Raw genomic sequence first — 72089 nt, 5'->3', positions numbered from 1 at the left:
AGATGAAATAAAAAGTCAAGGTGAATATGTACATCAGCATCAAACACAGTTGCTTTTGTTCATGCACCTTTACTTTTTATGCTGAATCTGCCATTTGCTGTTAGCTGTCTTACATGATCTAGCTTAGTTTCTATCCAGTTACAAGAAGACAAATCGAATGCAGCAGAGTTTCACCTCTCAGTATTTTCACTCCAAGTGAGATCCTGTATTTTTCCAGGCAGGAAGCAGTGAATACCAGAGATGACATGTCAGTTACTGTTCAAAGAATACCATATGAGTGCTGCGCTCTTTAACCAGAAGCAAAACAGCCCTACTTGTATTCCAAGGCTTAGTTAATGAAATATCCAAAACTTCTTAACTATCAGACACAAGCACAAGCTAGGGCTGAAAATTATTTAACAAAAGAGAAGAGTGGATTACAGTTGGAATCCCACTGCACAATGGGCAGCAGCTAAACCCACTGCAGGCATGAGAGGAACCTCTCCTTTCACTTGTGCGAATACTAAGTACAGTGAATGACTCAGCTAGGTTCACATAACAGAATGATGGAGCTCATCACCTGCCTTTCTGCTTAATAGCACTGAATCTGAGATGCCAGTGACAATTCTTCCCTGCTTTGTATGCAAAGGAGATTCTGCACAGGCGACAGCAAGGCAGGCCCCACTACCGGTGTTATCTGGCAGCTGCACAATGATGCAGCACACAGTGAACGATGATACTACTAACATCAGCAAAGCACAACCACTGACCTGTCAGTTGCAAGAGAGAAACCAACTCCCGCAGGGTCCTTGGTGCCAACAGTTAGAGGCTGGCCAAAAAGGAAATGGACCAGAATTTCATGCAAGGGGCTAGCATGGGAAATTTGGGCGATGCTACTCTTCTGTGACTAGGTACCTTGGTCATTCATCTGTTGAAAGAATTAGTTGAGTATTTGTCATCTCTGGGCAAAAAGGAAGAACAGAGTATAACCATAGGTGTTGCAAAGAAAGGATAAGAAGTAAGGGTTTGAATATTCTGAACTGGAACTTAGCATCTTTTAATCAACTGTGTGCAACAACTGACATCCTGCAGAGAGGTGATGCCAAGGGAGATAATCCTGTTTAACTCAACTGGCTGTAGGACCTACTAAGATGCGTTCACATGCAGCTGGGAATTCTTTCAGTTTTAGTAAACTTTCAAAACAAGTGAGTGAAATAGAGAAACACTTTCCCTCTGTGAATCACGCCTTCAGAAGATAAACAGAATGAAATGCCCTTAGAAGTGCTTTTCTTTCTCCTTTGCTACAGAGCCTTAAATGATCAAACACAAGCTATCTATTTAAACTTTGCTTGCCAACTGTGCTGCTGTGAAATCTGAATCACAGTGATCATTTTGAAATCTTTCACAATGAATCACTATGTGATAGGATTGGAACTAGTTTATTATTATTATTGTATTTTGGCAGCAGATGATAAGTTTGTAAGTAATCTTTGTCAGCATGCTGTTGTTTTTTGTTTTTTTTTGTTTTGTTTTGTTTTGGGTTTTTTTTTTTTTTTTTTCATAAGCATTGCCAGAATTTCAGATAATGAAATAATAACTCAGTTAGATTTGTTGTACTTCATTTCCTTCAGAAGCAGCACATGCAGTGCAACAGCTTCATTAAAAAGTGCCAAATGGAGCCATTACACTAATTATTACTGTAAACTATTTAAAGATATATTAAAGTTATTTAGGCCAGACTAATAAAACATAGAAGTTGGGTAAACTACTATTCAAAGATATAATAAAGGTTATTTAGGCCAGACTAATAAAACATAAAGTTGGCTTTTGTTGAAACTTTGGTTGTATTAGTTAATAGCAGGTTTATAAGCACTAAAATTAAGACAATTGTGTTGAACCAGAAAATGAATTATTTCTTTCTCAGCCTTTCCCTCCAATTACAATTTGCATGTATTCATTGAGAGCCATTTGACTTGCTAGACAACTAGACATCAAAAGTGATTCTTCAGCATTATTATTAAAAAAAAAAAAAAGAAGAATTAAAAATGTCAGTCATTGATCACATGGTACTTTTGACATGTGTTTTCAAACAGACCAGGCTTCTGCATCAATTTGTTCACATCAGAGTTGTTCTTTAGGGAGTCAGTGGGGGAAAGTCAATTAAAATTTATTCCAAATAAAATCAGAATTCATTTAAACCTCCAGCTGTCATTTATTCTCCTTTATTACTGAAAAAACAAATTCAAAGTTGCATGCTGTCATGTGTGGCACCCTGCCTGGCACAGGATGACTTGGCTGCCAATTGGAGTTTTAACTTTTTCATTTTGGCAGTCGGGAGAAAGCAACACTCTAGGAAGACAGGTTCCAGTGGAAGGGGCAGGAGACACACAGCCAGTGGTGACAAACCCTTGGGGAACAAAGGCATATAAAAATATCTGCACAATCTGGAACTTAAGTGAGGACAATGGGGCACCAAGAGAGGAGTCATGAGAGCCCTGCAAAGCCAGGAACAGCAAGAAAGGAATGAATAAGGTTGACTCATTCGTAGACAGTATGGGAATGATGAAGCACCAAGCAAGCTAGTAGGAAGCAAGCATCTTTTGGGACTTTTGTGTTTCTCCCATTTGATCTTGGAAGCACCTTCAGTTAAGCGTCTGATTTGTAAAGCATGTTAAACCAGTTCTGCAGTATGTCCTGCACTGAACTGAGGAACCTGTGGGAATTCTATTCTGTTCACTGTCTGAATTTTTACAACTCAGAATAAAATGAACCTCTGTCTGGCATTACAATTTCCAAACTGCCTTATTCCAGCATCTCTTAGATGCAGTTCCTTTTCTTTTTCAGCCAGATAAGAAAAATAAGTACAAGTTGACATTTGATGGTTATGCGAGACGACCTTTTCCAACCTAAATGATTGTATGATTAACACAGTGCACATTTTCAAATACTTACAACTTTATTAACTAAATCAGTTGTATTATGTTTAGGTAAGCTGCGAAGTATCTCCTTCAGCTCCTAAAATGTGGGGCAAGCCTTGATGTGTTGGCACTGTCACAGTGAGTGTTCCGTAAGGATACATTTATGGCTATTCTTATATAATTTTATACTAAATACTCATCAAAATCTAATCACTGCAAATTTGTGAAGGACTGGAACTAAACCTTTGAGGGAAATATGCATCAGTTCAGCACTTGAGCATGGTAAGACCAAAAACTCGCTCAGTAAAAGTAGGAATAGTAAAATACAATGAGAGTTATAATAATAATAGTATCTACTCTGTTTCTATGCATTCAGATTATAGATAATCTTATCATGTCTTTGATATGCCTCCAAGAATTGTCTCTGTCTGGTGCTGGCAGGTCTATTTGCATCACCAGAAGCCTTTATCTCACACTTCAGAGCACTTTTCCCCTTGTCTCAACTGCAGCAGCCCAATCCTCCTGCCCCCTGCAGCTGGCACAGCACAGAGACCAACTACCATGCCAGCACAGCAGCACTGCAGCAGCGTTAATAAGGTGCCACCTTCTGATTGACTGGAGTTGTGCATCCCACACTGTGAGATGGCACAGTCCCCAGAACGGGCACAGCACTGGCTAAGTGCAGTTTACTTATCAGGAAAAATCCACAGGACCTTCCGTGAACAGTAGATCTGGGTTTGAATAATGAGGAAATTTCTTTTCTTTAGATGTACGGTGTTCAGAAATAAGAAAGTAGTATAATTATTTGTTGTGTGAGAGGATTTCTTAGTACCCGTGTCATCCTTAAGTTTCAGGAATATTCTGAAGTCTTGTATGAATTTATAGCTTTGTGGTTCTTACCCTAAGATTGTGATAATAGAATATGATCATTTTACATTCCCTCTCTGACTTGTTTTCCATTCTGATTTCATGAAACAACAGTGTCTTAACAGTGAATCTGTAGGACTAATAAGAGATGTTAAGATTTCGTATTCTGTGGAGACTCTCTCTGTTCCCCAAGTAGAACGTGCTACATTCTGTTGTCCCCATGGGTAAGGATGTCTCATTCAAATCCAGCTCCTGTTAAGCTTCTCATGGGTAAATTAATATAATCGGGGAAAATTTGCATTAAACTTTCAAAGCATGGGTAAGCCTGTAAAAACAAAACATTCCAAAAATGAAATTGTACTGTGTTGTGACATATTGATATGTGCAAGAAGTTGGCAGATATTCAGATATCTGTACTTGTTTTAAAATGCCAGTAACACAAGGCAAATATTATTCCCAGTAGGAAAAATGGCAATCAGATGCAAACAAGCAGCACACAAACTTCTAAATGCCTCTGTGTTTATGATTTCTATTTGAGCATGCCAGTTTTTGTGTCTCATTGCATTCACAGGCTGTCGTTAGAAAAAACAATGGTAGGAAGGCAACTTTATCTGTCCTTCTCCTAGGAAAGAAGACCGTTGCAATTATACATGCCTCTTGAGGACCATTCCTATATGGAGGTGAGTCAAGAGTCAGGCTGTGTGGATGTGGGGCCTCTGAGGTAACCCAGATTTGATGCTGTGGAAGGAAAGCTTTAGGGTTCAGCAATACCTGGCCACTGGGCACATCAGCTGCAAGTCCTTTTTCAGTCCCTTTGAAAAATAAAACTGTTGACATCCCTTGCCATTCCCAGAGCTACTCCTTCTCTTGGCTTAGCAGAGCTTCTGGTTTGTGGCTTGCTGTCCTTGGCCATGGGAAGATGTATGTGTGTGCCCCTTTAGTGCTGGTCAGACATGACACCACCTCTGGCTTCATTTCCTGTTCCCCAGTATCTACAGAATCACATCTGCAGCAATTCAGACATTTATTCTCAAGATTACAGCATATATGTACATTTCACTAAGTCTCGCTTTAGTTGATGGGCTTCTCTATAAAGTACTTTACCATGAACTAAAATTTGTCCAAAGTGACATTTCTGTGCTTTTTTCAGTTTAACCTTTGCACTTTCGGTGTGCATGCCAGTCACTCACAGGCTCCTTTTACAGTTCCCTACGTCATTATCTAGTCTATAAATGGACAGCTCCTTGAGAAACCCAAAAGAACCAGGAAATGGATGAGTTCTGTTCTGTGACTGTAGGAAGTATCTGACATATGAAAAGCTAAAACAAACAAACCAAACAAAAAACAAAACCAAACCAAAACAGCAGTATCATTGCCCTGTTGTCCTCCTGTAAGCACAAGTAATCTGCACAATAGAAGGCACTGTGCTCTTTGGACCAGTATTCATTCCAAAGACACTGTCAGTGAAATTCTTACTCTTTTATTAAACCAACTAGTTCCCAAGTTCTTCCGGTTAAAATGACTGGAAATGAAGATACTGCTTTTAGAGCACTATACCATTCAGCATCCTTTAACGGTACTTCCAGGAAGAATCCTCCTGTCACTCTGTTCTTGCAGACAAACTAATTACTTCTTAAGTCTATAGAAGTGCATTAAAGTATGAATCAATGTATACAGTATAAATTCCATTCAATGTATTCTTATGGGAAAATTAGGATACCACCAGAATATAAAGAAGCTATGGAAATTGCTATATACCAAACTAGATGGTTATATACCATTGGTTAATAACTAATTTGATGGATAAAGACTGAGAGATCTTGAACTGTTTATAGATTCACAGAATGGTTTAGGGTGGAAGAGACCTTAAAGATCATCTAGTATCTACAAGGACATCACTCACTAGATCAGGATGCTTAATACCCCATCCAATCTGACCTTGAGCACTTTCATGGATGGGACAGCCACAGTTTCTCTGGGCAATCTACTTCATCACCCTCAAAGTGAACAGTTTTTACTTATGTCTAAAACTAAACACATACCCTTTCAAGTTTAAAACCTTTACCCCTTGACCTCTCACTGCACTTTAAAAATCTCTGTCTTTCTTAGAAGCCCTTTTTAAGTATTGAATAGCTGCTATAAGATCTTCCAAAAGCCTTATTTTCTCTAGGATGAAAAACCTCATATCTCAGCCCTTCTTCGTAGGAGAGGTGCTTCAGCCCTCTGATAATCCTCATTGCCTACTCTGGACCCACTCCAGCAACTCTGTGCTCTTCTTGTAATGGGGGCCCTAGAGCTGAATACAGTATTGCAGATGAAGTCTCACAAGAACAGAAGACCTGGGGGATAATCACCTCCCCTGATTTCTGGTCACACTTCTTTATCTGCAGCCTATACACAGGGTTTCCTTCTTAGGCATTCAAAAGCCACCTGGTCCTGGGACACCCATTCCATGTAGCTCTGCTTGACCTGAGGTCTGGACCAGATGACTTCCAGAGGTTCCTTTCCACCTCAGCCATTCTGTGATTTTTTGATCAATGAGACAGTTTCTAGCAATTCAAATATTCAAATATATATATATTTTTTTCCATTGCTTTTTTTTTTTTTTTTTTCATCATTCAACCTTTGTAGACTGCCTGAACCAATGGGCAGTTAACCAATGGGGTGGTTAAAATAAACATAAGAGCTGTGAAGGGAATGTTAATCAAATGGGCTATTTCATTCCAGTATATAAAGAAATGTCCTTATTAATTGCCAGAACCACTCAGTTTTTGGAACAAAACAAAACAAGTCAAAATAAAACAACTTTACCATCATTTTACATAAGCTCTACTTTTGTAAAAGAGATGCCCATATGATTGCTGCTTTCTTTTAACATGCAAATTGCTGGAGCTAATTTTTAGCTATATGAGGACACTGGTCTTTGAAAAGGAGATAAATCAACTGGAAGAAGCAGGTGGGCTCTGCTCACGAGAACAAGGAATGCTGTGATGTTCTCACATATTTCAGAATAGCAAAACTTTTCCTTGCTACTCTAATAAAGGGAATAGTCATGACCTCCAGAAATAATATTCTATTTAGATTAACTCTGAAAATTGCAGTTACAGACATGGAATAGAATGAGAAGAGCACATTAAAAAGAATGTTAAGCATTCATTAAAAATAGCAACATTTTTAGTCTGCCCTTGGACATCAATTATTTTTGAACTCTCCCATGTATCCCAATTATTTTTCTCCTCCTCTTTTTCATGCGCCTTTTAAACATTCAAGCTATCCCTTGAAAGCCCTGAACTTTCTTACAACTTCATGCTATTATCACTTTTCTGAGAAACCCTGGTGCTGTTTTGTTCTTTATTACAATCAAATCAACCTCAGTATTTTCTGTTCCTGCATTTTAGCTGTGTTTTTTTTAAATACATCAAAGTCATGATGAATCTTCAAGCCCTTGTTTAAAGTAATAACTAACTGACTACAGCCAATATTCATGACTTATTTGGGATTATGCTTACTAAGAAAGTGAAAGATATGGAAATCACTCAGTGTTTAGGATGAAAGAAAGACTGTGTTTCCTGATGGATTTATTTGTTGACAGAGCATTTCCTTTCCTCTACAGTGTAGAGACAGACTGAACCACGGACTCACAATAGCCTAAGCAATACGTATACATTAGCACTGTCTCTGCTGGTCTGGATGTCAGTAGAGCTGCTTACCTTCTGCTCCAAAGGAGTCAAAACAATCATTTTGATCTCATTTCATCTGAAAACATAAGCGCTTATTATGCTTCTAAGAAGTCTGGAGTCACATCTGTGTGATAAAGTCTGGTAAACTAAAGGTAAAATAAGGAGTATCAAGCAAGTACTTTTTAGTGTATATTCCTTAGAATTTATTTACTTATTAATTTATTTTATTTATTTTTTTAATGTGACCTTTCTAGGCTACTTATAGTAGACTGAACTGAATATGGAACCTGATACTTCTGTATGACCAGTTGGAAACTCTGATTCCAGCAACATTAGAGATTTTTTTTATCACTTCATTGCTATGGATTGTAATAGAAATCAGGCCAAATAAGCTTTATTTTATTATTATTTTGGACTTTTTATTCATATAGACATCATGTCCAAAGAAGGGCAACAAAGCTGGTAAGAAGTCTGGAGCACAAGTCTTATGAAGAGCAGCTGAAAGAACTGGGATCATTCAGTCTGGAGAAAAACTCAGGGGAGACCTTATTGTTCTCTACAGGTACCTGAAAGGAGGTTGTGGAGAGGTGGGAGTCAGCCAGTTTTCCTGCGCAACAGTAATAGAACAAGAGGGAATGCCCTCAAGTTGTGCCATGGGAGGTTCATGTTGTATGTTAGGAAGAATTTCTTCTCAAAAAGAGTTGCCAGGTGCTGAAGTGAGCTACCCAGGCAGATGGTTGAGTCACTGTCCTTGCAGGTGTTCAAGAACCGAGGAGAAGTGGCACTGAGGGATGTGGCTCAGTGGGAATGGTGGTAAGGGGCTTATTGTCTGACTAGATGACCTTAGTGATCTTTCCCAACCTTAATGATTCTACAACTGTCTTTGTTATTTATTGCTACATGCAGATATCAGATGTTCTAATGTGTTAGCATACTGTACAGCACTGTTTATAAATACTTTAACTCTTACAATACTCTCTAACAGCGACTGCTAAGCAAGTCAGCATCTTACCCCTCACTGATTTAGAAGACAGCTTTTGCCATTCTAGCTGCAGAGGGCTGGCTGGATGCAAGTAACACAACTCAGTTAAAACCAAGACACTTACTGCCAAGTAAATCAGGTTGAGAGCTCCAACTTTTATCAGACTGTTACCTTTAGTGTTGGCACTTCTGCAAGCTTAGATGAAATCACCAGCCTTGATTTCAGTTTGCTTAAAAATGCTTTGAACAGCTGAGAAAAAAAAACTTGCATTAATTCTCTGGCTACTTCTGCTCGTTATCATTGTGCTTTCTGCATAGAGCAGCTGCTGGCTCTCCCATCCTCTCCTCCTCCTTACACAGCAACAGCTCCAAGTGGCAGTACCCACACCACCATTTGTAGAACAGGTGGAAGGGTTTGGCATGAAAATTTTCTGATTCAAGTAATTTTATCTCTTCTGTTCCCAGATAAAATCTGTGGTGAAAACATAGCTGAAATTTTAAACTTTAATCATTTTTAGAATTTGCTTCCAGAATATTCTGAGAATCATCCGTGGCAGCTTTCAGTTCTCCATGAAATGAATTAAATGAGCTAAACCTTCTGATAAAGCTATTGTAAATTTTCCATTCAAGTCATAAAATAAGTAGGTTTAAAACAATTTATCAAATATTATCTATCTGAGGTAAAAACATATTCATATTTTTCATTGGTCTTTAGCCACTTTAGTGTTAAATGTAGAACCTGTTCTCCTTGCTGAAAGACAACTGGTAGGGATCCTGAAATCCTTTTAGCTGCAGATCCAGATACCACTGCATATATGCCCTTTCAGCACAGAGGTGCTGTATCCTCTGGAAACAGCCAAAACTAATGAGTCACAGAGACCCAACATCACTGACTGGTAATTGCAGGAACATGACCGTCCCTGCCTCACTGACCAAATGCCTGACTTGTGAGCACTGGGGTAGAGAAAAGAAAATGAGCAAAGAAAACAAGAGCAAGGACATAAGATAAAGTTTATATACAGTAATGTAGTGTTATACAAAACTGTTGGGCATGGCTGTCCACTGGATTCAGACGTCTGTAAGATTACTGGCTTTGACAGTGTGTTTTTGAAGTACTGAGAAAGTCGCTCTGCATTTCAAAGTCTTGTGTGTATGGACTCCTACGCTCTGTGCTCTGTCTGTCCTGAGCATTATTCTGCTTTTATATCTTATTGACTCCCTTTCAAGCACTCTGCAGGAGTCTTTCTGCTTTCCTGAGGCAGAGTTTCCTCTGAGCATCTCCTCTCATTCCCTTGCTATTACCACAAGCTACTTTAGACACAGAAATGCGTTTTCCCAAGTGCTTCTGTTTTCTCTCTGTTCTTTCTCTTCAGACACATACAAAATCTGGATGATAAATTAATGATTAAAAATCAGTGCCACCTCTGTCTTGTTTCTGTTACCATCAAAACAAATACATTTTGTCAGTTAGTTTTGCACACATAAAAAGAAAAACATGTTTCATAAAATCACAAGAAGGCTTTACATCTATTTGTGAGGAGCAAGCTGCCCAATTCTATTTGCAATTATGAAAAGAGAACAGAATGATGAAAAAGCATCTTCTGATGGACAACAGCAAAATAATTTTACTTGTGTGACAACACTGTCTTTCTGTGGCAAACGGCTTTAAAAGCAGTCCATAGAAGTGAAGACGTTAAATTTACTATAAATAACTATAAAAACCATATCTCCATTTCCTATTTTCAGGTGTTCGGATATGACAAAATATCTTTTCTTACTAAATACATTATATTGGTGTGAATTTATTAAAATCTGGAGGTTTTTTGGTGGGTATAGGATAGGAGATGAAGATAACTTTCACTGGAGTTTAAAATATGAAGAATACTCACAAGTAATCTGGGTTATTTTTTCAGAAAGAAATGATTTGTGATCAAGTAGACCCTTAACTGATTCATTAAACAAATCTATTCTCTGTTCATTCATTGACATGCTCTGTTTAATGTGATGCACCATTGCCTTTGGTCCAGATCACTCAAGGGACTGTTCTCACAGCTTACTTCGTGCTCCATTGCTTGCTTTTCCTTACTTTGAGCCCCCAAAAGTTCTGCCTTACTTCTAATTCTTACAGGTCTCTCTCCAAATAACATTCTGTGTAGAATGCTGTCTCTTAGGACTGATCCTCAAATAGAAAACGCTCTGATGATCTACTTAACCACCAGACATCAATGTATCAAAACTCTTTGACTTTTCTGAATGGATTATCTGAACTAGAACTGAAAAACTAAGTTTATTTTTTGCAGTATTTATTAAATATGCACAATAATACTATTGTATTATTGTATTGTACTAACTATATATGTTAGAATGCATCTAGAGGAAAGATTCATGCTGTTCCTAACTTACCTCAGATAAGCAACCATCCTTAGACTTCATGTTGATTTTCAGATGATATAGAGTTACCCTTGCAGTTTCTGTGCCATTTAACCACTAACGTGTTTCTGAACATCCAGCTCTCACTACATAGAGTAATTTCTGTAACTATGCCATGATGTATGTCTTAATTCTGCCGCTCTTCATTAACTAGCTTCATGGATCTGCAGATGAACAACTTCGTTTGGCTAGCAGAGCAGAACAAGTAATAAAAACTTGTCTCTCTGTGCATTCATGCTCCCAGAGCCTTTCAGAAGTTACTTTCAACAAAGAATGCCCCAAAATGCAGAAATTAAACCTATTTAAAATAGATTTATCTGCATTTCTCTGATTTGGGACCCAAGCATATGAATGGGTGCTATATACTTACTGCAGTTTTGTTACAGATTGTAATCAAATCCCATACGCGTTTTGCATGAAACATGCACATCATGGGCCTTTTGAAGTATATTAATGACAACAGGGCAGAGTGAAGGACAAGAATCAGTGAAATGGAAATGTTCTGTCCCATTAAGGCATGAAAATGCAGTCTAATTTTCTGCATTTGTAATAAACTAGTCATCTACCTTAACCATGCCAATAATTTAGTTCAGGTTACAAGCAGTGCTTTCAGATTATTATCAGCAGAGCACTCGTTTTTGTATTGCAATAAAGTCAGAAGAAGCAACAACAAAAAAGTATATCTTAAAAGTGTCCAGATTGCTGCCTTTGTGCTCCAGAGCTTTGAGGAGCTGATTATTCTCTTTTGTGTGCTTCAGTAAAGGCAAAGTCAACAGATGCTTTGAACTAATAATCACTAGAAGCCAGAGAAGGGCTTTGCAAATGTGCAAGATCAGCTTTGTAGCCTAGGTCTTCCCCTCCTGCTGTCCCCACTCTCAAGCCCTCACTCTCCTACTACTGAGCTGGAACCTACAGGCAGGGTAGTAAGTAGCACCCCACCACTGCACTTCCTTCTCAAAATAACACTGAGCCACCCACCACTGAGTGGGTGTCAGTAATGTGACAGCTGTAATGTCAGAAAATGATTGGTAGAAAGGATAAAACAGCGCTTTCTATCAACCCAATCTGGGGGAAGATATGAGATTTTGTGGGCATATAGCTACAGTATTACCTTGGGATTGGATTTGGATAGAGATCATTGAACAGCTATTAAAAACACTACTAGTATTTGTGCCATTTTGGAGTAAAAGCTTCCCAGACATAGACAGAACAAATAGTGAGCACTATGTGATTATAAGTAATACTGGTTTGCAATAGCACAGACTCACTGACCTAGCATGGTCTAATAGTTTTATCTTCCTATTGTGATCAAGAGTGAAATCAACCCAATTTCCTTATCTAATGAAGAAAAATTAGGTGGATATGTCCTCTGTGATTTAGTCTGCATCTCATAAATGGCCAGCCATTCTATGAGGTTTCATATGGGATTTCTATGGTACTGCACGGTCACTGATTAGGAGAAAGACAAGTTAACGATTTCTAAAACTGAATATCTGAGGAAAATGGATAAGTTGCTGTACTGTTACATAGCTATGACTCCTGTAATCTGTAATATCTCTGTTCTCGCCCTTAGCTTGAGCCAAATACCAGGAAAAACACACTTCTTAAATCTTAGATTCAAGCTCATACTTTGTTTCTTCCTTACAATGGATTTTAATAGTGTGCATAAAGAGCAAAGAGAACATAGCTGACATCCTAACCTGGTGCGGATTGGTAATTTACAATGGAGATTCAAATTCAGTTCACTGGCATGTGAGGTTGAAAAATTGTTTTCTGAGTTTTCTTGATCTGAGGATGCAATTTAGGAAAGTTTTGAGTATGTTACACAGTAATGCACTACAGGTATATGATGACCTGCAAAAGAGGAACCAAGCAGATTCACTTTTTATCTTGTATAAAGATACCAGATTTCTTGCTCTCCCACTTCTTTAATTCACTACTCTTTCCATCACATTATTTATTTATTTATTTATTTGTCACAGTGAAGTTATTTCAGCTTCGTATACTAAAAGCTACTTTAGAGTTTCTTCAGTTTACTTCTCTCCTTTCCCCTGCAGCCGAAAAGCAGCATGAGGCTGCTTTCTGTGTCTGTGAGCCAATCGAAGAGATTTCCTATGTGGTCAGGAAAATATTCTGTCCAAAAATATTGATATTGAAAGAAGTTCACATGCCCTTCCATTGAATACAGATTTTCATGCTGATAATGTGCAGGGGTACAACACTCAAATTCAAACATTTCCTGACTATCACTCCAAAAGATTACCACAGAAGTGTACTAACTCTCAGTTTCTTGGCACAGCAGTGCCTAGAACCATTATAGCACTGCATAAAACTCTTGCAATGATTCTGTTCACACTATTGAAAGGCAAAATGGTCTCTTTTTCAGTTTCTGCAGCCATATTCTGTATATACTTTCATGCAAAGCACAAGCTACAGAGTGGCCCATATCAAATTAGAACTCCTCTGTCCTCATTGTAAATATTGGATATATTATCTTTCCTATCTGTGGATGTCAAAAGATTGAGATCCCTAGGTTCACTGTATTAGTACTCTTCTTTTGAAAAATGACCCTTTTCTTTCTATGTAAGATCATCTGTCTTCAACTTCCAAACACTATTCCTGCCAACTTAATCAGATATCAGAATATCAGAAGTCTACAGCTGTAGACAATACAAAAGACACTTTCTCAAATGCACCTTGGATTGCATTTGTGATATTCTCAATTACAGCAGGATATGTTTTCCAGATGCCAAATCATTCTCTCAGAAAATTTTCTATATACAAATGCTAGAATCAGTTGAATTCATAGGTCTCTCTGAAAGTAATGCCTCCTATTTATTTCCATGGAAAATACCACAGATACGAAGAGCACAGTAACACTATGTGATAAAGTAATTTCTCAGCTTCAAAAACCTGTTTCTTAACACAGCCACTGCTTTTTGTCATTCATCACTGTGTTCTCTTTCACTATGCACTAGATTAGCTTGGTAAAGTTTTGGTAAATAGAAAACTGCAGTCTCTTCTGTAAGAAGAGACCAGAGGCAGTCCCATGTCAGACTGAGTAACTCCTTGTCCTTATCTCCACCCACTGTTTTTTCATCTTATTTTCTCTCACACATCTTGCTGAAGAGAAGTGACAGTGTGGCTTGGTGGTCATCTGGCAATCAGACAGGATCATCCCAGATCAAACTGACAGTATTATAAACTATTATCAACTAAAAGCAAAAGTGACATTTCACTACATAGTGCACTGATTGTACGTGTCATTGGAAACTACAAATATAATAGTATTGCATTAATTTTCTTGCCATTCTATTCAAGGCTCATTTTAATATATCATATATCATAATTCAACATTTACATTCACCAGCAGCAAAATTTCTATTTCTTATGCTAAAAGAATACATATAGACACAACTCTCTACTATCACCCTCTACTGATTTTGGCTTGGTTATAGCTAGTTTTCCTCCTACTAACTGGTATGATGCTGCATTTTGGATTTTTGAAGAGAATAATGTTGACATTAATATTTTGGCTGTTGCTGGGCAGAGCTTACACTAAGTTGAAGAATTCTCCGCTTCTCACACTGACCTGCCAGCAAGGAGCTACTGGTGCACAAGGAGCTGGGAGGGGACAGACTGGGGGGTTGTCTGGGGATGGGGAGCTGCCACTGGTCAGGAACTGTTGGATGGTGAGAAACTGCATTCGGCATCAGTTATTTTGCTTTTTCATCATCATCATCATCATCATCATCATCACCACTACTATTTTCCCCATTCTTTTTCTGTTCCATTAAACTGTCTTTATCTTTTCCATTGACTTTTACCTTTTTCCAGTTCTCTTTCCCCATGAATGAACCAGAACACCCTCCCACTGATTATAAACCAGATAAATACATAAATCTGGGCACTTGATATCTGTTGCTCTAGCTCTACTGCTGCTATTGGATTGGGGAACATTAAATGATTTGACTTAGGGGAAACTGCAGTGCAGATTATGAACGTTAGACTAAACCAGTGCTCTAGTTATATTAGCTTTTAAGATTTTCATAGAAGTGCATTAGTCTCTTCAAGTCTTGTAGGTGAAATATTGTGACATTAACTGGCAGCTCTATTCACACTGAAAGCTATTTATTGCAGCAGTAAAATTTGAAGAATTTATATGATTACATATAAGTGAAACATTATCATACCCCTTTGGTTCTGACTGCCTGGTTACATACCATGCCTTGAAGTCTCCCACGTGTGATTATATAATAATAATTGAGTGCTTTTCTTCCTGTTTCATGTGTCAAATTGCAATAAGAGTGATAACTTCAAGAAGAATTTATGTCTAGAGGGTGTTGTGTGTGTGCAGATATGAGCTCTATTTTATATCAATGGAAATAATCAATCAGTCATTAAAATACACATTTTCTTGCCAAATGAGATTTTCTGTTTCTTCAAATGATTTAATGAATATAGGCCTGGTGGTCTAAATTTTGATGGTGGTATCTATTAATACCTAATCAATGTGGAACTCAGGTCTCTTCTCTTTGCCGCATGGTTCATCTTGACAAATTAATAGTACAAAGCCTTAAAATTTTAACTCAAATTTATTAAATCAAAGTTCTAGAAAGAAGTAAAAGTCAGTTTGAGGTCCCACATGGTGGATATTTTAGTGAAGCTGAATAAATTAATTTCAGTAAGGACATAGTAAATCGAAAACAATGCTGCAGGTCAGAGCAGTCTTGCCTTTATTTACCCTAAGCCCCAAGTGTCATTCATTCTGTACACTACGGAAAAATTGTGATTGCTTAAGACTTTGAAGAAACACAGTCATGTCTTTGGGAGCATTCTATTAATTTTACCACAGGCAGAAAATGGTAACTATAAAGACAGAACTGCAGGAAAGCAAGGAAAGGTGTTCAGTTTAAGACCACTGAAGAACCTCACAGTGAAAAAGGCCATAACCACAAGTATACCACACAGTTTCTTTTTGGTGTCAGCCACATTTTTAATCTTTCTGTTCTACAAGATGTCTGTGAGAGAAAGCAAGTGACAAACATTTCCAAACATACATCCAAAGCTCAGGGGTATTTTGCAAATCAGCCCCTTCAGAATACTTGTAGAATGGGGAATGAATACCAACCTGTCATTTCACAACAGCTTTGTGTAGTATTTCCATAATAGAATGGAAAGTACCACAGAAAAAAAAGCCATGAGGAAATAAATATTTGTGTCTTTGGAGAGTGATGTGAATGGCATAAATTAAAATAAATCATGGGAATGCTCACTGGAAATTGACTGGAAAACCGAATATTGAATAAATGCTTATTATTGAGTCTCTGTATGTTCTAAATGAAATAGAATTCCCAGGAAAACAGATACATGAAAAACCCCATTCTGCCTATTTGGGTCCTCAGGGCAGAGAAGCAGAGACCAAGTAGGCAGGAAAGGCAGTAAGACAAGGAAAATGGATTATACAGCTCTGAATCTTTCTTTATCCTCTGCAATATTGTTCTCTTTAACATACTTAATGTGACTGAATTATATTTGCACAGATAATTTAGATTCTTCAATTTAAAAGATAGAGTTCTTGATTTTGTATTCTCAATTATGGTATGTGTGTGTGCATACACCATAATATTATAGTGTATACAGTTGAAATGAGCTGAGCAGCAGTTCATAACTAAAATTTCATAACAAAATTAATCAAGTTATCTTCATTAAATTTCAAAGCTGTGCAATCCCGACCTTCAGAACAGGGTATTAAGCTCTTTCTGTACAACTCCTAATCTAAAAAAGAGTAGCTAATCAAGAGTTTTGGACTCCAGTTTCCATTATGAGAAGATGAATTGGTTAATAAAAATATGACTTCATGTTTTGAGAATGGGTAGTGAAAGCTTTTTTTACTGTATGATGAGTGAGTCCTTAGAGGAGCCAAAGAACACATAGATGGCCATAAGTATAGAGTGCAATTCAGAAAGAAAAAATAAAAAAGAAGTCAAAAAATAGAAAAGGGAGAGAGACACAACAACAAATTTAAAATCTTCATTCTGACACGAAGCCCATAAATTATGAACAAATTACCACTGAGAAGTCTTTACTTACTCCAGAGGATCTTAAGTATATTACCTGGGAAACCATCAAAGTCATATGATATGTAAAGAAGGCACAACTGTGGCAAGTTTAGAGCTTATAGCATCCTTCACAAACTATTCAGGAACATCTTAAAAGGTTAAAAGATATCTTAAAAGATGTTCCTGAATCATCTTGGAAACCCAAGTCTGCGGTGGGGGGCTTTCAAGAAACACCTCTCCCCATTTATGCAACATGATTTTATACTTCTGTTTATTATTTTGAAGTGAGTGTATAGCAAATAGAAATTCTTTGATCACCATCAAAATTAATCTGCTTTTGATACCATGTTCATCCCAGTTTAATTAATCTCCCCTTCTCTACTCTATGTTCCTCTACACTCTATCCTTAAATTGAACTGCAAACATTTTTGCATACAGCACATACTTTTATTTTTATTTTATGATGTCTTGCAAAGCAGAGAGTGACACAGTAATTTCTATTCAATTTAATTTAAATAAAAATATATATGTGGGCAGAGATCAGTAGCTGATGGGAGAGAACTAGAGAGAAAGAAAAAAATTTTATATTGCTCTCCAAATTCTATCTGAACTGTTTGAGAGCAGAGGTGGACTTCTATTCGCTCAATTTTATTATTGTCTACAAGCTATTTTTTTCGTTGCATCTTTACTTTTGATGTAATCACAGAAATATTTCCTCCTTAAGAATACAAAGCAAAGCAAACATAAAAGACCCATACCATACTGCAAGAGCAAAACACTTACTTATGCTGATTTAAAATTTTTTTTTACTGACAAGGCAAATTGTTTCCTCCCTTTTAATTGCAGGTATAATTTTACAAAGAACACAAAAAATTTAATTATTTTATTTTTATATTGTACTCCACTCATAAAGTTGCTATAGTACTAACCTCTCTTTCTTATTTTTCCTAGAGGAGATAAAAGATTTTACTAAGTGTTAATTTACAGTAGGTCAAAGAAACTTCATGTAACATAACTACATGGGTGTATCTTTTCTAACTCTGTAGTTTTAAAATCATTAAATTTCTAAATGTGAGACATCTGCACACTTATGAGAGCTCACAATAATAGAAAAGGAGAAATTATTATACTTAATTCCAGTAAGTATTCTGCATATACCTATCTGCACATTATTTTGCATTTTTATTGTTTGTAATTGCATAGTGTTTAGAATACATCACTGAAATGAAAGAATTCTGTATTAAAGGTCACATGAATGCATATATATCAAAATTTGCATTTGAATATAGGAGGCACAGTAAGATTTAGCAAACTCATGAACTGAAGATCGGAAAATGGTTTTTTAAAAAAAAAATTTAAGTAACTAAGAAATACAAGTACAGATTTTACAAAATGACACAGAAATGTAGTAAATTCCTTTAATCTTTTGGTAGAGCTGACTTCTAAATTTGTCTGTTTTATACATTTAATTTTGGGAAGCTTACGCTTGTGTTAATAAAAATTAGATACAGAAGTGCACTGAATTTGGATGCAGCACATTATTTGCAGAACCATATTTCTGGTATAGTTTGAGCTGACTGACCTGTTGCTCGACCGGAAAATCCACGGGCAGCAGCCAGAGGTTAAAAGCAATATGAGGCTGAGAGACATTTTAGATATGGCTATACCATCTTCAGGAATAAGGAAACCGAGTTGTTCAGAAGTGTAGATACAGACCAGCAATTTTCCTCCAATGCATTTGTCTGGCACAGCAGTGGAACTTTATGACAGGGAGGTCAGCTTTATGGGCTCATATCACTTGCATTTTGAGAGAAGTGGGCATAAGAGATGCTCATGTTGATACATGATTCTGGAGAAAGAGATCTGTAGAGCTGGAGCAAAAGGAAACTAACTTTGAGGGTGACAGTCCTCATGGGATTTACTGAGAACATTTTCTTGCATCCTGATTTGTTAGACAAGTGGGATTGCCTGATTTATTTTTCAAAGCTCCTTTGTTCTTTGGATTTCATTCCATGAATATGGCTATCGTTTCTGAATAACTTAGGTCTTTTAAGTTCAGCACAAGCCTCTGTCACAAAGAAGGAAGTAAACAGTTTCAATCTGTTGATATTTTGTTACCTCATTTATGGAAATTTTGCCTAGTGCCATGCTGCTCTGTTTGTCTGTGGCTTGTCAGTCGTGATTCAGTAAAGCAAATTCAAGCCAGATTCACTGCTTTATGCTGACATGCATAGTAGCAGTTATGAAATACAGCTTCTAAATATCTTAGAAAGCTGCGCACATTACACAGACCAACTTCTCCATAAAAACCAGAGGACAGTACACAGAAGAGTGTAAGATTGGTTCAAATGACCTTAGCCACAGAATCCCCCACAATTGCAGTTAACTGCAGAAGGAGAACAATGATGATGATCACTGTCAGTGTAAGAACTGACAGTGTCAGTGTAAGAACTGACTATGTGGGAGGTTTGATCTTACAGTTTCATTATATTCGGATTTCCTGTAAACCCAGAGGTAATACCTGACTGGCCTTCAGAACTGCATTTCAAGAACAATAAGCTCATTCCTGGGGATCTGGGACTTAGCCATAACTTCCTATTTAGTACTTCAATTTCAATACAACCTCTAGTATCAATTACCTCTAGGAAATATTAATATCTTGTAGCCTCGGCTTCACATTATCTCGTTGAAAGGACATACTTGAGATAAGTAATGGAAAAGGAAATATAAAATATGCATCAAGAATCCATTACCCAAATTAATAGTTTTTTCTCCTATTTCACTTGCTAGTGATCTTTCTTGTCATTAGCAGCAGGATCAGAGTAGAACAGTAAAAAATGATGATACCAGTGTTTAGGAAAACCATTTCAACATTAATCTATGTGCAAACTCATGGTTGAAGGGCCAAACTGGTTTAATTCACATTACTTCACTATGAACAGAGCAGATGTGCATCTGAAGAAGTCAAATGAGAATTAAATGAAGCACACTGTAATACTGCTCTTGGCCTGTGCCTGTCCAATTTCCTTGGAATTAAGTAAAAGGTAGAAAGTTCTATCAACATTTTTAGTAATGTACTTTTTCTGGCACACATTTCAGGTCCCCTCCACGCAACCCTGGCTTTAGAAGTGTGAGACATGATGCAGTGGTTGGTTAATACATGGACTGTGATGGCTGAGCCTTGGCAAGAGTTAAATTAGGTGTTCTTAATCTCAAGAAGACATTATCTGATTTGTCTGTTTTGTGCACTGAATGTGAAGGAGCAACTGCATGTATTTCAAATGCAAAGCTGTTGCAGATGGGCAGTTCTTCTATCTGTTACACAGTGAAGACACGATCATTTAGTGTGTGTGAATCCTTAGAATTACTGGGTTTGAGCCTTTCTACCTGAACACTAACATAAATCAGGTAAAAGAAATATGTTTTTGTCTTTGTTTTCTTCCCTTAAAAACTAGTAGTATGTCAAAAAGATAGTTCTTAATGTATACACTCATAATGGAAAAAGATCTGACTTATGTGACTGTAAACAAAATCTCTAGTATTTGCATTTACTGATCTCTGCAATTCTGTCCCAGCTTTTTATTTTGGGTGATAAATCAGAATGCATATTTTAGTATTTAGTATTAGAGGTGAATATTAATTCTTTGATTTTCAGAACATTCATTCACACTACTTTAGAGCAGAGCTCCACAAAAAGTAGAACTGGTACAAGTTAAAGAACAAATAAATGACTGAAGAAAAAAAGTAACTTTAAGCTGTATATCACCTTTTTTTTTTTTTTTTTTTTTTTTTTTGTTGTTGTTGTTGTTTTTCAGAAGCTCCTTTCTTTGCAAATCCATTCATATTTAAAAGCAAAATAGAACTTCTCTTTTTGTCCATGCTTTGATTAACAGGAAACTAGCCAAACTGAGAAAGGACTCTGTGACTCTGTAAAGGTGTTTTATTGCCACTTCAGTTCTATTTTTTCTGCAGATGGTATTCCTTTTCTGCCTTCAGCCTTCATTTTAATGCTATGCGTGGATTCATGCTTTTAATTAATTTCTGTTTAGTAATAGATATTCAGACATGGTTTAGCACTGCAAATTGGAGATGAGGCTAGACATATTGTGCTCCCTAAATAAGCCTGAGATCTGTTATTCCTACCTTAAAATATTGAGCAACTGTTTACCCATAAATGAAAAAATCTGTGTGGGTTTTTGTTTATTTATTTATTTATTTTAGGAGTTAAGATTTATTATGGCCATTAGAAATACAGTTGTTTATGTCTGTGTCTTGGAATTCATTTAATTTTGTTGTCCATTAATGTTCTGCTTTCCGCAAGACAGGATTATCAATGGCTTCTTCAGAGGAGAAAATTATTGAATGCCTTTCAACTGAAATTTGGAAACAAATAAATGGTATTTCTCAAATTGAGGGAGGTTAGAAGGAGAGGAACAAGTGAAAATCAAGACTCTCCTACAACTTTTCTATTATAGATAGAAAAAACCTTACTTAATGTTCTAAATTTATAATAAGGGTCATGAAATTTAAGTATGAAATTAAAACTTAAATACAGTGCAGTTAGACAAGAGAAGGAAAAATCACAGACAATATCCAGAAATCTTTTCAAAGTGAATTCGTAGGAAATGTATGATAAGCCATCAAGTCCTAAACAAGGTTACCATATACATATTATTTTAGAGATCTTTTCTAAAATTTATCAAAATCCATTTTAGGACTGATTAGGTCTCCTGTATTCCTTACTGAAAGTGAACACTCTTCTAGAATCTTGCAATAACAATGGATTTAAAAAAATAATAATAATTCAGATTTTCAAGCTATCTGCATTCCTGTTCCTGTTCTAATGATATGTTTCTCTACTGTTATAATTTCTTTATATTTCATTTTAAATAGTCTCCAGTGTTTATACGGAATGCTCTCATGATCGATCCCACCTTTAACTTGGTTGGAGTAATTTTGCTTAGTTTGTTCCTGTAACACAAGATCTCCATCTACAGATCAGTCCATTAATATTTCCAAGCAGTTATCTCAGCTTCACTTAATCTTTCATGGATATGTATAGCCAGAGTTGTACACAGTTTGTGATATTTCAGATGAAAGCTTATCTGTGCCCTATAGAATGTAAATAATAATGTCTTTCCTTACAGGAAGTACTTTAACAGAAGCATCCTTGGATCATATTTGCCTTTTTAATGACTGCAGTATCCTTGTGACTCACAGTCATACCCTGATTAACTCAGGTATGTCCCTTTCTCAGTCCTTTTGGACTCCCTGTTGAGTTTATAGTAGACATTTATGTTTTTCTTTTCAGGAGCATGACTGTGCACTTTATAATACTGAGTTTTGTACTGTTGAATATGTTAAAAAAAAAACAAATTCTATTTGGTTTCATTTGCTTCCTTTTTGTGTTCACCTTCAATAAACACTGAGCAAGCAAATGAATCTTCCTGAGTGCTTTCAGATTGAGACTTGCAATAAATACTTTTGCTTTGCCCATTGCTAATATACGTAAAGATATAGGCTAACAGAGCTTGTTGCTCAGCTAATCATAGAATTACAATAGTACAATCTGCATCACTGACACAGTTATCACCCACAGTGCTTGAAAGTTAGTGAGTTCTGAAGATGAGGAGACACACCATGAGCTCCATCCTGGATGCAACAGTCAATAATAAAGTTCTCATTGTCTATAGTGAAAATATAAGTAAGCGTTTTGCATTTTACCTATACTATTTCTTCTTTTATCTCTGAGGATTCACTGTGAACACGTTTTCTCTATATCAGTCATGTAGTCATCTATTATTCTGGACAGCAAACATAATCCTTTTTTATCTTTTTTATCATTTTCTATATCCTATTTTAAAATCACTTATTCTTTTCCATTTTAATTGGAAAGCTGATGCATACATGTGTGTGCATGTAACAGAAACAGAAATTTGCTTTTATTGTTTTCAGAAATTTTCTAAAATTTAGAGTCTATTGATCCACTAACCTTCAAAAGAAGCATTTTTTCCAAATGTTCTTATTTATGTGTTTTACAGTTTACTTGAAAGAAGCTGTTCTGCTGATGGTGGTGAGGAGAAGAACTAAGGGTGGGTATGAATAATAAAAGTGAGACTTAAGGAATGCTTTTTTCAACCCGCACGAAACTATGAAACTATGAAACTATGAAATGCTTTTTCCAAAATACCACTTATAAAGTACTTCTTTAAACCAAAGTCAGGACCTCCATACTATAAGCTATGAAATTTATATTAAAAAGCCACAGTATTTAGCTCAACTCTGTGTAGATTTTACAAGCATTTATTGTTTTTCCTGTGTAGATCTATAAGACACATATCTATGTTTCTAACAGATCCTCCCTTCTTGCACTTGGAAAAAGTAAGTAAACACTAGATTTCTGTTATATAATTTTAGTCCTTAAAATGAATTCCTTTGTACCCTGAGGCAACATGTTTTTCATAGACAGGTTCTGCATCCTGAAAAAAAATCCTGCAAGCTGTTGCTTTGTTTTCCTTTTTGATCATGATCTACTTTATCTCTTCACCACCCATGAGTCCTTTGATATTTATATCTTGATGGAGCTAAGAAAGATTCAAGTTGTGCAAATTCCCATGAAGTTGACACCATCTATTGGAAAATAAGCATACTGTTCAAGAGCAAAACTACATAAATTAACCAGCTGAACAAAACCCAGTGGATGTGATTAGGAGATCTAGAGTCAAAATACAGAGCTTGTATTTCTTTGCTCAAAGTTTGCACTGTAAATTTCCACTGACAGCTTAATAATATTCATTGTCTGATCACTGATGAGTATCTATATCCTTCTTGTGGGAAATTTTCTTATTTTCCTGTTCCACTGTTCTACAGTTTCTATACGTGAACATTTGTCTTTTATAAATTTTACTTTTTTTTTTTTTTGTATTTATCTACAAGTTCATATGATCTGATGTTTGCTATTCAAATTTTATCTAAATTTTTAATAGTTATGCTCAGTAGTTGTAAAGTGCCATGGAGCTCAGTGTCCTGTATATAAACTTGCACAATAATGGATGCATTTACAGATGAAAAAGATTATATTCTACTACTTTATAATATTTTTTTATACTTTATAATTTCATCATGCCATTTAAACATCTTGCTATCAATGTCCTTACTGGAAGCAGCATTACACTATATATGTTCCACAGAAATACTGGACAACCCAGGAGTCCGTAAGAGTTTCTTTGACTGCTTATAACATATAAAATTCAGTGAGAAATCCTAAGATAAGTGTTAATTTCGTTTAATGGATATTTAATGGATAAAACATGTGGTATCATATAATTACATTGCTATCCTGCGAAGTTCTTCCTACATCCACACAAGAAATCATCTCTCTAAATACTAGGCATTCCTTCAAATGTGAAACTCGATACAAACTGTTATGACATACTCAGAACCAGAAAATGTGTATTCAGCCTCCTCACCTTAGTCACTCAAGGCACATTTTATCACCCAAAAGCCTTATGCAGTAAGTGCAGTGAAAACCTCAAGTAGGACTGCTTCCAGTGCAAGACAAAAATCCTATGTAGGCAGCTGAGCTGTGTGCTGATCAAACTTGTACTGTAGAGGGGCCCAGTATGGCCATCTTTAAATGCTGAACTTCTAGACAACAAAGATAGAAGGAATTTGTTTTATCGCTATGTTGCCTTCAAGACTTACCTTTTATTAGATACAAAGTTTTTTTCCATTTTACCTAATGAATTTAGTGACCAACTGGCATCTACAGCAACATGATGACAAGAGTTAGTGTGTTTTAGCTGCTATGTATGCTTTGTCCATCTGTCTTTGTTGGCTTAGTTGGCTACTTAAAAAGTCCACCAGAGATTTGATTTTGACTCACCAGCACCACTAAAAATATTTGTTACAATCTTTTTCATGATTGCTGACATCTATGATACTGTACCTGATCAAATCAACCAATGAGAGTGTGAGGTATTAAAATATGAAATTGTTGCACTGAAGATTGCTAGCTAAAGGTATCATTGGGGGCAATGAATGCAAGAATGATAGCAGTTTTTAAGTCTCCTGTTTTTACATTATTTGCATTTTTTTCCTAAGTTCAGATGATCAAAAATGTTAAGAATTCCTGGAAGGTGCAGCAAATTGCTTCAGTGGGAGAAAAATAATTTTCAAGGTTAGAAATTAACTCATTGTGTGAAATAGGAAGCCTTTACTTGGTGAATAATCAATACCATATTTAACTCATTATTACTCAAGATTTTCTTTGTTGTATTTCAGGCTATACCTTTTCCAAGACTGCTGAGTGAAAGACTGGAAGACTTACTTGCCCTTTGAATTTGCACAAGCTCTATGCATCATGGTTTTTACTTCAAAAAAATTGAAGTACTGATTTTATTCAGATTAAAAATATCTCTAAGCTTAGTTTTACTTCCTCTCAGAGACAGTTTCTCAGCAGTTTCTTTTCATAATAGAAAGACACAATGACCTTTCTGCTTAACTGTTTGGGACAAAATCAATTTGTGCTCCATCTCCTGCAAGTGTAATTGAATGATCACTAGTCTGAACTCTAAGTTACGTAATTGTAATTAATTATATCACAATTGATCTGCAGTTCTGACTCAGTCCTCCCTATGCCCTTCTCAAACTGGGACCGCACTCACACACAAATGATACACTGCACTTTTAAATTCAAAACCTAAGAAATCAGTGTCTCTCAACAACAATAAAAGTCACAGAACAATTTTAAAATATCGGATCATTTATACCAGTTTTGAGGTGAATAATTTATGTGCTGAAACTGCATTAATAGATGCTATTGTCCAGTGCAGGAAAGCAGAAGCAGCCTTTGAGAAATCCTGACAGGGCAGCATAAGCAATACTCAAGTAGAAAGCTGAGGTGGGAAATTCTGACTGATGCCTGAACGTGACTGATAAGCGGATGAAAGGCAGGAGGAACAATGTCAATGGATGCTTAAAATAGCCCAGAGAAAATGAGAGGACACTAGGAAATGTTGAAGACGGGTCAATGCTTTGATAGCATTTCTAAATCAATGTCACAGACTCCTGATGACAGTACAGCAAAGGACTTAAGAAGTCACAGAAGTCAGGTTTCCTGTTAAGCCAGTTTGTGAGTTTCCTCATTATTAAACAATCTCAATTTTTACACAGATGATACGGTGCTATGGACTAATCCCTGTATTTTTCCATCTTTGGCATCTGGTGTTATGTCCATTTTTAAATAAGAAGTAAACTCCCTGCCAGTTTGGGTTCACTTCTACTTATCCAGTACAGAATTACTGTAAATCCTTTGCACAGAGACTTTTCTTACAGCTCACATAGAAGTTCTCATATGCAGCACAACTCTATAGTTTTTGAAATATTAAAAAAAAAAAAAGAAAAAGAAAAAAAAGAGGAAGTATTAAATTAAAAATATAATATTAATATTTGTATATTTATTTCAAATATCAGTGACTCAGTGTCTGATGAATGATGAACTCTCATATGGATAACTTATGATTTCATGTCTCACTACACCTCAAAGGATAACACTACAGTTTCCATCAAACTGTCTATAACAAAAATAGATTATCTTTCAAATTAAAGAATAGGGTAGGAGAACAGGAGAAATACTTCAGCTCTTTGATCATCTTTGTGGCCTCCTCTGGTCCTGCTCCAACATCTCTGCATTCTTCCTGTGCTGCTGCAGACCACAGGACTGAGCACCATACTCCAGATGGGGTCTCACAAGGGCAGAGTAGAGGGGGGTAATTTCCTCCCTCCACCTGCTGTCCATGCCTCTTTTGATGCAGCCCATGATACTTCTGGCCTCCTGGGCTGCAAGAGAGCACTGCTGGCTCATGTCCAGCTTTATGTCTACCAGAAACCCAAAGTCCTTCTCTACAGGGCTGCTCTCAATGAGTTCTCCCAGCCTGTAGACACGTTTGGGATTGTCTCTAACAAAGTACAGCACCTTGCATTTGGCCTTGTTGAATTTCACCAGGTTCTCACAGACCCTCTTCTCAAGGTTGACCAGATCCTTCTGCATGACATAGTTTCCTTCTGTTGTCTCAACTACAGTGCTCAGCTTTGTGTTGTCTGCAACTTTTTGAAGCTGCACTTAATCTCATTGTCTAGGTAGCTGATAAAGCTCATCCTGAGACTGATCCTTGGATGAAACCACTCATCCTTTTGTAATGATAAGTCCCGTAATATTAAGATTTCACATGTGGTTACTTTGTTATTGTTGTTATTGTTGTTGTTGTAGGACGGATTTTCTGTTAAGAAAAGCCTCAGTTCCTCACAGAGAGGTGGTTTTTGGATGCAGGGGAAGCAACTAAATAAAATGACGAAAGGAGAATCGTTTTTTTGGCAGGACAGAAATATTCAAGGGTGAAAAGAGAGGTTTGTTTTTAGAGGTACATGGGAATGTGAAAGAACCAATATTCATTTTTCATAGTAAGAGGGTGAAGAGAAAAGAAAAATTATGTTCAGTGCCTGGGGGACTCACAGGAAGAAACAGAATGTAGGTCCTAAGCAACTAGCAGGGTGGTGTTCAGATATGGGGTGGTATCAGAAGAGTGCAGGACAAGAGTATGATATTCTGATCAAGGTGGTGAGCAGATCTGTAGACAGTGCTATGTACTGCAGCATGTAATTGACAACCTGACTCCCCTGGGTTCAATGAAAAGACTGTTAGGGAAATCATTTGAATTTAGATTGTTGATCAATATTAAGAACGGGTATGTCTCTCCAGCAGTAAGCTTAGCAGAATTCAAAAGTTTCAATAATCCCCCAGATTTAGAAGAACTAACTAAATAAAATAAGAATGAGACAAATATTTGGAACTGCTTAACTAGGTATGTTGAACAGCTAAGAGACAGGTCTTTTTCTCTGTGTTAAGAATATTTACATGAAAAGTTTTGGACAGCTATGGTGCCTGTGGGATTTGATTTGGAAGAAAACCCCAGAAATATGGCTTTATCAGTTAGTTTTCATCAGTGTTCAACATGGAATAGAACACAGAGTAATGTGTCAGACACATAGCACTCTGCATTTTATTTCATGATATTTCATTTTATGTCTGTGGCAGTTTAAAAATAAAAGCTGTATTTTTGGAGGGGACATAAAAGCCAATGTTCAGAATTTGATATTCAAACAAAAATACTTGGGGATCATTATTGTGTACTTGTGATTAATCTTGAATGCAATTGTGTTCATATCCATCTCACCATTTATGTTCATATCCATCTTCATTTTATTCTTTGCTTGATCAGCTGGTTTAGAACTTTATAATTCTGGAGAAATAGCAAGATGGAAAGAAAAAAAAAAATCTTGCTGTTTCTTAACAAGTGTTCAAATAGCTTCGAGAGACTATTGAACTACGGTGTTACAGCTTATAGAACAAAATGGAGTATTTAGAATGGCTGAACATAGCATTGTAAATCTGTCCTTTCAGATAAAAAAAAAAACAAACAACACTTCATTGTGATAAGTCTGAGCCATAATTTATCTTTATAAAACCTAGTTTAATATCATATAATGCTCCAATATTTCTATACAATTTTTTTGTAACTTTTATATTATTTTAAATACTTTGCGTGCTGATGAAAAATTTTAATATTCATATTGATTTAAATGGTTTTAAAGAATACACTTTCCATGGAAAAATAGCATACAATTTTCACGTTAATCATCTTTGGATCTTCCTACAAAAGCTTGCTTATCAGAAGTCTAAATGGCTGTCCCTTTTCTAAACCAATGGAAAGAATGCTTCCAAATTTAGTTCATTCCTAAACACCATTTGAGTATCTGGCAATTTAATTTACTTCCTGTTTAAATGGGATCTAGTATTAAACAAATCCTTCATATTAATCTGGTATGAAGAAAGCCCCACAGGTACAGGCAGAGATTTTTCAGGATATGACCACATGCTTATGATTCTGTGACATTTTAAATTCTTTTGATATAATTTAAGAAATACTATGGAATCACTTGGTAGATCTATCAAGTGTTAACTACATAAAGGATACTCAATCTAATCAGGTCTGAATTTCATCACAAATAAGGCAGTATTAGTAGTGGATCTTAATGGAGTGTCCTCCTCCAGGATTAGTCCTTAGCAGGCTCATACATTATGTATTCCTTGAGTTGCACATACTGAAAGCATAGCTCTAGGTGCTTGAGAAAAATAATAGGTAAACTAATTACTTCAAAGATGGATGAGATCGAAGCTTGTTTGGCTCAGAATAGCATCTGAAAATGATTATGGGAAAAGTTTTCTGATTAAAGTAGACTTTGATTAAAATAAGATATGACAGTACTGGAGCATGAATTATTTGTGCCACCTAAACATGGAGACTTGACATAAAGCTAGCTACATCATGAAAAATGTTGCTAATGAAAGCTACGTGTTTGGAGATGATATATTAAACTATTAAAGTTTTAAATCTACTGATTCTGTCTCAGGAAACTATTCCAAAATATTACGCACTTGGTCCATGCCATTAGAAGTGAGATGCTTATCTTGTAATTCATGCCATGCATGCATGTGCAGGATACTGGGAGAAAGCAGGAGAAGATGTATGGAGTTAGGCTATAGATTCATCTAGTACAGTAACCAATCTCTGACAAGCATCCAAGTATTGATTTAAGGTGAAAGGTACAAGACCTAGGTAAGAACATGTGAAACTTCTTTGGAATGTCTTTCCCAGATCCAGCTCTTTATGACTCAGGGATATATACAAAGAATCATTTTGTTTCAGACTGATTAGATTTGTCTCAGAACATACATATTCTGCAAAGCTTTGGGGTATAAACTTGTTTCTGAATTTTCATTCCGAACTTTGAAGCCTGAGTTTCTTCCCTTTTTGTGGAATTATTGATAATTCCTGTAGTTATTTATTTGTTTATTTATTGAAATGCACAACAGGATCTTTTCATTTCTTTGCTCTGTTGTGTTATACCTTCTGATCTTTAAAATACTAAAATACACTGAACTTAGTAATCACAGAAGACACGAGTTTTGGTGAACACCATTATCAGGAGGGTTGTTAGGACTCTTCCAATCTTTCAATATTCTTCATCAAGGAAAGGAATGGAAATAAGGAAAATGAAGTATGTAGCTGATCGCATGGCACAGTGAAAATATCCCTTTTATTTTTTTATTTTTTATTTTTTAATTTCCCTTATTGTGCATTTTTTTCTGGATTTCTGCTCTATACAAATTGGTCACAAGTTTGCTGTTTCATGTTTAATATGTCTGAAGAATATGAAGTTGTACTGTGTACATCCACCTGATCTCTGTTATCTTTGTCATTGCAAGACTCTGCCTTACTAAGTGTGTGTTTCGCAGTAGGATCAATTACCTAGTGTGGAATATAATTTTGGTGCTTGGGTGTATATGTTTTGCTGTGTCATTCTTACAAAATTCTAACAAATGGAAGAGAGTGACCAGTTATTTTAAATAGGATGCTCTGTATATTCTGTTTCATTTCATTATGTGCCCTCAGAAGGAAGTCAAGACAGGATGGAAAAAAAAATGGCATAAATGCTACATATGTATTATCTGATTAAAATAATGACTCATCAGAAGAGAAAGAATTTGGTTCTTAGGAAAATGTCAATAGGATCATCTTCTACCAGCAAAATCATAAGAGAGATTTTCAGTCGACAACAGAAATGCTCACTCCACATGCATGACCAAGATCAAAGCTTAATAGACATATTTTCATTTATATCAGCTGGTCTCAGCTTAGACCTCTGACTTGAAATGGTAATTCTAGCAAGTTTGAACATAAAAGTTTGAAAAGCTTTTAGCAACATTGATCTCGAGGCATGGAAGTAAAAGTGTATTGTGAGAGTAAGCACAGTAATGAAGAAATCCTGTGATTTCAGAGACACTCATATGGCCTCTTTCTCTTCTGGAATGTAAATATTTTTACTTCTGTAAAAAATCCTATTGATTGCAGTGGGTCGAGTAGCTATGCATAAGCTTATGAAGGATCAAGTACTACAGAAAACAAATGGCAGAAAGGAAGAAATGAAGCAAATGCTATTTTGCAGGAGCAGTTCTGCATGAAAGGTACTGAGAGCTGCTTAGGATGCATGGTTACGGCTTCAAACAAAGTTAGGCTGAAGAAACTCTAGTAAGAATCTGAAATAACAGAACTGCTATTACAGAGTTGGTGTTTACACGTTTCCATCTGTCTTTATTTCACTAACCACAAGGTTGATCATCAAACAAACTTCTGACTTTTTTTTAACTTCTTCTTTATTGTTTAGTATTTTAGTGTGTGTTTGTGTATCTTATCCGGAGTTTATATATTAGGCCTTTTAAGTACTAAAATCTGTTCCAATAAATTAAGGCTTCTCTGACTTAGCTGGACAGCTGGCACTCCCTGTTTATGGCTTTAGAGGGAATTTGAAAACATCTGTGTCTGATGAATTACCATAAATTCACAGCAGCTCTAGCAGCAGGAACAGTTCAGAGGTGCAGATATCTGGTAATAAATAATTAATGAGCTCCAAAGCAGTATCTTTTATTGTTGTAGACGAAGTGAGCACACTGTGCAAGCCATAAACCAATCCTTATTTTAGAGTTAGACTTTTCCATTCAGCAGGATTTCTGTACTGGTTACCAACCAGAACAGCCCCAGGCAATTCCGAAATAGTGGGACTTGTCTTGTATTTTCTAGTGACACCTGTAATCTTTATTCAGCAAAATAGTCTTTCCACTTAAGACAAGGAGGATGCTTGGGTGCTCAAGGGGCTACATGAGAAATCTGTGGTATAAGTGAAATGACTCAGTGCTCTCTCTCAGTGTATCTGAACAGAATGTAGAGAGTTCAAAAGTAAGATTTTCCTTTGTTTATCTATCATTTGATTGTTTGTACAGTTTGTGCTTATGAGGTTAGAAGTGTTTCAAAGGGTTTTAGATTTAGATAATGACTGAAGTAGGACTGAAAAGTGGTTTATCACAGAAGAAGACTGTGGACTGCATGGTTCTCTGAGTTATTCCTGTTGTCAAAGCTAGAGGTGGAAGAACATCAGCTAAGCAAGATCTGGCAGTAAAGGTATCTTAGTATGTGTGAGGAGCCTGCACACACTGCATCAGATGAGGGTTAGACTCCATTATCAAACTGAAGGACTTGAAACCATTTAATAAAAATTAAGAGTTCAAATGTTGCCCCCAAAATACGTTTCTTTGACATCTCTGTGGGGAATTAAGGCAAGAGAGGTGGGTTTTCAGTGACAGCAATGTAAGAAAATCCTCACATTAATCTTTTATAACTGTTTATTCTTATGTAGTCTGGTTCACCAACCCTAAGATGGATCATACCGCTGATCTATTATTTCTTATGATGTTAGAAAAATAAGTTAATGTAGTCTCACATATATGTAGTGAATTTCCTTTCTTCAGAGATTCCCATCTCCTTTCAAGGAACAGCGTGGACACTGATGCTCTATCCTTATTGCTTGTCCCTGGCAGTCTGTTTTGTTGTTTTTTAGTCATTATTTTTTTTGTTTTTCTGGCAGAATTCTGGGTGTGAACTAGAGTTTTGAAGAACAACTTTTGAAGGAATAAAGTTTATTTTTTTTAATTTTTTTTCCACGCTGTTTTTCCCACTATATATTCAAATCTCATTTGTTTAATTGTATCTTCTTAATACTCTGCATATTAGATCTGAAGGATTTAGAATGTGATAATAAAATATTGCGCTCTAGTGGGGTGATGAATGTTGTTAAAACTATTAGTAGGATTTAATGTATTCATTTTTATGAGCACGTATGCTATGGGACTTGGCTCTTCAGAAGGGACACATAAGTTTATTTGAAGAACTTCCTTTCTTCCACAGACATTAGGCTGAAATATACTTTCCCTGGAATCTTTGCTAATACTCTTTGGAGTAGTTCCCCTCAAACCATGGGGACTGAGACTATAAAACAAATAGCTTAAATTGTGCAGTCTGTCTTTTTTTTCTGGGAACATCTGGAGACTGTTTTCACTTGAAGGACTCTTAAAAACTTTGGTGGTTGCTCTATTTTTGCTAACATGAACTCTGTAACTATTGTTAGTTGGTGTTTTCTTACTATGAATTTTACCTTTGTAGCTGGCAGGAATCCTTGAACAGAGGAGCTGAGCTAACCAATAGATTAGTTTTATTAGTGATGAAGCACCCTAGGAAGTGGCAGTTAGTACAGCTGGAAGGGTGATTGTTCAGGGAACATCTCCTGTCTGCTTAAAAATAAATAAATAATCGGAGTTGGAAGAGGTTTCTTGCCTTTGAAGAAGCCATGGATGGTTAGATTTCTAATGGAGTAAGAGATAAGGGAAAAAAATCTTCATTTGAACTGGCTTATACACTGGACAATAAATATTTCAGGAACCTAGACATTTTAGGGAAATAGGCTATAGCTCACATATGTAAGTCACAATGTCAAGATTAAACCCCTAGATTTACAGTATACTTGCTTCTGATAAAGAGAGCTATGAAAATAAATCAATAAATTCATTGATTTCAGAATTTATCATTTCTTTCAGAATTAAGCTCTGAATAAGAAACAGCAATTACTTAAAAACAAATGCTTCAGATATTAGAGGAATCTTTCATGTATGGCAAACATAGAGTATTTTTACTCGGTTTCTGTGAGTATGATGGCAGTGGCTTCACTGAGAGAGGGGAAAAAAAAAAAAAAAAAAAGGAAGCATAAATTATTTGAATTACATGGAACTGCAGAAAGAAGAGCTTTTGGAATTTACCCACAGCTCCCTGGAGTTGCTGGGAGCCTTTCCCTTGCTTTGCTGAGAATTTAATTGAACTTTCCTTCTTTCAATGTGTTTGTTTCTTCTGCTAAATTACCTGGTGAGGAATAACCTTTAAGGGTATGATTGCAAAAATCATTATTGGCAGCACACAAACATGGTCACATATTGATACTCAAAACTAAGCAAATTTTGAAAATCTTGATTATTATCAAATATATTAGAAATACCATATAAACAATCTCTAACTCTGATACCAAGAAAACTTAGTAAATTTAGATATCATCACAGTACAACATATGATTCAAACCTACTTTGCTCCTTATAGTAGATAAATTCAATCAATTACTTCTACTAAATATGCTGTTCAAGAACCAAAGCATGAAAATGTAATGATGAACTAAAAGAAAGCTGTAAATCAAGTAACTCCTGTGAGTCTTTTTGTCTGGCTATCTCCTTCTGGTATAGGTTATTCAGGCTATACTAGTGTTTTCAAACTTAATAACGGTGGGTATTTTAATCAACATTCTATACGGTTAACATTTTGTTCTGTAGAATATTCTTCTCCTTAGGTCATTATATGAGCCTTGAAAGATTTTTCTGCTTCCATGTTATAATCTTTCCATTAGTCTCTGGCCAACAGAATTTCTAATCTCAGCAGTACTGACACTCTCCACACTGTCAATTGACTAACTAAGCAGTAACAATAAAGCCACAGAGTCTCCAGAGTTTAGTATAATTTACAGAGTGAGAATTAAAAGTAGTATATATATCACTAGCTATACAATAGAAAACACAAATTGACTCTTTCCCAATTATGAAGAATGCTGACAGTACGAATTAGAGATTTGGCCATGATCATCAAAAAGAAACATGATGTGATATCATGCAGTGTATTCCTCAAATTTATTTCCTATCCATCTTCACAGTGACTAGTATAAAGTTTGCTAATTGTTCATCTTCCTTTCCACATTCCTTTACCTTTTTTTCTTTTCTCTTTGAAGGCAATTATAAGTCTATTATTACTGCAACTAACTGAGACACCATAAAATAACATGTGAGGTAATTACCCTATAGCAGATAGTAACAGCTTTTATCAGATACTTACAAATCATTTGCAGTACTTTAAGCATGTTTGCAGTTTCTTGGAGTATGGGGAATGTGAGCTTTTAGTTTATTTGACTAGCTAGCAAAGTAAAACTGAGGTACATATCTTCAGGAAGTCCAAATGGATATTCCACAGTTGCTGTACACTTCTTCAGGCTTTCAGCCTAAATCTAGGATGCAATACTATCTGAGAAAAAGTGCACTTGAAAACACTGGAAAGTATTTGTCCAGATAGATTAGGGGTACATTTTTGCTTCTGATACAGTATGGCCATAGGAACCATGATACTCACTGCATTGTAATGTTGCCCAGCACAAAAAGTAAACCCCTAAGCTGTTTTATTTTTTTTTATATTGGCCTTCTTCACTATTCTTGCTAGAGATAAAATATTTTTATATGGAATTTTTAATAATTAGTCTGTGTCAGAATCAAAAGCATGATAGCCCAGAGCACAAAAGAAAAGTATTTTACAGCCAGACTGCAGCTGAAACCTTGATGCATAATTACTCATAGTGAATAGAATGTGTTCTTGTGGGTCTTCTTATAAAGCACTTGTCTAGATATTGTCTGTACTGAGAAACATTGTATAATGAGAAACTGTCACTTTTTCTTTTTTTCTTTTTCTTTTTCTTTTTTTTCTTTTTTTCCTTTTCAGTTCTATTAGAGTGGTTGTGAATATATAAATAAAAGTTAGAAAACATGATCTGTTTTGCTGAGTTGCTAACTTATGCATGGGTCAGGAATGATGTTGCTCAAGGTGAAGCTTACCTAGGATATGCACCTCCATCTTTAAAAAAAGTCATTGTGGTGGATGCCTTTCCTGTTCAAGAAACAGGGAAGAGTTATGACTAGTGGTAAATAACTGGGGCAGAATATTTTCTTCTGCAACATTTGCTGAAACTCACTTTAATTTTCAGATAAATGGGCAGCAATTGTAGATTCAAACCAATACTCATTTGCAAAAGTAGTTATAGCAGATATAAGATGAAGAAGCCTCAAAATGTCCAAAATGTTGTCTGAATTTCTTCTTAACTCTCCTGTTGGTTTCACAAAGGAGAGATCTTTGACGAGAGATCAAAACCAATAGCAATACTCAGAATTTGTAAGAAGCCAGTACTTCACTAAAACCACTGGGCAATTATGGAAGTTTGCACGAGTATATTTAGAAAAGAATACTGTGTCCTCTAAGAGGTTATCCATCCTCTGGCGTATGACATAAAGTTTCTAAGTATGGCTCTTCAACAAACATATATTTTGCTGACAGAAAAAGTTGCCAGCTGTACTTCTTTGCTTCAGTGAGAGTTACCTGGATCCAGAAGGCATACAGGGGCCCCACGCAGAGTATGAAAACTGTCATGAAGGGGTAATGAATGACCATGGCTATTGCAGGCATATTTACAGGTTGCAAGGAATAGCATCTTAATAAATCAGAGCCTGAATTCTTGGTTGAGGTATACACATATTACAGGGGAAAAAAATGAGTAAAAAAATAATTAGCTTTGAAATTTCCATTTGGATCTAGCATCATAAAAAGATATCTGAAACTGGACAAAGATCTGCACAGGGTGGTTGAAGTTGTACTCTGACTTATTCCTGTTATACTAGAGATTTCCCAATTAAGCTTTCCTCATGGTGCTTCCTTGGACCTTATAAAATCCTCAACTATAGTCATTTAACTGGCTTGCTTGAAACAGTGCAACATTTCTTTTTCTTTTTATCCCATGCTGTATGTCAATTTAAAAAAAAAAAAAAGACAAACAGGAAAAAAAATCCACAAACAAACAAAAAAACAACCAATGCCAGAACACCTGCTGAAATTGCAATATATTCTTGATATCACCTGAGCTATATTGGTTGTTCTTCTACGGTTGCTCTGGCTTGAAATTCAGGACACCACACTCCATCACTGCAACCAAAGAAGAATGTCTAACTTTCTACCTCATTGTCTCCATTCCTTTAAATTTCCTGAACCAACACTGTGTTTTGTCACGACCCTATGCTCGTTTCAACTACTTGTATCCATTTCCCATGAATTCAGGTGCCTTTTCTTGCTCATGAATATAACAAGCAGATAAAATAATGAAGTATTGTGAACACAAAGGTGAGGATAGGGCTTACGAGAAGCCAGTCCTGATGTATAACACCATTGACATCTGAATTCTAGTCTTCCTCAGCAAACAGCACTGCCCACTGAGGAAGACATGTAAATGTGAAGCTTTCAAATTACTGGCAGTATGATAAGATTGATTTTACAAAGTACTCATTTTCATTTTACTTTGCCTTAATATTCATAAGCTTAGACTACATACTGTGACAACAAGGTGTATGAAGCAAAGATGCTATATCCTTGATGCTGTGTTTGAAGCTTGCCAAGATCAGTGCTCTTTCCCTCTCCTTTTTCTTCAGAGTTTTGGTAATACTTACTTGTGCTTCATGGATTTCAGTGCTCCTATGGAGCATATATCCTATTATCTTGTTAGTTTAAATTGAAAAAGTACTTCTGTGGTGAGTTTCCTGATCATTCTAATTTGGCTTTGGTTCATGTCCTAAGACTAACCAAGAATGTATATTTTTACAAATTAAAATCCACTATTCCAGATATAGCTTATATTAGCTTTCCTTGAATCAAATTAGAGCTTAATTAAAGTACAGTAACAAAGAAGAGAATAGAAATATCTGATAATACTCCAATGGAACAGACAGACAGAAAGCATAAATATTTTACTTAAGAGTGTGAGCAATATGTTAACAATAGGAGCCAGTAGGAGCAAAACATGGAGCTGAAATGTAAGTATTTCTTTACAGTTATCATATCCTCCATGTAAATGGAAATATCTACTTGCTGAGGGAGTGATACCTATTTTTATTTACATACAAGAGCTGAAATATGAGCAGCTCTTCAACATCCACACCCCAGCATCACCTATTTCACAGTACAGCTCTTCTCCTATTCTCATTACTTCCTAATGTAGACATAGTCATAATGGACTTATTTTCTGCTGCAGTAGGATGATATAGACACCAAAATAACCTATTAGATTTTGCACAAATATTTTTTTTCAATATTTTCAGTAATCACAGTTCCTTTATTTTCTCTTCAGAAATTATTCATAGAATAAATGTGAATAATCACAATAATAATAACAAAAATGTAGGTTTGGAGAAATGCCTTACTGATGCACTGGGAGTTATAGACTAGAGTAAGCATTTTAAAACTTAATATGAATTTTATTGTGATTTTTTTTCTTCAAAGTCACTTGAGGGCCAAGAAAGTGAATTTGACTTCCATGTTAGAATTAGCTACATTATGAAAGCTAATTGCACATAACCCCTCAAAGTTGTTTGCCAAGAATTCCCAAATCTGCTGTAATCAAAAGCCTGGACAGAGATATACTGAAAACGCAAACAGGCTTAATCCTCGATAAATTTCCTTGGGGAGAAAATTAAGGAAGTAAAGATTTGCTAATAAGAATATCAATTATTTCAGAGTGGTACCACCAGAGAGAAGATCTGCTCAAATGAAGAAGGTGCTGTGAAAAAAGAAGGAATGAAATTTATTTAAATATATGGAAACCTGAGCACTTACACTGATATTCATGAAGGGATGTTTGTATGATGAACTCCAGCTCAGCAGGTACATTTTCTGAATGTGTGCTGTATTTGTCCCTTACGTTCTCAGTACCTTGCCTGGGGGAGAGGTTGTTCATTAGAATAACCATTTGTGATATCTACTGCACTGACTCCTTCCATTCAACAGTAAGGAATGCCACAAATTGGGGTGTGTTTAAAATTTTTCATCAACTGTGAGTTTTATTGGTGCAATTGAGTACTTTGTAAAATCAAACTGATTCAGAATGCGAAGTCGCTTCCTGCAGTGAAACATCCTGTTTTTTCCTGAATTGTTTTGGTAATTTCTGGCAGGTGAGAATAACAAGAAAAACTACTCCTGGGATTGATTCATACTCTCCATTCTCCCCTATCTGAACACCTCTATGTGAAGACTCAGGACAAATTTTAATCTATGAATGCTGCTTCCCACATGCAATGGGACTCGGTCTGAAATGGGAAGCACCTTGTTTGGTGCTCATCTTGCCTTGTGAATACACTGCCTCTTCAGAAGACCACCATAGTATGACTCTTGTTATATTAGAATTTAGATGTTGAATGTCACATGAACCAAAATTTAAAAGAATAACTTTGTTATTTTTTAAATTGTACAGTTATTAAAAGTAACTCTAATACGGGGGGTTCTTTTGTCAAAATCCTGTGGTGAAGGGATTCTACTTTCTTTGATCCAGTAAAGTTGACTAAGTAATGCTAAAAAAAGTTACATAGTTCCTGAATGAGTAGAAATATTTTGTTTAACTTGGCTTTGCATATGTTGGTAATCAGTTATAATTAGGCTGTTTGAATGCATATTGACATACAACTATAATTTATCAGATCACAGTAATGTGAGCAACAAATACGAGTGATGCTTAGGAAAATGTTATAGTAGTTCCCCACATTTTGTGGTAAAATAACTGTGTATGAGCATTACAAAAACTTTTTTCATCATAAACCTTGAAAGACAAAGTGGACATGGAGCTCAGGAGAGAAAAGGCTATTTTGGTTTTCTTGAGAGTTTAAGGGTCTGTTAATTTTTGCCAAACCAGTGAACACTTTCTTTTCTTCACTATCTGTCTCTAGGAGGAGCTGTGAAATGAGCCATACTCAAAATGCATCCCACTTCACTAGGTCATAACTTAAAGTTCAGTAAGGTTTTTGCTGTGGTTACACAATAAATCCTTTTAATTATGAATATGCTTAGCATTTTGTATACATGCATGCATGCAGTGTATGTGTGTACAAAACTGTTTTGTTAAAAGAAAGGGGAAGAAAAAGGTCTTACTGCCTTGAACAGACTCTAAACTGTTGTGTATTAAACTGAATTACTGATATTTTAAGATATTCTTAGAGCTATAATCACAAGGGTGATGTTTATCATGACTGGAGATGATGGGAGGAAACTGAGATTTCCTAAGAGTATATTTAAATAACTCCGTAGTACATGCTATGAAATGAGTAAATAAAAATCAGTAAACACACTGTAGGAATATTGATCTCCTAATTTCCAAGCACCAAACCCGAAATTACCCCTTCAATTCAATAAATATAAAGTAAAATTATATAATAAATTCTATTAAATTTGCATATTTTTTGAACATTTGTTCTTACCTATTTTGGAAATCATTCTGGTCAGTGTATACAACTTTTATTGGTCATAAACAAAGCATGGTGGCCATGGAAAAATCAGTGTATTTAGCACCGAGGGTGATAATGCACTGGAACAGGTTTCCCAAGGAGGCTGTTCATGCCCCATCCCTGGAGGCATTCAAGGCCAGGCTGGATGTCTCTGCACATCCTGGTCTGGTGGTTGGCGACCCTGCACATATCAGGGGGGTTGAAACTTGGTGATCATTGTGGTCCTTTTCAACCCAAGCCATTCTGTAATTCTATAGATATATTCTGTCAGAATTTCCCATTACAAACATACATTTTCCAGGTGAACTCCAAGTATGCATGAAGAAGTAGAGGGAAAGGTGCATCTGCAGTAAGATTGATGTTAGATACTGTTACTGAATATGGTCACTGTCATTTATTTCTTCTAGCTTTGCTTGTGTTTCAGGGCTATTACTGCATGCTTAGTATATGGTATACTCTGCTCATTGCTGCTAGATAGGCACCGCAATACATGTTAAAGAAGAGTCTAGTAAAGTAGGAAAGGCAAAGTCCTCTTCTTCAAGAGAAGACTCTTTCTACTACCTCTCATAAATCTCAGACACTGAATGCAGCATTCAAGTGTAGTAACTTCCACAGACTGGGCACAGATAATTTTCCCATTTTTGTCTAGTACTCTGACAATACATTTTTCATAATGTTATGTTTTCATTTCGCAACTTTCCTCTCCACAGACTTGCATGCATGAAGTCTCCCATGCCCTGTGAGACTTTTGTCCAGACTAGGCTCATGTAGGCTTGTTATTGCCTCCTTCATAGCTGCCTCTTTCTTCAACAGATGCAAACACAGCACTTGTATAGAGGCATTAAAGGTTCCCATGTCTGTGAACTCCCAGGGCAGGACCATGTTTTCCCTTCTTCTTCAGGTCTAAGGGGGCACATTTTGCATGATGACAGCCTTTGATGATGCAAATAAATAAATAATGATGAAATAGAGTAGGCTGGCAGGCAGGAAAATGTACATAATTAGTAGTCAAAATCAACAAGAAGTTTGAGGTGTGCAATCTATAAAGAAAATGGTTTTGAGTAATTAAAGATATTAAAGATATTTTTACACAAGAAGTATCTACTTTAGTGTAACATTTGCTTCTTTCGGTTTGTTGTGAGATAGTAAGCCCAAATTTTTTCAGTTGTTGACTATGGCTTTTATCACCAGGACTTTTTTCCTGCATTCACTCTAACTCTAGTGATTTTTAAGACAGAAGATTTAAAGATAAATCGCCCTCAATTGTCAGTCCTGGTAATCAAATGCTGCACTTCATAGAATCATAGAATCACAAAGACTGGAAAAGATCATCTAGTCCAACCGTATACCTACCGCCAGTATTTCCCCACTAAACTGTTTCCCTTGGTTCAACTTCTAAATGTTTCTAAATTCCACTGGTGACTCAGCTTGTTGATGGTGACTCAACAACCTCCCTGGGCATCCTGTTCCCATTTGTTCTGTCTAGCCCTAATGCTCAGCCTAGTGGGAAGACTTTTCAGTCAGCTAAAATATTTAAGTCCTCTCCAGGAAGCAGGAACTGTGGGATTGCTGTTCCCTCTTGTAAATTTCTGAAAGGTAAAAGCAGAAAGACCTTATGTTTGGGTTATTGGAAGTTAACTAGCAGCCAATATAATTAAAACCTACTAAAGGATGACGTTATCTGGCCACAGAAATTGAAAGCAAGCAATAGCAGGATGTATAAAGAAATACTTTCTGATATATTTTTTAAAATATATGTCTAAATTTATAATTGAAAATTAAATATATGAACATATATTTATGTCTGCCCATAAATTAGGGCATTTGTTAATTAGGAAGTCAGAGTAGAGAAACAGGCTCTCTAAATTTGTTGTGCATACAAATCATGATATCTCATCGATAAGATGGACAGCTAAAAGTGACCAGAGATCTTAAAGATAGTTATCCAAGATACCCTAAGACTCTTATGTCAGCTCTCAAGCTGATGGAGAGAGGTAAGTACCTCCAAAGAACAATCCATCTCACCTGTTGCTCAATTCAAGATGAGATGAATCACCTTCAGGAAGTATTCAAGAGAGCTCCATCAACTACACAGAGAGCTTTGATCAGTAACTTAGGTGGCTAAAGTTAGGTGAAATGAACTACCCTCTCTGAAGGGGTTGCTGACTTTGCTACTTATTTAATTGTACCTCACGTAGAAAATGTTCTGTCGGAAGCCACGTATTTTAATGACAACAGCTCCCGGAGGTCACTAAGTTATTCATCTGGTTTGAAAATAGACTTGAAATAGTATGGGACCATTTGGCATATGAATTGTGACCTTTTGAAATGATAGAAGCAAGTGACTCCTGAAAGAACATTAGTGAAGGAGTCAGATGTGACTATATTATACTAAAGAACAGTCCAACGCTTTTGTTTTGCTCTTACTGAGGTTTATTGAGTGCTCATGGAACTGAATTAGCTTTATATTTGCATTTTTATTAGGGAAGATGACATTGAAAGCAAGCTTCTGTGTAATCCACAAGAACTCCACTGAATTGTTTCTTACACCTATTGTGTGCAGCCCATTGAACACCAGAAATCAGCCTAGCAATGTTTCTCACTCTTTTAGGTGAAAGTCTCAAGTACTGTAGTATTTATGTGTAAGAGTTAAAACCTTGCTCAGAAGTTAGAGAAGCTTTCTCCTATACAAGATCACTTCTACTTTTTTGATCTCTTTTTTCCATCAGTGGCCCCAAAGGATGTGTTTTTGGGACTGCTAGCAAGCCCACACACGATATACCATTAAGATATCAAGCAGATTGTATTATTCATTCACTCTTGAGTATTTTGATGATATTTGTGTGTACTTTGTCAGATTAAATATTTCAAACTCTGTTCATCTTCATTTATAAATCAACTCACAAAGTTCTTGTTCAGTTCATTTGTACTCAGTGAGATGGTTCTCAGAAGCAATAACCTATCTGCTCTCCACCTTCAAAAATACTAGTGTGGTAAAGGAAAGAAGGCGGGATGAACAATTCTGTCAGTCACAGTCCTTTCATATATTAGTCCAGATCTGGGAGGAAGAAACAATATAGGAGTTCTGTTTCCACTCCTGGGATCTTTGTCCCACGTCTCAGTGGATAGACTCCAATGATGATAGATGAGGTGGCTGTGATGTTCACTTTACTGAGTCCAGTCCCACGACCCAGACAGCCCATGACTAAACCTTGTGAATGCAGCTGCTCATCTATCCATCCTTTCTGAGATGGCAAAATCCTGTGGGCTCCACTTCAAGGGATTTTCAAAGAGGAGAAAGCAATGAAAGAAGGATTTCAGAAAGTGCCTCAGGTGCAGCAGCAGATGCTCAGGCAGCTGCATCTTCTGTCCCATCCTTCTCTCCATCTGGAGCAAATGTATTTTTAGAAGGACATACTTTTTCCCTTCCCTTTCAATCATTCAGAAATGTCATTATACAATTCAACCCAAATACACAGTTTGAGTTCATGGGCCAGATTCTTGCTCAAGGTGTAGATGGCATAGATCCCAGTGGAACATAAGAAGGGAACATTTTCTCTACTGGTGGTGCCAAAAGACTTTCAGACCTGTTCCAGATGAGACTCTCCATCCCTGTTACTGTGAAGCACTTATGGGTAAGTGCTCTTCCATGAGTAACGACTGAAACCCATGCAGTACAATATTCCCCTTCCCAAATCCCTGCACCACACAGTTACCTCTCACTTGCCACATTCATGTTGCAGACAGAAACTCCCTCACTGAAGTTTCAGCTTCCCTCAGTAACACATCAGTACTTGTTTCTCCAGCACAAACACTTCTCAAAGCCACAAAGATCTTCTCATGCACCCTGCAATGGTATTGAGTTCAGTAACACTCTTCTTTTTAGCACTTTGAAAGGTGCTTCTTGAAGGTCACCTAGTCTAATCTTCTGCTCAAGCAGAGTCATATAAAGCAGAACGTCCACAATTCTGACTGGTAAGGTTTTGACTGCCTAAAAGAATGGAGACTCTACAAACTCTCTCATCAGTCTTTTCCAGTGATAGACCACTCTCACATTGAAGATTTCCTTGTGCACAGATGGAATTGAATGTGTCTTATCTGGAGAATATGGAACTAAGAAGAGATTAAATAAATGGCCTCTATATGGGTAGTAAACCGGATAGCCTATGTGATGTGCTGTAATGTCCTCACTTCAATGGTTCTGATCACTCTGGTATATGAAGAAGAAGAATAACAGAAAATAGCTGGGCACATTCATTCTCCTTGATCAGTCTACCCTATGGATGCTATTGGTGACAGAATATTGAGATGTGGGGGCAAATGATCTGATCCTAGAGGGGCTTTTCTATGTCTTATGCAGCTCTCCACACCAACCCCTTCTGCTAAAAGATAAAGAAAGTGAGAACAGTGGAAAAAAAGTGGATAAGAGGTTGGATGGTTAAGTAGAAGGAGGAAGGAAGCAAACTACAAGCAACTAAAAGTGAGAAGATAGAAAGGGAGCAGAGAGCTGGAAAATGTGATGAAAGAAAGTTAATTGAATTTCTTGTTTTCTGGTGCCTACAATGTAGTAGTAGACTGAACAAGGCAACTTGGTAAGTATAGGTAAGGACGAAAAGAGGTGACAGTAGTCAGATAATATGATTTTAGGTTGGCAGGAGCTGGGAAAGGGTCTAAAACCAAAGGCTGTCACATTCACACTGATCTACCTTCAGAATCAGTAGAAAGAGACACTGCTGTAAAGTGATTCACTGAACCTGCGATTACATTTCAGAAATGCCTTTTTCTTTACACAGAATATCATGGAAATTGCAACAGCTCTGATAGACACTCTTTCATAACTTTTCTTATGACCAGAGGTCAAAGGAGACATGCAAGATTTTCAAGAAATGTAGACAGACTGCTTAGGTTATGGTCTGAATTTTCTTCTGCACTAAACTATGTTTTATTTTCAGATAGATAGAAAAGAACTTAAGACTACAGTCAAAAACATTTGATTCAAAACAGCAGGTAGAGCATCTTCTATATAACTTGTACAAAAACTGCAATTCTATCCCCTGTTTTTATCAGTGCTCTCTGAAATATCTACTCCTGTGATAGGAAGAAAAATATATATTAGGTGGCTTTTCTAGAAAATTACAGAAAATAATAAACGCGCTAATTAAACCTAGGGTTTTCTCAGGAAAGATGATAATGAAAAAGAACTCTTACCTTCTGCATATTTGTTCACTTCAACAATGTGAGACACTCACTTTTTTACAGATAATTCGTCAAAGGATGAATTTGTAAAAATCATTATTCTTTCATTATTAATTCAGTGCTCACAGTTTTATGCAAATTAGGGAGGTATGACAAAGTTACTTTTTATTTTTCTGTAAGAGCTGTGAGAGAAGGAAGGATATGTGAGTCGGAAAATTCTGAACAAAATCAAATTCTAACTTTGGCAAATGAAGAGGATCTTGAGAAGCACTTCACCTTTAAGCTGAGCACAAACAATAAACTTAAGTTGTGTACCCTGTTTCACAAGAGAACTGATCAGGATTCATCTCACCTGCTGTTTAATTTGGCTCTGTCACTTCACACCTGCAGGCTTGAGATCTGGGACCATGTCTCACAGGTGGAGTTAAATCTGTTGCTTTTCTTTTGCTGAGAAAGTCTACAGACCAGATGAGCAGGGAGGATGAGGAAGGAGTGTTGCTGCTTCTGTTGTGGTGAGGTTGTTTAGCTGCCACAAAGAATGCTGAAAGCCAGCATCACAGTTCTCCAGTCATGAAGGAGATCTGTAGACTGATTGCTTCCTCTTTGAAATATCTGTTTTGGAGAGGTCTGGGGACAGTTTCTTTAGGCCATTTACCTTTCTAAATCAAGATTTTACTTTGTGGAGGTAACTAAGAGAAATCACTTAGAGCAGAGGAGTTTGCCAGAATCTGTGTCCTTCTGTCCTGGCTCCTCTTTGACCTGCATCATGTAAATGGAGGCTGTGTGCATAGTACACAGGATCCAGCTAAAAATACAGCACTCAACCAACCCAAGGCCAGCTTACAGAGAAATACATGTAATTGCAGACCTCTTCATTTGCTGGGAAGGGAGCTCTTCCAAGACTTGGATGCTTCTGCTACCCAGTACCATGGGGCTCAGCTTTTTCACCCCATTTAGTCTCTGCCTGCCCACGTAAAGTGGCTTGCACAGTCTGGCTTAGGCTAGATGATTGGACTTGTGGAATGTGTTTCCAGAGGGCTAGAATGACTTGTCTAATGAACTTAGTTTCTGAATAATTTGCCTGAAGTGAGATAAGGCAGAAAATATCATTTAGGATAAAAATACAGGTTTATCACAAGCTGCCTATTGTCATTTTTTCCTATGGAGATTGTTCTTTCTCAGTGATATCGTGGGAAATAGAGCTTGGTTTTTGCCAAGGCACATTGGTAGCATACCTAAACAGAACTGAATAATCATTATCAAGGAAAACTGCATAACATTCCAGATAATACATACACTCATATTAGTACTATGCTCTATAGGTTTAAATTATATAAATCCAAACACAAAAGAAAATAGAAACAAAGGTGTTATAGGCAGATTAAATAACACCATGTCTTATGTACCTGTGGGGCTTCTGTATTCTGATGCATGCCATCTAAAAAGGTATTTCAAATGCCCTCAAAGTACCGTAATTCCTAGGTTTGTACTCTTAGAAAAAGCAAATGAAGAAACTGGTGCAACTGAACAAGACTGCTATGAATGATGGAGGCTGTGCTGTAGAAAAAACCAAAATTGTATATACTTAAAATTTTCACAAGAACACGCAGTTTTTTAGGTTTTTTTTTTTCTTCTTCCTCTTATTTGCATGCTTCTGCTCACTGTAAACATCCCCTCATGCTAAATACTATTGGTCTCATGACAATGCTTTGCCCTACAGAATGTCAGGGTGAGGCTGCAGCCTACTGCATTCTCAAGGTATTGCCCTCCTGAGCATCTTCCCTCTCTTAATCTCCAATGACTCTATACAAACATCAAGTGTATCCTGCATTACTTTCTCTGGCATTTTGCTGTGTAAAAGAAGGAAAGGAAGAAATTCTCATCTGGCAAAGCAGAACCCAGGCAAATCACATTACTGCAGCTGTGATGAAAGAACAGGTGAAAGAAATCATGCAGAAACACAGTTGGTCAGGGCGGCACCTGGAACCTTTTGTTCACATGGTGAGAAGAGGGGTACATTTGGAATGATATAAAAGTCTGGGATAACCAAGGACAAATATCCACTGATGGTTCTCTCTTATGTTTACTGTGACATACTTTTACTGTACAGATGAGACATCAGTGTAATGCTCAGCAGTGCTACTTGGTTTTTATGCTTGCAGTAAGAATAATTTTTGATTAGGAAAATGTTGTTGCTGTGTGGGTCAGGCAGGTGGACCAGCAGAACATGAGGCCATGTTAATTCTACCATGATCCCAGGGGCCTAACACTGTTTTATTATCCCCGCAGTCAGCTGTGGACCTTTGAATGAGAGTCTTGAAGAGACCAATGAATCAACTCCAAATGTGTTGTTTTCATTTTCCTACATAATTTGCTTTGTGCTTGCAGGCACAGCTTTCTTGAAGAATAGTTTGTTGTTCATTGCATGTCCCAGTTTCAGCTGAGATAGAGTTAATAGCAGTGTGTTTTGGATTTAAGGTGAGAATAAGGTCAATAACACACTGTTTTAGTTGTTGCTAAACTGCACTGCACAGAGACAAAGTTATTTCAGCTTCTTGTCTTGCCCTCCCAGTTTGGAGCTGGAGGGTACAAGATGCTATGAGGGGACAGAACCAGGGCATCTGACCTAAACTGGCCAAAGGGGTATCTCATGCCATACAATGTCATGTGGAACTGTAAAACCAGAGAAGTTGGCTCGTGGTTCACCATTACTCAGAAACCGGCAGGGCACTGGTCAGCAGGTGGTGAGCAATTGTGTTGTGCATTACTTGTTTTGCATATACTTGCTGCTGTTTTTTTAAATGAAATGTATTTTATTTTTTTTTTATCCATCTTTTCTTCCTTTGTTGTTATTCTGCATTTTTCAGTTTTCTCCCCATTGTGCTATGTGGTGTTCAGCTGCCTGTCGTGTTAAACTACAATGCTGTATCAGGGGAAGAGGAGGATAGAACAGATGAAGGAGATAAATAGAAGTCAAAGAAACACTTGAAAGAATCTGGCATCCCTTCACATAAATAAGCAGAAAAGAAACATCACCAGGCTACCTACTTGTTACAGAGTGATCATGGAAGATTCATAATGATGGCCTAATGCTTTAAGACCTCTTATCTACTCACTGCATGAATTACTAATTAATGTGTCTCACTTAGGATTGGTCAGGCCTTTGGCATGGTGTTTAAACCAGCAGGAGGAATTTTGTCTATGCTGTGGTATTGCCTCTATATTTTATATAGTCCATTAAAAGAACTCTTGTTCTTGCCAGTGCAAGTAGGAAACCCATCCATAAGAGGCTCATGTAAAGAAAGGAGAGCTCTTTACTTCAGGTCAAACTCTTACGATGAAAGTCCTAAGGGGTACTTTTCTCCATAAAGAGACATCCTAGGATAAGACTTAAAACAGCCTTTCTTTAAATTTAATCATCTTGGGTCTGATTGTTCTTTGCTGACTGCATGTGGAGCTGAAGAAGATGAGAACATGTTAACATACAGACCCCAGAAAAAATGAGTACCTTCAGCCCATGGAATTCACAGGGCCTATGCTCCTAAATTGCTTTGTGAGTTTGAAGCAGTCCCCTACATCTCAGTGCACACCATGACTTACTTAATGAAGAACACAGCTGTGAACTGAAAATACTTCTGTATAATTCTGTGAAGAAGTACCCCAAGTTGTAGGAAGTGACTCTCCACACAGATGGAGTTTTAGATCTGTGCAGCAAGATTGCTCAATTACACACACCAACATGTTAACTCTTATAAAAACCAAGGCATAGCAAAAAATGCACTTCAGTTTTATTTTAATATTTTTCCATATTAATTTCAATATATAAGACTAATTTATGATCATTTTAGCACTCAGGGGCCATCTGTTTTTAATTTGATCCTGAAAATTAAGTACAAAAGTTGAATTAGACACAGTTGGTAAAGTAATTCTTGGTTAATTGTTAAGCAGACACAAATTCACAGATATGAAAGCTGTTCAGCATAACACTTACCAAAGCTTTGAAAGCCAAAGTTAAATCCTAACTAAATGCAATTTTTTATTATTATTTTTTTAATAATAGATTCATGATGGATAGGAAGCACCTGGGGTATGATTTACAGTGGGCTTCTGAACAGAGATTGTTTACATTTAGCACGAGTTGAAAATCAAAATCTTTATTAGAAAATAAGTAAATTCAATGAAAAATGTATTTCAAAGTTTCTTGTCTTTCTCTTAATTTCATTTTAAAATCACAATGTAAACTGATTTTATATCAACTTTGCCTAGTAATACTATTTTGGGCTTATGTATCAGCACCACTTAGATCACCCAAGTGATCAACAAAAAATTTCCCAGGAAAAAGAAAAAATACTGAGTGTTTTTTTTTTTTTCTTTCTTTTTTTTTTTTTCTGTAGTGTAAGAGACTTTGACCATTTCTCTTCTGCTTTTAGAAAATAAGATTTACTACCATAATAAGTAACTTCATGAATAGAAACAGTGGAAGTTTTGTGGGGACAACTAGAAATATCTGATAACTTTAAGTGGAACACATTAATCACAAATAATGATTAATGGTAAAAAATGAGAAAAACATATCTCTAGCCAGAAGAGTAACTATTTTTGTATTAGTGATTTTAGATGAAATATTTAGATTATATACTTTAAAAATAATTCATAAAAAGTGTTCAGTTTCACATATCACTGCAGAAGCTGTCTGACTTTTTCCTGCATGGAAGTTACTCAAAGAACTATGAAAAACAAATGAGTTTTCCTTTAACTGTGGGAGCAAAACTATTACACCAATTCCTTTTGTTAAGTTTTTCTAAAATCATCAGCTATTTTTGATTTATTATAAGGTTGTTTCACTGGAGTAACATTATGAAAAAAAAAAAAAGCCTCTGAAGCACATGTAACAGCTCTAAGAATATGAAATTATCTGGAATTACAGAATACTTTTTCTTTCTGCTTTAAAGATGGTTTTTCAAGATGAACAATTCACTTTTGACCTCCTCCATTCTAGCAGGAAATAAAAATGGAGTCAGTTATAGAAGTGAGGCACACAGAAATGTTTACATTAGCTAAAGTTCTTCTGAATGCATTACTGCCTTGTAAAAAAAATCCTGGTATTGCCACAGAGAGGATGAATTTCTCTGAGCAGATATGACTGTACATTTACAAACAATATCCACCAGATGGCAGAAGGAAACAAATTACTGTCTAGTTTAACATTTTGTGGCCTTAACGAGGAGAAACAAAAGGAAAACTTTAGATATTAAGGTTATTCATGGTTGTAAAAGACTACCTTATCTTGGAAAACTGCTGAATGTTGTCACTGTAAGTATTAGTTCAATTCAGAAGCAAAGGTAAAAGTACAATCACTACAAACATTCATTCTGGATTGCTTTGAGTTCCAAGTAGCTTGTATTTTGTAAATGTACATATCTCCATCCATACCCAATGCAAAGAAAGCTTACATTTTCCTGGGAGAGATGAAATTATTCATCTGAATATTCATGTTTTATGTCAAGTGGCCATTTTGACATGTCTTTTAGATTTTCTATTACTTTATGTTGTGTCAGAAGTCTAACCATTACCCCTAATCTATATTTGAAACACTACAGACTTAGACCCCACATCTTTCCATGGAGCATCAACATCACAGGTTTTATACTTTTGCAATTAACAAACAAATAAATACATACATTTAGGACAGATAATCTCTCACCCTACCTGTAGTAGAATAGTTATTCATTTATTCTCTTAATCAGACTGGTTGCAATTATAGAGCTGTAGCTCTCAACCACAGCATAACACTTGGTGGATCAAGTCCTTCATGTCTGTGGGATGTGTAAATTCTACAGATGTCCTTATCTAATGTTAAGGACATAAATAGAATAAAGTTATATATATCTAGTCTCCAGCAGTGAAAAACAAATTTCTTTTTACTTCTCTTACATAACAAGCTTATGCTGATACTTGCAGGGAGGGAAAAGGGACTGGAAACATCACTAAATAACAAGTAGAATTTTTAAATGCAAATTAAAAACATATACCCACACATAAACACGTATGTACACAGCTTGATCTGAAGAGGTCCTTAGGATTGCTTATTACTCTTCAATTGTCACCATGCGAGTTGTTTTTATGGATGTGTCAAACTCTCAGTTGGATGATACTGGAGCAGCAGTTGCAACTTCTAATGTGTTGTTCCCCTCTGATTACCCTAATTATACCAGCAAAAGGGTCTGTCTGCAGTAACTTAATTTGCACTTTAGCTTACATGCGGTGCTGTTGCCTGCATGGGAAGAGTTGGGGCCCAGCTGGGGCTGGGTCTCACAATCTGGCTCCCTGTTGCCAGCCAGGCATAAAAGGCACTACAGCCGTGCTGCTAGCTGGGTCTGTGTAAATAGAACTGTGTTTACCCCAGAACTTAAGAATACCAATTTCAAAGCAGCCTGCTATGAACTGGTTTGGGTCCTGCTATTTTTTTTTTAATTTTATTTTTTATTAAACCAGAATAGTTAAAAGCGTGAGTTCTCCCTGAACTGAAAACAGTTTGGGGGATTCATGGGGGTCAAAGCTGAGGTTACTGCTGGCCATGCTCGCCCATCATCCTGTTGCAGACTTGGATTCCATGTGTAGCTGTGAATGCTTTACACACAGTATGCTGCACTGAAATCATCAAGGCTATTTGTGGCATTAAACAAAAGCTCTGAGACTCTCAGATACCACCAGTCAAGTTCAAGGTAGTGTGACCTAGAATTCAGCCAGTTAAAACCTGTGGTGCAGTGTGTCCTTTTGGAAAATGGATATGATGCAGTCATAACTCTTGGAGAGTGCTGGGCAAACAAACAACACTTTCTGAGCCACTTTCAGTGTTTCAGATGAAAGTTGGCTTTGCAAATGTACATGGTTTGGGAGGTACAAAATGTTCTCGTCAGAACCAATCAAACATTAATTTGATTTTTTAGAGATCTTTTTCATCCCTAGATGCATGCACAGACTATTCTTCTTTACTCCATCTGGCAGCTGAAAAACAAACAGTTAAGATCATTCATTTGTTGGAGACCAGCTGAGTATTGTAATTAATCTTACTTGGCACTCAAAAATGTTGCGTGCATTTGGTCACTTCTAGCTTAATGAATAGAATTTGCTTGGCAGTTTGTAATTCTGTTATTCATTTTGTGTATACTGACATACATGCATATGTGCACGCCTTATTTATGCCTATATACTTGCACATAACTAACCCAAGTGTTACAGAATTATTGAATCATAGAATCCTTAGAGTTGGAAGGGACCTATGGAGGCCATCTAGTCCAACTCCCTTGTGATAATTCATTATTATTCAGAAGGCTCCCATTTCAAAAATGCTAATTTTTGTAGGTTTTCTGATGCAAATGTTACCACTTGATTTGCAGGATAATGAAGTCAGTGCAGAAATATTTCCTCTCATAATTGTGGAAAGCAACCCATACACTAATATATTTTGATAGCTAGCTGGTACAGAGCCCACCTCTCTTTCTAACAAGTGCTTTTGTCATCCTGGTATCTCAAAGTAGATTTGAAGTCTTTAGAGGCTGACGACAGTTACCTTTAACACAGGTGAACATTTTTGTTGAAACATTTGGAGCTGCCATTTCTAATCTGTGCCATTCTGTCTGCACAGCTGAATGAAATATCTGAGCAATAGAAAGGACTATAGTAATATACTGGTAGCATAGAGAGCATAGAGAAATCTCTCTGAGTTATTTTGAAGTTCTGTGTGTCTGTAGCAGTACCTAGATGTCTCCAGGATATACAGAAGATGGCATAGGAAAGTGAGGAAGGTCATGCCATGGCTTCCCATTTGTCTCCCAGTGCTCCAGAAATCACGAATGGAGAAAGGAAGTGCTGAAATCAATTTGAAGTGATAATGAAATCCAACAAACAACAAAATGTAAGGAAAACACACCTTCTACCTGAGAAGAAATCAGGAATGAATTCAAGTATCTTAACATTCGTACACTTTTATGTTCCTAGATTTCTTGTGATTAAATGGACACAATGAACACATATTATTAATTGAGCACTAAGAGGACTCAGTGATATCCATCACCACAATAATTATGAAATCTTTATTTTTTCATTCTCTTGTAAGCTCAAGTCCATGTCCTGGTCACATTTCAGGCATTCTATTACAATGTGACAAAATGGAGCAGTGACTTCACTGTGTTGAGGACAGCAGGGACTGATGCAATTTCTGTGATCTGCTGACTGTGAGTCTCCTTGCAATTCTGCAAGTGTAATGACCAAAATAAATTACATAACTTTACCACATGCAACAGAAACTGCCTTTTATTTATTTATTTATTTATTTATTTATTAATGATACGGAATATCAAGCCCATTTTACAGATGGGGCTTAAAATTATCCTGGAAAACCTCAATGTATATGTCTTCTCTTTTAACAACAGATGACCCAGAAAGCTTTTTTCTTACTTGCTTCTTCACCCCCACAGTTCCACCCCATTTTCTCAATTCAGGAACATAGATTCAGATGATTTATAGCATACTGGGGAAAACAACACATTCTTAGCTGGGGGAGGTAATTAGTATAAGGAAGAAAGCAAACATCTGTGTCCTAAGCCCTTTGACAGGAGCTCTATTTGAGCTAATACAAGTATTCAGTCATCTGGCTATAGTCCACAGAATGCATTTCCAGAAAGGACTGTACAATTTGCATTAATATTATATGCTTAAGGGACCTATTGCCATTCTGGACTGCATCTAAGTAAAGACATAAAGTATCTCTAATGTCCTTTATGTATCATCAAAGTATGAAGAGGCAAAGTTCCCACATAGATTTTTACCTATGCAGCTGAAAAATATTTTAGCTGGAAAATAAATGTTATTCTGAACAGCAAGTAGTCTCAGCTCTAGCTCATAAACCTGAAATATTTTCAATAGCTGCGTAGTATAAGGCCTTAGTTAGAGTTCCACGATTCCAAAAGAAGCATCATTTACAATTAGAGCCTTTATCTTTCCCTGGCACTATTAAATTGCAGCTTTTATTTACACATCTCTGAGTGATTTTTCAGGTAGAGATTAAAGACCTTTCATCATTTCTTAACTTTTATCCTTCCTAAGAAAGGCCTAGAAGGTACTGTATTTTTTCCCCAGTTCTACCGATGGCCTTGACCTTGGACCTGTGTCTTGAAAAAATTTCTTAATACAAGTGTTTCATGAATTTCTCTATGAAGTATTTTGACATCAGTGAAAACTTCCACATATTGCTGTTATGGGAACAGATTTAATAGGTTAAAAATAGGTAGACTGCTGTTTTTGCAACTATAGTTGCAAATAGGGATCCATCAGTGATGTATGTAGAGTACTGAGGGATTTTGAAGAAAACATTAAGTTTTGATAAATGCATCATTGATGCAAATATGAAGAGGACAGGGAGGAGATGAAAATCTCAGGTCTCCACTGCAAGGTGATTTGTAGAGCAAGAAGACTTGGTGCAAGAAAAGAAAGTATGATTTCATACAACCAGGTACCAATTAATACCTCTCAAAAGTAAAGCAGGAAGCTCAATTTTAACTAGGGAGGCTCTGTTTCCAAAGTGGCAACTCAGGCTGATTTTAGTGGGTAGACATCACAGGATAGGGATAAGGTTGCCATATGTAACCTCCTGCTCCTATCATTTCTCAGCCCCCATATGTAGAAATACACACCTCAGTAAGTAGGCCAAGGCAGCTTCACATTTTGTCATCCTAAACAGATGATTTTAGAATATGTCCTTCTTTCATTGTTATGTAAGTGTTTCTTGGGGTACCTTGTATATATTACCTCAAGCCAAACAAGCAGTTGCACAGTCTGTTGGGGAGGGGAGGGGACGGGGGGTTAGGATGTCTGAATTTGTTAATTACACTCTTACAGTTAATTTCAAGAGTGTGATAGCATAAATGTGATGTAAAAGGACATTTGGCAAATTACCCTTAGAGAATTTTGTGAACAGCAACCAATCAAAGTAAAGAGATAAAAACAAATTCTTAGTGATGTATGCCTGATGATATTCTGCTTCTACTAGTATGTGAAATGAGAAGTGGAAGGAATTAACCTAGGAGAGAAGGAATGACAGCAGATGAGAAATGAAGCAAAACTCCAAGTACTCAGGCTTGAATAGAAGTGTACACTGGCTGAGAATTAAAAAAAGGGACATTGGCATTTCTAACATCTCAGTACTAATTTCCTTAGGGTGAAGGGTTCAAAACAAAGGCACAAATCTCCAAATGTCCTGCATGGTAAATGGCAGAAATTAAATACAGCGATGGCAATTTCCAGTAGGAAGCCGCAGGAAGAAAGGTATGTGTAAAATCCCATCCCAGTGTGGACAGAGATATTTCTGTGAGATTCGGTATAGATGTGGAGGTGGAATTCACAGAGGAAGGATCAAAAGGTATTGGGAAACATGCTGAAAGCTGACCAGTATAGGCAGTTACATCCAGTGCTTGAGTCTGTGTCTCAGACATGTTCCATTTATTAGTGCAGATCTGTCTGAAAGATTTGGCATGAAAGCAAGATATCTGGTTTTGGGAAATACTTTGCCTGCAGGGATTTGACCTCAATTCAAAAATCAACAAGGGAGTGATGGCTAAAAGTTATTCAGGTTTTCTTGTGTTTAGCACTTGATGCTGCCTACAAATCAGGGAAATGCTTGTAAGTAGGCAGAACCAAAAAGAGATGAGGTACACCAAGGGTCAAAAACCTTTGACTAGAGCATTCAGCTGGAAAATATATTTCCTTTTGTCTGTGATTTTTAATTTAGATGCTTCCTGGTGAAAAATATTGCAGGAATCAATGTTTCAGACACTAGGACATCAGATTTCCCCATTGCTCCAGCCACAATTCATTCCCCCATGTCTGCCTTTGTTTTCTGTAGGGCATATCTTATGTCTCACTGCATTCTATTACTCCTCCTATATTTCCTCTCAGAAAAGATAGCATGGTACAGAGCATCTGTGGAAATAAACATGTGGCCACAAGGGATCCAGACATCAATGGAGTTAAAATTTCTTTTTTTTTTTTTTAATTTATTTTTATTTTATTTATTTATTTTTTTCCCCATTGAGGGCCCAGTTCAGCTCTTGTTGGCTTTTCTCATACTCTGTGTTTTGGAGACTTTTTCTTCAATAGTTGTTCCTAATGACTTTAGGTAAGCCATACCTGCTTGTGTATTTAAGTTAAAGCTCTCCCTATTCAATCAGATGCAGTTTTCATAATGTATATGAGCTGTATTCATCTGGAAACATTTGTGTAATATTGTTGGTTCTCTTTTGTCTCTCACTGATATTCTGGTGTGTTTTAGTTCTCTAGTCCTTTAAGATTTGGTACTTATGAAAACAGTTTTATAAATAAAGATTGATTGCTCAATATCATCCCTGCAATAAGCCATGGTCTTCAAAAAAGGCTACAGAAATATAAAACTTATATATATATTTATACATTATTGATGGCATCACATATCTGCCAGCTGTTAAGATGTAGTATATGCAGTAACTGCTATTCTTTCCTAGTGTTTTCTGTATGGTAGTTGAATTTTGAACTCACCTAAATCCTGTAGTCAAAAATTTAATTTAAATTGTTGTATTTTCTTTTTAAATGGGAAAAAGGATAAGTGTTGAAGAAAAACCCTGTGTTGCAGAAGAATTTTAAAGTTTTTTCTTGTTTCTTTTTTAATTACTCTTGTTGCTGCTTGTACTAAGCAGCTTGTTTTGCTTCATGCTAAACAGCACAGCTGGAGAATTTTCTCACTGAATGAAGGCATCATGTGAGGAGAGAGAGTGGACACCACTGGGACTGCAGCAGAAATGGCTGAAGAGATTTCAAAGATTTTATAAGAAGACAACAGTTTTTTTGGCATCTGGGGACTGCTAAATAAAGAAAAAATAATAATTGGGAGTATTGGAGAAATCTGGGAAATAAGAAAAGGAGTATTTATGTCTAGACAATCAACTTAGGAAATCTAGCTCAATGCTGGTTGTTGTAGCAAGTCTTGTTTTAAAGGTGTAGATCTTCCATCACTACTGGGAAAGAAAAAATGAAGAATGAAAGGAATGGATAGCCAAGTAGTCATTTGAATTTGTCCCTAATGCAATCTGTTAAAAACTCATTCCAAAACTGAAGTTCCTACTGTTCTAAAAATGGCACTTGCACTTAGTAGGCAACTAATTGCATTAAGAAAACAATAGGCATATCTGGAATGGTGAGTGAGTCAGTCTTCAGAAAATAGCACAGCATGCAGAAAAAGGATATAGTAGTTTACTTAATTATTTTTTGAGGCCTTTATGCAGTTTTCTGTTATATTGTTCTTGTGTTGTGTTTCTACAGTATATGGTAATCAGTGATACATTACTGCATCAGCTCCTGTCTAGCTTTCCCTGCTTTCCTCAGTGTATAATACTGGACAGAAGCATCTGGATGGCTGCACAGAATGAATTTTGCAACGCTGCATCTATGAGTTTTGGGCATAAAGAAAAAACGTTAAATACAAAAAAGTATAAGCAAGTAGAAACTTAAATCAACTTACTGTGTATTCTTTCTTTCAGGAGCCATCAGTAGGACTGCTGAGAGTATACTTAGTATGGCATTTCCTATATCAAATCTCTGTTTTCATTTTCTTATAAATTTGCAACAATGAAATGTGAAGGTTGAACTTTCCTTCCCAACTGCTCTGCTGTGGCCAGAATGTTAGCCTTTGTTTATAAAATTTTAACACTAGCTCTTTTTTAAAAATTATTATTATTTATTTTTTATTTTTTATTTTTTGCAGATTCTGAGAATGAAAGTTTCAGGAGAAGAAGGAGCTTTTTCTGAAGGTAAGAAGCCTTCATGGATTTTTAATTACATGACCTGAGTTTTGGCTGGAAAGGTGGTTAAAGAGCAGTTCTTTTGTCAAGGATGAGACTTTTACAGTCTCTGAGAGAAACTGCCCAAATGTGGGAAATTTAAAAGCTTTTGAATAATCTACCCTTTAATATTCTTGGCAGTGGCTCTGGTGGATACTGATGCTGAAGCTTCCATCTGGGTACAATTGTGCCACAGCTGTTTGGGCTGAGCCTGGCCTTCCTATAGCTGCTACTTGTGTCTCCTGGGAGGGCAGGGACCTCTTCTCCACCAACATGCTGTGCTTCTCCTGCTGCTGCCCTCTTTAATCTTGTTTTGACTGGATGAAAAGAAAAAAAAAAAAAAAAAAAAAAAAAAAGAAGGCAAAAAAAGTTGGAAATGTCTGAGATAGAAGAGGCATAAAGGAGTTTGGAAATGGTGATCCATGAAGGGAGCTTGAGATTTGAAGACAAAAAGACTAAATGTGAGGGATAAAAATAAGAAATGTAATTGGGAGATAGAAGACCAAAATCCAATGAAGAGCTAGAGAAAATTTAGAATATGTGGCACTGACGAACAAAGGTAGTTGCAGGCATATTTCCTCTCAGGTGAACAGTATAAATATAGGGGATTTGGATAGTCACCCTGGGGAAGGGTAGAAAGAAAAACAGGAACAAAAGGAGGTGAGGGGGTTGCAATGAAGATTCTCGAGAAGCAGAATGGAATGATGATTTGGAATGGCTGGAATGATGATACAAGTGATGACACTGAGACTGGGGCAAAATAAAGGGAAGAGGATGAGAACAATGGTGGCCTTTAAGAAGAATTATGTGAATTAGGACTTGCATGGAACAAGGATATGCTGCAAAAGATGAAGCAGCAGGAATAAGGACATACTTCACCAACGTAAATATGCCTCCTTTCTTATGTGGAATAAATGCATTTAAAGATTCTGTGTTGTCACAAGTGCTATGAGACTTCAGAAGTACATGAGATATATAAATGAATAACTGTGACGGAGCTGGACTGACTGAGAAGACCACCATCTTCACAGTTAAGCATTTGAGATGGGAAATTTGGACAGTCCCTAATATTCTCTTCAAGCTGCTCTTGCTGTGTCTAAATCCAAGCAATGCACACAACTTCTGTGCTTTGGTGATGAAAATGACTGTCCTGGATAAAGTGTCTGCTCATCATTAAGACCACTCAGGAAGTCCCTAATACATAATTGTCTGAAGTTAACCTCAAGTATGGATGATGACCACTTGAAGATGGTTAGTAGAAACAGTTCCTGTGGCTGCACTGATGGTCACATAGGATGGAAATATTCTGCATGTTATCCAAGATAATCAATAGTGGTAGTCATACATGTGTTTGAGCAGGCATGTAGGATACAAGAATTTTTTGGAAGAGCCATTCAGTGTCTCCTCTGCTCCATCTAAAGGTGACAATTTAGGACCCTTGCAATAAAGATTCATTTTGTCATCTAGGAAATAACCAAACCTACTCTTTAAAGGATTTAATTCCTCCAGTCTTCATTACTCTATGGAAAAATCCCAATAATATATTTCCTTTTGTCTTACAAACACTGTCTGTGCATGTCTGTACAAGAGAATCACTCCAGTGATGAGTATTCTAGAAATGCCCATGAGAGAAGGAATATTTTTGCATAAAAACAGTTTAATTATGTGCCTTAAATGAGGACAAATGAGATATTGTATAGCCTCTTGTTCAGTAAGCTCTGTCCATCTTGTAAGTTGAGTGAGGCATAGGTTCTGTGGAAAATATTAACAGCTGCATCATATACACATGAGACCAAATTAAAACTGTACAAGCATTGTTAGTGCTGACAGTCTTTAGTCTTTGGCACATCTTTAATGTTATTTTAATGTATTTCTGTGTATAAAAAAGCACCAGGGGGTGAATGGCACATTGAAAAGTTCCCCCTAAGAAATTATGATGCATAAAACAGTGAGATGGAAGGCAGACAAAGAAAGGGAAACAAGAACTTCACATTGTTTCAAAGAATCACATAATGTCTAAGGTTTGCAGGGATCTCTGGAGACCATCTGGTCCAACACCTGCTCAAGTAGGATCACTCAAAGCAAGTTGATCAGGTCCATGACTAGGTGGCTTCTGATCACTAAGGAGGAGACTCCACAATGAGTCTGGGCAACTTTTGCCAGTGCTCCATCCCCCGCACAGTGCAGAAGTGTTTTCTGATATTAAAAGGGAACCTCCTGTGTCCCAATATGTGCCTATTGCCTCTTGTTTTGCTGCTGGATGCCTCTAAAAATAGCCTGATTTCATCCTCTTTGCATACTCTCTTCAGGTACCTATGGACATTAAGCTTCCCCTTCTCTGAGTTGAATAGTTTAATCATCTTGGTGGCCCTACACTGGACTTCTTCCAGCATATTCCAGTTTTGTACTGGGGAATCAGAACTTGACACTGTACTCAAGGTATGGCCTCACAGATATTGAGTAGAATGGAAGAATCGCCTTCTTTGACCCACTGGCAACATCATTCTTCACAACAAAATATATATATATATTTCTTTGGATCAGTTTAGCATTTCATCCCTCTTATCTTCATATTTTGGGGTTGTTATTCAGCCATACAGATCCATTAATGGTGGAAATTTTTTATTGGACTTAGGCAACTTATTTGCAAGGAAAAATTAATCTAAAGACTACAGTGCAAGCGTTGTGTAAATGACACACTGAGTGAAGAAAGAAAGGGCAAACTAATTTTTTCATGTAAACAAGTATAACAACTTGTATAATACCTGTCATGCAGTTCAAGTATGAATGGGAAAAAAAACAACAACCCACAATGCAGACTGTTAAACATCAAGTTCTTTCAGTCCAAATGCTCTCTAGGTTTTAGATGTGTGGTTCTGGCCTAGTAAAAAGGTCAGGTTTTTATTTTTATACTTGGAATCATGGAGGGCATGAAGAAAACAAGGGAAATGCAAAAACTGAGGCTCAGGAATAAAACACTTTATCAAATAAATAACATGTCAGACCTCAGAGTCTACTGATTCTTTGTGGAGAATGTTAACAGCATTGGCTAAACTAACATTACTTCCACCAGCAGGCAGATTTCTTACAAATATGATCTTTCAGCTATTTCATTAACCTTACACTCCCACACAAGAAATTGAAGCTTAAAGGTCACATTTAATGTGTTCAGAGCTTTCAGATCATTTTAATTCCAAACTTGAAGCTTATTCTTATAGTCAATCTATTTACTAAATTTCAGCCTTGAATCTTTTATGTCTTATGTATATTGAATTAGAAAATTTCAGTTATATTCTCAAGTATTTGCATTTTCATTTCTTTTTTTTTACTATGTGATTTTCTATTAGCTTCCTTGCTTTTCTTAAGTCAACAATATTTTTTTATAAAAATAAATAACTCTATAAGAACCTCACATAGTTAATAAGTGACAGTTCTGTAGGTAATACAGAAATATTCTTAACATATACGCACACAAAAAATGGAAATGTGTAATTGTTGATATTTTCTTATTTATATCATCTGATCACTGTCTTCTCCTGACCTTTCAAGTCCTCTCTGTGTTTCTCAAATGTCTTGCTGATGTATAGTATTCTGACACTAAAGACTTTGAAGACATTTTAGTTCCAAATCCTAAATAATCATAATTCAGCCGCTCTTGTCACTCTTGTGACTCTGTGCCACACTTGTGTTGATGTTAATGCAAAAAAATAGTCTACTTCATTTGCGCAGATTACCTTAATAGCTTTACACCTTAGTTTCCCTGGTTTTTTTTTTTTGAGAACAGAAATTCTTCACTACTTTCTAAGCTGCCTTGATCACCTCTAGTTACTGATCTGTAGAAGTAAAGAACCAAGATGACAACAGTGAGTGTGGTGAGTGGATATCACTTTCAGCTTTGACTTGACTAAATATTTGTTTAAAGTAAGGTAGGTGGGGAGACTTGGGGGATTTTTATTTATTTATTTTTTTCTTTGTTTGTTTTTAATAATGAATAAACTTCCTGTTCTTGTTCTTAACTTCCCTAAGTGTACAAAGGAGTTTATTTACTAATACTTTTTACAGAGAAGTACAAAATAACTGCTAATTAAAAAATACGGATTTCAAGTAGATGAACTGCAACTAACTCAGTTTGTTGCTTTGTAAGATCTTTCGGAAATCTGATAGAATGGAAGAATTCAGTTAGAACAACCTGGAATTTATTTTAAGTCATATTGTCAAGGGCACAAATTCTTTCTGATTATGGAGGAAACACAGGAAATGTAAGAGAGTAATTTGTCTGAAGTCACTGATTTAAGAACAACAAAGAAGAGGATGAATGCAAAAGCATATAGAGGCAAACTATAAAAGTGGCTAATGGAATTGTTCACCTACAAGCGATCCAGACTACAAGGAGAAATTGTCCAGAAGCATGTTGACTACAAGAGGAAAAACAGTACAAAAAACATTCTCTACTAATAATCAAGGAAGGATAGCTATAAGTAGATAATACTAAGAAAGCTAAATCATTTAATGCCTTTATGGCATCTAGTCAGGTCATTATCATGCTGATCCACTTGCAGAATTAAAAATTACAGCATTTGGTTGTGGGATGGACAGTGGCCCAATGGTGTGGCACTGAGGAGAGTTAGGGAGCTGGAGTAAAGAACATCTGAGAGCTAAAGGTATTTAACCTAAAGAAAAGAATAACAGAGGATCTAATTGCAGTTTTACAGAGAAAACTGAACCACATTCAAGCTGGGAAGACTGTACTAAATCCTGTTATCATCATATAGATACTAGATTTCTGGTGATCTCCTCCGTCCTATTTTTTCATATGATTCTGTGATTATATGACCATAATAAGTCAGATGTTTGCAGACAAAGCTGAATTTGATTATGTATGTCTACCTATATCTATCTTATGAACCTATAGGTAACAACCAAGGAAATAAATTCAAATAAATGAAACAGGAAACACAGAAAGGCAGTCCCAGTCATTTATCAGACAGAATCAGTACTGTCTTTGCATACTGCATACTGCTACCCAGAAGGGACTGATTTTAATAAAAGGTTGTCACACAAATATTTTTGTTTTAATCTCTGATTCACTTTAGTGCTGAAAAGACTTTCATCTTCTGTTCAAGACAACAGAAAGATTTGCAGTGACTTCAAGAGGAACTGGAATAAGCATCAGGTTGAGGTAGCCAGAGGCTGGCTTTTCCATGCAAATCTTAGCAATGTACTTTTAAAATAAGTTAATTTCATCCCAGTTTTTACTTACAATAACCAAGGGTGGGAACCATGGATAAAATAGGGAAGTGTTTAAACTTTCTTCTGGCCACGTTTTCACATTTACTTCTTGACTCTTTTAAGTTTCCATCAAATGAAATACAAGATTACAGGTATATTATTTATGTATTTATTTTTAAGTGCTGTGTGATTATTGCCATAGCTCTGCAAAGTCAAAATGTTTGAGTTACCCAAAATATGCTGAGCTCTAAAGAGCACTTTCTGGCCAGGCCTAGAACTGTAATTGCACTACTCATGATGACAGTGGACTGCATATCAACAGAAGATCCTGGACAATCTCTAAATTCTTAAGGATGTATGTGTTTTTTTGTTTGTTTTTTTTTTTTTACACCAAGAAATTGTTCAGGACATGCTAGAAAAGTACCAAGTATTTTCTGGTACATCTGTAATACAGTCATGTGTCTAGCCTCAGTCTGAGGCTAGATAAGTTCTCATCAACAGTACTCATGGTATTCTTATGGGGACCCTGTGCACTCAGATAACTCAAGCTGGAATCCAAGGGATCGAAAACTGAAAATGTTGGAAGAGATAACCTTGTACCTTTTCCTATCATGGAAATATCTATAATATATAATACATATTTAATATATACATATTCCTATATGGAAAATTAGAATTGCTTAAAATGTATGAAAATTTGGGATAAAAACAGCAGCAGAAATCAATTTCTTTCTAAGGGATTCTCCCTTCCAGAGCTGTCGGTGGTGAATCTGAATAGTTTTATGCTAGGACACTGACTGATTATGGCAGCCATCCTTTCATGGTGGCTGCTGCTCAGGCATGGAAGGAAACTGTGGGCCATTAATTCTAAGTGCTGGTACATAAGAAATAAGACAAATAAGGGGACCAAATGAAGTAAATTCATTTCAATGGAGTCTACAGCTGTATCTCTTTTGATTTCATTTTCACTGACTTCCTGCTTCTTTCTTTCCTGTCGTTATTATCCACTACTTTGCATTTGTATATAAGCCAGTGCAACGCTACATTTGTATGGATTGCATAGAATTCATCAGCAATTACATACCTTTTTGTCAAAAACAGAGAAGATCACTCTCACTAAGATTCTGTCTAGCATAAAAAATGAAACATTTCTACAAAACAAACAAGAGTATTCTAAGAAGCTGACCTTAGCAGCCACTAAATATGTATGACATACATAGATATGACGTTCTCTAAATTTGTTAGCAGGGTGCTATTTAACTAGGAGCTGCTGCAAGGCAATCCTGAGACTCCAGTCTGTGTCCCAGCAGCCATACAGATGCTCTCAGCTGGCCTTAGGTGAAATCTGGTTTAAACAGTCTCTCTGAAAACATCGCTCTGAGCAGGAAAAGTGCATTTCAATAAATAGGATGAAGTATTAAACTACTGCCTTAAGAGTTAAAGGTTGCACTGCACCCTTGTTCCTTGTGAGAAGTCCTACAAAGAAAGGACAGACTGGATTTAGGTGATGCAAACGTGGAAAATTTGGTTTTCACTACCTACTCCAGATTCCGTGAGAAATGAAAATTACAAAATGAATCACTTTCATTAGTATCACAAGGTCTTTCTTAAAACTGTCCAGTTTTTGCTTGTTTTATTTGTCTGGTTGGTTGGTTGTTCTGCTGGGGAAGGGATTGTTTCCTGCTCATGGGTCTATTGGAAGAGATCTTCACCTTTTTGCTCTTCTCTTTTTACTTGCTCTGGACTATGTGCAAACATCACTCAGGTTATTTCTCCGCCTTTGTATTGGTAGATTTGAGTACAAGTTTTTCCTGTGGGCTTTTGTATGGCTAACTCTCTGCTCCTTCTCCTAACCTCTTCTGAAACAGTTTCACTGTTTTTAAAAAAACATTTGAGTTCAAACTTTCCATGAGATTTTGAATCAGATCTCCCTCTTCGAATTTGGATGCCATTAATATTTTCTTTCACTGTTACCAGAATTTCCTCATGATTCATCGGAGGTGCTGCCTTTCTTATGGCATTAAACAATGAGGACAACTTGTCAGTGATCAGGCCAAAGTGTTTTCTATCCTTACCTATAGTTCATTATTTTGTGAAGTAGTTACCTACACTCTGGAACTAGCATGCCTGATTCAGCACAGCTGAGCTAGAGGTTAGATAACAAGTATCTCAGATTTTGGGATGAGCTCCAGCTAGCTGTACTGAAGGTAGTTCAGTATACAGTCTAATTTCTTGATGCAAGTGATGAACTAATAATTTGCCTCCAACACAAGGGAAAAAAGACTAATTTTAAGCCATAAGAAATAATTGTGCTTGGCATTTTGACTCTAAATCACAACATATTCTAATAAAGCATTAAGTTAATTTTTATAACCTAGTCACTTGAACAATTATGCATCCCAAGGGCAATATACTGCAATTTGAATTTACTTCTTTGAGCCTGAAAGAGCTGGTTCTCTGATGTTGAAGTCAGTGAGAATGTTACTGTACAGAACAAAATGACAAGAAGACCACAGGTCTAAGGTTCCTTGTCCCACTTCTGTCATTAACATTAGTGATACATTATAGTGTAACATGAATTGAAAGCAGTAACAGTGTGCTTTTATTTCTGCTTTTCATTCCAGTTACAGGTGCATTACTAGGTAGAATGTTGGATGTTCTCATCATATGCATTTGCATGTATATGCTTATGTGCATATCAGTATGAATAAGAAATACAATTTATACGAGACGGTGGGGTTTGTACAGAGACTAAGGTAGGAGCATTCCCCATCTCATCTGCAAATGAACTAAGTTGTTCTCAAGGCTTGTCTGGTGAACCTTGTCACCCCTACTAGGTGATGTTTGCCCTGTATGCTTCCTGCTAAATCTAGCTTTTATGACCCTGTACTGTATTTTGTTTTCTCCCAGTTCTAGCAGGTTGCTGGGCTAAAGTGCTGTACTTTTATTATTCAGAGCCTGCACTTAAATGTGTAACTTTCTGTTTCTCTTTGTGCAGGGGTAATGATCAATCATTTTCCTTCTCAAAACAGAGCTTGTTGCCTGGTGTTTCTTATCAAATCTGTTCAAACTCTTTTCTAGCACAAAGAGTCTCAGATTGCAAAATGCCCTGCCTGACATCATTAATAAGAGTAACCAAGCTGAAGATTTATTTTTGTAGGAAGCTTGCCAAACGCAGCAACTAGAAAAGGAAAATTGAGGTCAGAGAATAGCTGCTTAAAGTCATGTGGAAAGCTGAAAATGAGTTGGTTGGATTGTTGAGGTTTGTTAATACTCTTTTGCCCACTAAGGTGCTTTGAGGGGGCCTTTCAGTACAAATTTTTCATACGGCCTGCTATAGAGACATTCAGATAGAGAAATGGACATGAAATCGCTATTGCTGGAGCTGTTTTGGGGCCAGACCATGTACCTCCACTTCTTCTCAAGTATAAGGAAAATCCACTGCAGCATTGGTCTGGCAGGATGGCAGAATGCTTGTTCTTATCTCCTTCTCAGCCAGGAACATCTGGGTGAGAACATGAACCTTCACTGTGCAAGAGCTGGGTTTCTGGTGCAGGAGTGAGTTTGTCCCAAGAAACAGAAATGAAGGAGAAAATATTCTTCACATATTTAGTGTTTTCTGGAGTGTATCCTTAGAAAGCTCCCAATGAGGAAATGAAATTACCCACCAAGCACAGCAGCAGTCATTGAAATATGTTTTAGCAGACAGTGAAGAAATAAAATGAAGCAGGAAAGAAACTGAGAATTGGTGACATCACATTTCAAAAGAAAGGCTGCATAATGGTAAAAATACATTAAAAATGGTATTGAATTTAACAAATTCCAAAATACCGGAGAGTGATTAATTGACTGGATGGTGAGGCATTGGGTTGGATGAGCACATTAATCACTGCAGCAGCATGTCTGTCACACTCTGCTCAGTGCTTTGCACTTCCTTTTATATCTAGAGATGCAGGGCTGCTAGAGAACAACTGATAAAATGCCACTTGAGGGGGAAAACAAAGCTGAACCACTCATCAACACTTAGTTTACTCTGCAGAGAAAACTTGCTGTGGGGTTTTCAGGAGGCCTGTGTTTTCTCCTCTTGGTGCATTGTATACCAACAAATAGATCAAAGAAATAAGGAGACAGGGCAGCATATGCACAAGAAGCTAATGTGGCTGCAAGTAGAATCTAGTTAATGATATAATGGAAAGTTTGCCAAAGGTGACTGTATGTTTGCATACATATATGCATGGTAATTGCTATTAATGAAAGAAATTTACTTATTACTTGCATGAAATGACTGAGTGATGGTAAACAGAAGAGGTGACTAAATAATCTGTTTATGGGAGAGTACTGAGAGCCCTGGAGACATATGGGTAGACAGTTTCTTGTGCAAAGAAGAAATACTTACATTGCAAAAATATCTGAAATCCCAGATCTTGTTCCCAGAGCTTTCCAGATTTGACAATTCAGTGTTATTTTGTAACTCATTTATTTAGAAATAATAAAAATAAAAATCACCAGAAACAAACCAAACACAACAAAAAAACCAACACATTTTATTATTTCATATTTTGCAGCAAGGGATTAGATGTCAGGATATTTGAATCCTCCTAAATGTGCTATCAACTCACAAAGTTCTGAAAGGCTTAAGAAACTTTGTTTCTTTATTCCTCTGTTGCACTGCCTGGAAAGTGTGTATACCAACCCCTTAGACAGTCCCCTTTTGATCAAATCCAAAACTTCTGAAGGCATTGGGACACTCCGCTTAATTAAGGACTGTCAGCCTCTGGCTAGTATAAGCTAGTATAAGCAATCTGTGTGCATTAAATCATGTTCTGAATGAGCCAAGCAAAAGTATTTAGCTTTGTAATCCTAAACAGTATGATTTCCCAGAGTGAATTTTCCTAATTGAGTTGATAATTTTTGTTCATACCATGCAGGTCCCTCCTTCCCAGCTGGGATGTTTGAATGCTGCTCAGGGAAAAAACTGAAATACTTTGAAAGATGGATAAAGGTAAATATATATTTTTTATCTGAGTATGGCAGAAAACAAACATAGCCAGTTGCACTTTATGCTTTATGTCAGCCATATTTTGCATGTTGGATTTGTTTGAGTAATATCTGTGCAACACTAGGTTAGACTAAATACAAATGATCAGAAATAGAATAGAGAGGGTCTGCCTCTCTGGCAGTTACAGGTTAAAATTCTCTGGTTAGCATTTTATTATTTCATAATGAATTTATACACTGGTTTTCTAGATTTGAGGATGATTATACATTATTTATTGCTGTCTGATAGCTGGCAAGTTAGGAGGCCAACAGAGAAGCTTCACATCCAGCCTGAGTTGCAATTGCAGCCTGCTCTCATCCTTGCTCCAGCTCCATGAGGGAGGAATGGCTTGGGCCTGTGAGGAACTGCAGACTTTCAACAATAATTATGTGATGTTCACAGAACAAACAAACAAATCTGTTCTCATGCGAACACTGCCAGTGACAGAAACTAGTAGAAGAGAATTCTGAGACATATCACGTGTTGTACAATTTCTTCCCAGTCAAATGGATTTCTGTTTGCCTGAAGTGTTCACAGCTGTTAACTGCAATGTTTTTTTTACAGGAGTAGTCCATGAACTTGATGCAACAAGAGTAATTTATAAGGCTGAGAAAAGAAGTAATAAAACTCCTTCAGCGATTCTGTAGAACCTATTGCATGGAGGTATAAGTTCTGATTAGCTGAGAGTGGTTTTTGTTTGTTTTCTTGTTGATTCAATATTTCAAGTTGGATTCAGCTAAAGGACTGTTCAGATTCTGTGTCATGTGACTACCAAGAGACTTTAGCTAACTCTTTCTTTCCCATTCTACCTCACATTATCTGCAAATGAGCATTCTTTAGGTCACCCAACTAAGTGGTTATGAAAGCAGTAATGAAAGTGAATAGATTTTTTTATTCCTTACTCGAACTGTTTGACATTCCCAACTGAACTGGGATTAAACAGTATTGCATAGGCTGGTGAAAATCTAGCTATGTTTAGGGAATTGAAAGGAAATACTATTGCTAAAAATGTCAGCTACAGACATTTGGTTTCTGTAAACAAGTATTTACCACATTTATTATTCCTTTTTAAAAATATTGAGCTACTGAGGAGAAGAGCTATAGCTCTTTCAGCTATGTCTCCTGAACTGGATATAAAGAAGTGTATTGCCATAAATAAAAATGATTCATTGATTTCCTCTGATTCATGGGTCAAATAACCCAGTCATGTGGATTTTTATAACTTTTAAGTATTCATAGAAACATCTGCAAGTTTCTTCATCTTCTAATTCAGCTGCATATGTGACATCAAGTCAGCAGATACCAATGACAGTGAATTAATTATTCTTTCAAAGTCACTGAAGCTTTATCTAAAGATTAAATGAGTAGGCTATTCCTTATGAAAATAGGGCAAGAAGGACAATATCAAGACTACCAGAATCATCACCAAATCCATTTAAACTCTTTTCTAACTCTGCATATCACAGAGAAAAGCATAAGTAACATGCAGTATATGAGAGAACAGAGAATGAGTCCTTTAAAACAATATTTTTCCTTTTCTTGAATTCTAATAATCGTGATTGGGCTGAAACATTTTAAAGGTTGTATAAGTCTGGATATGTTATGATTTTTTAAAAATGACAGCATGTCTGGTCTATGACCTGTGAGCTAGATATGTTCATTAAGTGCATCTGATTTTCTCTCTAAAATGTCAATGTTTCAGTCAGAGAACAGGATAAGTACAAGTAAAATAATTGTTCTTTCAATACAAATTATGGATAGTAAATATGTAAAAGAAATAGAAGGATCGCTTGAAAACTGCCCAATGAGAGTGTATGCAAAAAATAAAATAAAATTGTAAGCTATTATTTCAGAGAAACAGTGTAAAAACTGTAAAGAACATCTCAAAATGTAGCTAAAATTTATTTATATGGAACAACACCAGCTTATCTACATAAACTGTTAATGTAGATGCAGCTCTATTGATCAGGTGGATGATCTGGGGTCATTCTGTGATTCTGTGATTCTGTGATCTGGAGAGGCCATCTCTTTAACTATTATATCTGATTCTGATTCATGTCTTCTCTGACAATGAAAAGAAAGATCTATTTAGTAAAGTTGGTAATTGTGTGAAAACTGCAATTTTCAACCAAATATAACATAACATGCCTAAGCATTAAAGTGCCAGAAACATCAGATCACATATATTTTCTATTTAAGAGGCACTTATAATGCAGTAGATTACTTAAAGACACATTACCACAATATTGAAATATTGAAAGGTGATGTGCAACACACATCAAAAACACTTTTAAGATTACACTTTCTAGAAAATAGCTGTTATATTACTTTTAATATTCTTGAAAGTCTGAATGGAAGAAATGTCCTTCTGCACTATGGTGTTGCCCTACAAGTGATAGTAACAGTTTTCTATCCATTTTTAGTCATCCATTACATATTCAGTAAATTCATCTGCCATTAGAAGAAAGAGATAGATGATCCAGCTCCCTTCCCTTCCCTTCCCTTCCCTTCCCTTCCCTTCCCTTCCCTTCCCTTCCCTTCCCTTCCCTTCCCTTCCCTTCCCTTCCCTTCCCTTCCCTTCCCTTCCCTTCCCTTCCCTTCCCTTCCCTTCCCTTCCCTTCCCTTCCCTTCCCTTCCCTTCCCTTCCCTTCCCTTCCCTTCCCTTCCCTTCCCTTCCCTTCCCTTCCCTTCCCTTCCTTTCTTGTTACTTTTGCTAGTGATCTGCAATACAGTCACTTGGTATTTTCCACACACATTGTTGCTGTTGTTTCAACTAAAAATTTGCTGACCAAGACAAAATTGCACTCTGCTGGTGGAAGAAAAAGAGGCACTGACAAACACTGTCTTTCATACCAAACTTTTCTTACCATATATCCAGGAGACAACTTGAGGGGATGTGTTATATTGTTTCCTTGCATTTTTTTTTTCTTTTTTTTTTTTTTTCCCGGGAACTCCTTTCTAGACTGTCAGTCTTTCTAGCAGTTAGCAATGCTTGATTCCATTATCCTTTGCATAGCTGTGGGCTGGCTAATTTGCAGCTGCCTGCTAACCATATCGCAGATCCCCCAGGCTTGAATGGATTGTTCAGACTCCAAGCTGTACGGTGCAGCTTGAAAATAGCCAGTCTATCCCACTGCAATCTGCTCAGTCTCACTAGCTCCAGCAGGCATCTTGCTGTCAATTGGAAACAAAATATCGCCTTTGAACTGCCACTTGGATGATCCCACTGCAGTTTTTAATTCTTCCAAATGTCATTCAGCTAAGAACAAAACACAGTGCTTATGATAAATGGCAGAGGAACAGCGTCCTAGAAAGCTATGAGACTTAACAGGCTTTAGACTCTGAAATAGCTGACTCTCAAGTACCACTTAAAAGGCTAAAATAACTCTTAAGGAGTATCAAGAAAAATAGACCAACATCACAACGCTTGAATATAACACTAGAAATACCATTATCAGATTACTTTGCTAAAGACTTGGTTTTCATCCATTAAAAAGTTGCTGAAAAATTGACGAGGGAAAAAGAATTGAGAGAGTTTTGAGTGTTGTATAACACTTTGTTCTTACAGGATGTTTCTTGTTTAGAACAGGCAGAAAATATTTGTGTTGGAAAGAGATTTTAACTGCTGATAGTAATGAGAAACAATGCAATCGAAAGCTTACAGAATAAAGTTCTTTATATTCAGAACAGACAAAAAATTAACACTGATTTAAAAAACAAA

Source organism: Coturnix japonica, chromosome 1, assembly GCF_054131305.1.
Source record: "Coturnix japonica strain WE chromosome 1, WE-NBRP24, whole genome shotgun sequence".
NCBI classification, from domain to species: Eukaryota; Metazoa; Chordata; class Aves; order Galliformes; family Phasianidae; genus Coturnix; species Coturnix japonica.
Note: the sequence above shows the minus strand (reverse complement) of the source record.